Source organism: Microtus oregoni, unplaced genomic scaffold (assembly GCF_018167655.1).
Source record: "Microtus oregoni isolate MIOR12 unplaced genomic scaffold, Mior012 000006F_ref0000085, whole genome shotgun sequence".
NCBI lineage: Eukaryota > Metazoa > Chordata > Mammalia > Rodentia > Cricetidae > Microtus > Microtus oregoni.
The window spans coordinates 26,519,965-26,589,276 of NW_024543065.1; the positions used below are offsets into that span (position 1 = coordinate 26,519,965).

A 69,312-nucleotide genomic window follows, 5' to 3' on the forward strand; every position below is an offset into this window, starting at 1 on the left:
TATTTATTTTTTTTTTTTGGTTTTTCGAGACAGGGTTTCTCTGTGGCTTTGGAGCCTGTCCTGGAACTAGCTCTGTAGACCAGGCTGGTCTCGAACTCACGGAGATCCGCCTGCCTCTGCCTTTAGCTTTTTTTTTAATTTCAAGATTTTTCTAAAATTTATTTTCTGTGCATTGGTGTGAAGGTGTCAGATTGTCTGGATCTGGAGTCACAGACAGGTGTCAGGTGCCACGTGGGTGCTGGGAACTGAACCCAGGTCCAGGGGAAGAGCAGTCCACATTCTTAACCACGAGCCACCTCTCCAGCCTCCAGGCCTAGATTTTTGAATGGGTGCTGCGATTCACCTCAGGTTTCTTGCTTGTGTGGCAAACACTTTGCCAACCGAGTCACCTCCCTAGCGCATTTTCTTGTTTGTTATTGTTTTTTGTTTGTTTGTTTGCTTGTTTTGGTTTGGTTTTTGAGACAGGGTTTCACCATATAACCCTTGGCTGGTCTAAAACTTGCTATATAGACCAGGCTGGCTTTGAACTCTTGAGATTCCCTTGGCTTTGCTTCCTGAGTGTGCAACACCACACCTGTTTGGTTGTTGTCTGTTTTCGTTGGTTTTTTTTTTTTTTGAGAGAGAGAGTCTAGTGTACTGGAGGCTAGCCTCAAACTGTCATGTAGCAGAGTGACCTAGAACTCCTGATCTTCTTGTTCCCACCTCTCAAGTACTAGGATAATAAACATGAACCATAGACAGGGGTGGTAGGTATACACTTTGGATTCCAGCAATTGGGAAGCCAAGGCGGGCAGATCTCTGAGTTCAAGACCAGCCTGGTCTACAGAGGAGTTCCAGGACAAACAGGGCTACAGGGAGAAACCCTATCTTAAAAAAAAAAAAAACAGCTGGGCGGTGGTGGCACCCGCCTTTAATCCCAGCACTCGGGAGGCAGAGGCAGGCAGATCTCTGGGAGTTCGAGGCCAGCCTGGTCTACAAGAGCTAGTTCCGGGACAGGCACCAAAAGCTACAGAGAAACCCTGTCTCGAAAAAACAAAAAAAAAACCACAAATAAGCAAAAACTGTGAACCACGAAGCTTAGGAATATTGCTTTATTTGTTTATGTAGTTAGGTATATATTTGTCATTATTGTTATTATTGACACAGGGTCTCTCTGTAGTCCAGGCTGGCCTAGAACTCATTATGTACCCCAAACTGACTTGAAATTATTAATTCTCCTGTCTCTGTTTCCCTAGTACTGAGATTGTGTTATTTCTCATGTCTGGCCATTATTACCAATGATTTGGCCAGGGCCTGGTGTGGTAGAAACACCTTTAGTACCAGCACTCAGGAGGCAGAGGCAGGTGGATCTCTGTGAGTCTGAGGCCAGCCTGGTTTACATAGTGAGTACCAGGACAGCCAGGGCAACATAGGAAAACCCTGTCTTGAAAAAAAAAAAAGAAGAAATTAAAAATAGAAGAAGGAGGGGGAGGGAGACAACCTCCGTGCTTAGAGAGAAGCTTTGAGTGTTGATGACAAGCCGACTGGTATCAGAACTCGAGGACCGCATCAGAGCTTACACCCTTCCTTTTCCGCCAACACCAGCTCCTTCCTAACCACACGGTTAATCAGCACCCTGCCTTGGTCTCTGCTGCCACTGTCATTTGCCAGCCTCTCCTCCGCGCACATTGCTGCTCCAGCTCCAGAAGCTCATCCTGCTAGCTGGCTCCGATGTAACCCTCCTTCCCTGAGCCTCACTTGAAGACACATTGCTGCTCCAGCTCTAGAAGCTCATCCTGCTAGCTGGCTCCCATGTAACCCTCCTTCCCTGAGCCGCACTTGAAGACACATTGCTGCTCCAGCTCCAGAAGCTCATCCTGCTAGCTGGCTCCCATGTAACCCTCCCTCCCTGAGCCGCACTTGAAGACACATTGCTGCTCCTGCTCCAGAAGCTCATCCTGCTAGCTGGCTCCCATGTAACCCTCCTTCCCGGGGCCGCACTTGGAGCCACATTGCTTGCATTGTTTCATATCTGTTAGTTCGTGTGTGTGTGTTTCCTTGGCCTAATTTTCTTCTGTCTCCTTTGTACGGTGCTGTGTTTCCTCTGTGTTACTGAACTGATAAATGGAGCGTTGTCTTGATTATAGGGTATGGAATCTGCTTAACTCGGAGGAATATTTTCATATTTGTTTATTGTATTTGCTTGAGTATTTTGCTCACATGTATGTCTGCGCGTCATGTGCTTTCTGGAACTGGAGTTATGGATGGCCGTGAACTGAATTGTGGGTGACTTGTGGGAATTGAACTCAGGTCCTCCACGAGAACAGCAACTGCCCTTAACCACTGAATCATTTCTCCAGCCCCCAGAATCTTTTGAAAAAAATTGTGAGGGTGACATTGTTGAGGGTTCCACTGAGTAGTGACACATTTCTTTTCACTCCCCATTCATGCTTGGAGTGACTCATTTTTGACCTTTGATCAAGCTAATCTATTTCTTATTTACTTCCTGAGAGAAGTAAGCTGACTCTGACTGAGACATACTAATAAGTCTTTGAATTATTAAATTTTGTGTATTGTGTTTATCCTCTACACTAAGAGCAGAAATTCTGCAGATCAGGGATCCAATATCTGAAGTGTGTGTGTGTGTGTGTCTGTCTGTGTGTCTGTGTATCTGTGTGTGTGTATTTATATGTGTGCCCATTTCTCTGTGTGTATGTGTGTATGTCTGTATGTCTGTGTATCTGTCTGTGGTGTGGCTGTCTGTATGTCTCTGTGTGTATATGTGTGTCTGTATATCTGTGTATGTGTATATGTCTGTCTGCATGTATGTCAGTGTGCCTGAATGTGTCTGTCTGTGTGTCTGTATCTGTGTGCGTGTGTGTGATACTGAGAGTTGAACACAGACTTTCCAGGTTAGCATTGTATCTGTTTGCCTTTGCCAGACTTTTCGTTTTACACTTCCCAGCAAACACAGTACATTCCTCCATAAAGACTGACTTACTGAAGACAACTCGACTATAGTATTTGTGCTTCTTTCTCCTGCTTCGGGGTCGCAGACAGCTCAGGCCAGCATGTTGCCTTGCAACAGAGAAATTGGACAAAGCTGTGGTCCTCGCCACCTGCTGAGACGAGCCAGAGAATCCCTGCTCATGCTCAACCCTGCCTACAGCTTCCCCATAATTAAAACTCATAAAAAGGGCGGGGATTCACATGAGTCTCACGCTGTCTCTCACTTCCCAGAGTGTTTGGATAGCTACAACGGATGACAACACAAAGTCTGTTGTAGCAATGATCCTCTAGCCAAGTCATTGTCTCCTGTCCCAAGTCCCTGTGGAGCTGGTCTTAGTTCCAAGGCTTTTTCTTCCTTCCTACTCCCCTCTTCAGGAGGTTTGCTAGACTCTCATAAGTGAAAAACATACCAAGAGCAAGCCAGAGTCAGATAGAACTCTCCCCCATCCTTGACAGTGAGATGAACTTCAGCAACCAACGACTTGAAACCATGTGGGTGTCCTAGAAGCAGGTGTACCTGGACAGTTTAGGACAGTACTGTGCTGTGATCTCAGACTGGACTGTGTATAATAACTCTTAAAATTAGATTTTCTTCTTATCGTGCAGCTCCTGAAAGTTAGAAAGAGTAGAAGTTCTATTTCCATATCATATCTGTAAGAAAGAACTTTGGGGGACCGCCCAGATGCCCTGTGTTAGTGGTGGTGGTTAGAGCCCTGGCCATCCTTGAACTAGCCACGAATCCAAGACGGACTTTGACCTTCAGACCCTCCTTCCTCCACCTTTGACCTTCCGATCCACTTGCCTACACCTAAGTGCTGGTATTACAAGTGTAAGCCACCTTGCCCAGCCAGCCCTAACTTCTTAACTGGAAAACACAGCCTGTGCTGGGTAACTGTAATCTAGTATCGGTCTTTTCAGCAACACCCACTCAGGCAGATAATAATCGCCGTTGACAGCATCATTTTCAAATTGTTGTAGCTTCTGACTTGAACAATGGCAGATACAAATCTAGCTGCAAGAACAAATAATATAGCCAATAGATACTTACCCAAGACCAGAGCCGTGGATGGAGAAGGAATGCAGATCCATGCTTGGCTCATTCTGGAGCCACTCCTTCCCAAGCCCCATTTGCAAGGGTGCTCTTTCTGGGTGAGAAGAATTAAACTGCAGTTGCTGTACCTGCAAGCGAAGGATATGAGGAGCAATTCAGAGTTCCAAGATGATGACCTCTGGAGCCAGAGAGAAGGCTCAGCAGGTGAAGGCCTTTGCTGCCAAGCCTGAAGACCTGGACTTTGCTTCCTGGGACTCACACTGTAGAATCAGAGACGCCACCAAGTTGTCCTCTGATCTCCACACAAGTGCTGTGGAACACACACACACACACATACATCTTTTTGTAAAATGACCACCTTTGAACTCCTAACAATTCATTTTTATCACCGACACTTCCATTTCCATCTTGTTTTCTTAGCCACTCCCCGTTTTTCTGAAGCTGTAAGTTGGAGTGTGTATCAGCTATGTCTATAGAAGCTAAACTTCTCTCACGCGATGGCCCTTAGGTGTTCATCTCGCAACAGTGTTCACATTCACCAGCATCTACTGCCGCTGCCTGAATGTCTTTAGGGATTGACCTGCCTGGGGCAATGGGAGATGAAGAAAGGATAGACACACGGACAGACACAAGTACAGGAAAGCGGTGACTAGGTGAGCTGTGTGCTGTGATGGAGATGCAGCAGCAGCCAAAAACCTGGACCAAGAATATTGGCTTATTATAGGAGACGGGCCTAGCTAATCTTCACAGGAAGTCTCTTTAGGAGAATCTCATAGTTTCTCTGGTCAATCGTTCATAAACACTCACAAGTGGACTAGAGGAAGTCTTTCCCATCCCTCCAAGCCTTCCCTAGGGTTAAGATGGCTGTGCTCATGGCAGCAATACACATTCACTCAGGGCTTTCTCCACTCCCCACAGTCTGATTCTTCCACAGACGCTCAGAGCACCTGCCAGAGATGCATCTAGCCAGACCTCAGTGCAAATCCCCATTCTCTTGCTGTCAATAACTTTAAGCCTTGGGGATGGAGAGCTGGATCAGCAGTTAAGAGCAATTGCTGCTCTTCTAAAGGATTCGGGTTTGATTCCCAGCACCCACATGAGAGATCACAGCCATCTATAACTCTAGTTCTAGGGGTTTTGACAGCTTCTTCTGACCTCTGCAGCCACCATGCATACATACAGACAAAACATTCACACATATAAAATAAGATAAATATTTTAAAAACACATAACTTTCCATAGAGCCTATAAAGGATGCGTGGGGTGGTCAGCACAAATGATCTTATATTGAAACTGTCATAGTTACGGGCTCTAGATAGCGAATGTAGGAGGACAATCAGGGAAAATGACACCTGTTAAGTTCACTGAGGTTCCTGCGCTTGCTCTGTGAGCCTAACCCCTGTGTAGGAGGTTACTCCCTGTCCCTGTACAGATCAGTGTGTGAGAATGAGCTAGCAAGATGACTCTCTGCAGACCAAGCCCGTTTCTGTGCGCAATGGTTTTACAGCCACAATTAAACTCTTGTGTCTGCTTCTAAGCATGCGTCTTTGGAACACACCTCTTTCTCATACTCACGAGGGCACATCTGTGCATGCACCCTGGTGACAGCCTCGACCTTCTGAACCTCCCTCGGTGAAAATGGCTTCCTCCCAGGTGGACTTTTAGACCAGGACTTACTATTTTAGTAGCATCTCCTACTGTCGGCTTGCTGCCGTCTTCCTGGCTAAGGTCTGAAGTAAAAATGTCTGTCGTGTGATCATCGTAAAACACGTTTCATTTACACTTTCCTTTTAAACAGACTGAATTCTTACTGTGCAGATAGAAGATTAATGGCTTTCAAATTTTTCCACTTGGGCTGAAGATAGAGTTCAATAGTGCTTGTCCAGAATCCTCAAAGCCCGGGGCTTCAATCCCAGAAAACCTGGTTGCGTACAGTTGAGCACAGTGGTGCACATCAGTAATCCCGGCACCCTCGCCGGCACCCCCGAGACCTGGATCTCAGGAATCAAAGCCGTCTTTGGCTAAGCAATAAGTTTGAGCTACATGAGGCCCTGACTCCAACCCTCTCCCCCTTTAAATCATATTGCCAGCTCTAGAAAGGTAGTGTCATTTTATTAATGCATCTAGGTTTCACTTTTACTGTTTTCTCTCTCCCTCTTGTGTGTGTGTGCGCGCGTGTGTGTAGGGTGGATGAGTATATGCATGTGCGTGCGTGTGCACATGTGTGTTGGGTGGGTGAGTGTGTGTGTGTAGAGTGGGTAAGTGTGTGTTTGTGTGTGTGTGTGTGTGTGTTGGGTGTGTGTATGTAGAGTAAGTGTGTATGTGTGTGTGTTGGGTAGGTGAGTACTGTGTTTGTATTGGGTGAGTGAGTGTGTGTATGTGTGTGTAGGGTGATGAGTGTGAGTGTATAGGGTGGGTGAGCATTGTGTGTGTGTGTGTGTGTGTGTGTGTGTGTGTATGTATGTATAGGGTGGGTGAGTGTGTGCACCCATGATGAGGCCAGAGGAGGAATGTGTTTTCCTTTATTGTTCCCCACTTTATTTTTTTTAAGATTTATTTATTAATTATGTATACAGTGTTCTGCCTATATGTTTGTCTATAGGCCGGTAGAGGTTGTGAGCCACCATGTGGTTGCTGGGAATTGAACTCAGAACCTCTGGAAGAGCATCCATTGCTCTCAACTGCTGAGCCTTCTCTCCAGCCCCTCCCCACCTTGTTTTTGAGGCAGTCTCCCATGGAACCGAACGTTTGTTGTCCTGGCTAGGCTGATCAGCCAGTGAGTCATTGGGATTCAGCTCCATGTTTCTGCCTCCTAACACTGGGGTTAGGAGTACACAGTACACAGCTTTGCCAGACTTCTTTTTTTTGTTTGTTTTTTCAAGACAAGGTCTTGCTAGACAACTCTGGCTGTCCTAGAACTCATTCTGTAGACCAGGCCAGCCCTGAACTCACAGAGATTCGCCTGCCTCTGCCTCCCAAGAGCTGTGTTAAGTTAAAGTCGTGTCTTAAAGCCACTGTGCAGCTGCACTCCCAGCACTCCGGGGGCCGAGGCAACTGGATCTTTGTGAGTTGGAGCCCAGCCTGGTCTACAAGAGCTAGTGCCAGGACAGGCTCCAAAGCTACAGAGAAACCTTGTGTCAAAAACAGAAACAGCCAGGCGGTGGTGGCACTTGGGAGGCAGAGGCAGGCAGATCTCTGTGAGTTCGAGGCCAGCCGCCTGGTCTACAAGATCTAGTTCCAGGACAGGCTCCAAAGCCACAGAAAAACCCTGTTTCAAAAAAGAGAGAGAGAGAGAGAGAGAAAACAAAAACAAAAACTGTAAAGCCACTGCGACTGGCGAAGACATTTGTAACAGATTTTTCTCCTTTTCTTTTTCTTTTTTTTTGGGAGGGGGAGGGAAGGAGAGGTGGAGACAGGGTTTCTCTGTGTAGCTCTGACTGACCCAGAACTCGCTCTGTAGACCAGGCTCATGTAGTGCTTTTCACAGGGTGAAAGAGATCCCAACTCCTGCCCCCTTGACGCCCCTGCTTCCACAGTGTGTGCTCCGGGGCCTGCATAACAGCTCCCAGTCCTGCTTTTTTTTTTTTGTCTTGTTTTTGCATTTTTGGTTTTCTGAGACAGGGTTTCTCTGTGTAGGCCTGTCTCTCCTGAACTCACTCTGTAGACCAGGCTGGCCTTGGGCTCAGAGATCTGCCTGCTTCTGTTTCCCGAGTGCTGGAGTTAAAGGTGTGCACCACCACTACCCGGCATCTTGTTTTTGTTTTGAGACAGGGTCTCATGTAGCCTAGGCTGGCTTCAGACTCCCTGTGTAGCTAAAGATAGATTTGCACTCCTAATCCACTTGCCTCTCTCTACTTTTTAAGTGTTTGGATTATAGGCTGGGCCACCACATCAAACTATGTATCATCTTGGGGGTTTTTTGTTTGTTTGTTTGTTTTGTTTTGTTTTGTTTTTTTCAAGGCAAGGTTTCTCTGTGTAACAGCCCTGGCTGTCCTGGAACTAGCTCTTGTAGACCAGACTGGCCTCAAACTCACAGATATCTGCCTGTTGCTATGTATCATCTTGTTTTTCTTTTGTTGGTTTTTTTTTGTTGTTGTTGTTCATTTGTTTACTTTTAATCAAACCTAAGGTCTCACAAATGCCAGGCAAACACTCTGCCACCTACGTGCACCTTTAACCTACTATTTTGTGTAGGTGTGTAGTATTTGTGTGTGCATGGTTTACGTGGGTATCTATGTGTGTGGAGAAGCAACATAGGTGTTTTTCTCAGTTGCCCTCCACTTTATTTTTTGTATCAGTTTCTCTCACTGAGCCCAGAGCTCACCAATTGGTAAGACTGAAGGGCCAGCAAACTCTAGAAACCCACCTGCCTCTGATTTCCCAAAACAAGAGTTACAGATGCATACAGCCATGCCCAGACACAGTGTTGAGATGCATGCAGCTATGCCCAGACACAATGTTGAGATGCATGCAGCCATGCCCAGACACAGTGTTGAGATGCATACAGCCATGCCCAGACACAGTGTTGAGATGTATGCAGCCATGCCCAGACACAATGTTGAGATGCATGCAGCCATGCCCAGACACAGTGTTGAGATGCATACAGCCATGCCCAGACACAGTGTTGAGATGCATACAGCCATGCCCAGACACAGTGTTGAGATGCATACAGCCATGCCCAGCCAAATGGTCCTCTCATTTGCATGCAGGCTCCCTTCTGTTTTTAGTAAGACAGAGTCCAGGCTAGTACAGAACTTTTTTTTAATCCTTCTGCCTCTGCTTCCCAAGCCACACATAGCTAAGTATTCTCCTAATGAGACATTCTTCTGGACTCTTCTGGTTCATACTTATTTTCTCAGAAGTTGTGCAAGTGGGTTGCTCTATTTTGGAGCAAGTTTCCTGCTTTAATGCCACAGAAATCCCATAATAATTCATCGGGGAGTTTTCTGTGCAGACATGACTGTAAGTTCATGAACACAAAGGGCATTACTAGTGGCTTTCGGTGAGCTCGTGCTAACTTAGGACACACTTGAGGAAGAGGAGAGATCTCTACCTAACTGTGGTAACAGGTTCTACTCGTCCCCCCCCCCCTTTCCTACTCATTTTCCCCATGGAATCTGTGTTCCATGAAACACAGCACAAACTGAGGGTGCAGAGTTATGCCTCAGGTAACACTGGTGTCCTTCCGCATCCTGCACACACACACCAGAATGCACTGTTGAAGCTTGGTACATATGTGGTAAATCGGGCAAAATCCGTTTATGGATAAAAATCCAGCATATTCCTGAACAATGAGAACAGCACTGGCTCAGGGAAGAGAGAACAGCTTAACTTTTTCTGTTGCTCCCAACACTAACACCACACAGGAGGGCGGAGAGGTGGCTCAGCGGTTAAGAGCACTGTCTGCTCTTCTAGAAGCCCCAGGCTCCACTCCTAGGACCCTCATGGTAGCTCACAAACCTCTGTAACTGCAGTTCCAATGACTTCTTCCGTCTCCAAAGGCATGGGGCACAAATGTGGACACACATACAGGCAAAACACCCTTAAACATAAAATAAAAACAAATATTCAACTTTCTAGACATATCTCTATTCAGTATTATATCACCAAATGCAGTCACGTTTGATTTAAAGTTGAAGGTTTGCCGAGTGGGATGGCACCCATCTTTAATCCCAGCACTCCGGAGGCAGAAACAGATCTCTGTGAGTTAGAGACCAGCCTGGTCTAAATAGTGAGTTCCAGGCAAACCAGGGCTACATAGTGAGAAGCTGTCTCACCAGCAAGACACCTCTGCAGGTAGAGATGCCTAAGAGCAATGGCCGAATCCTGCAAGGCAGAAGTAGAGAAGTGACCCCGATAGTTAGGTGTCTTCTGATAACCGTGTGGCTTCTCCAACATTACCCACACCACCTTCCCCCACCTCACCCCCACACACGGAGTTTCAGCCGGTGTGTTACATGCCTGTAACCCCAAAACCTGTAAGGCTAAAGCAGAGGCTCACAAAGAATTTCAAGTCACCTTGGGCTTCATAGTGAATTTCAGGCCCAACTGAATTAGGAGACCCTATCTCAGTGTGTGTGTGTGTGTGTGTGTCTGTCTGTGTGTCTGTGTATGTGTGCAAGGTTGGAGGACAAGGGTAAAGTACACTAAGAAAAAGTAATTTAAAATTTCTTGTGATTGTTGTGTTTAACAACACAATTGTGTTGACAGTGTCTTGGGAGAGATAGCAAAGGCTGATTTCAAGTGTCATAGAAAACACAGCCTTGCGGTGCTGGGACAGGAGAGAGTCCACAGAACAGGGCTGACTTTCAGTGCTGGCTTCCTGCTCCAGATGTCACAGCATTCTAGAAGAAGAAGGCTAAAGACATGTCTATCATCATAATGCAGACTATAACACCTACATACAGGTATCTTTCCTAATAGAGAAGCAAAAGAGAAAAACTCAGGACCCTTTTTCCACCCCATGCATGCTAACCCCTTGCTCCACCACTGAGCGACTCCACACCTCCCGTCCACTCTTCAGCTGCTTCCTAAACTACGAACACCGTACTGAGGGACACTGAGGTCCCTCCATGAGACCTCAGTGCTTTTCAGGAGCAAACGACCTTGTGGTTGAAACAAGAGTGCCAGGAGGAGACCAGAGAGGACACCGCAGCGCATCCCCCGTATAGCAGGCACTGGCTTATCCACCAGGGCAGTTACAACAATCTACAAGCACTGGCTGCCCGAGGAGCTTGCTGTGTTCCGGAGATAACCTAGAACGGCTATCAGGAAGTCCTGGTTCCTATCAGGGCTCCAGCTCTCTGAGCTTCCCTCCTTCCTTAGGCATGTGCCCAACGGTGTTACACGCTTGGAGGGCAGACAGCCTTGTTCACGTCTCTAGCCCATCTCGTGTGTAATGTCTTGCAGATAGATAATGTGCTATTGGATGATCGATCACTTACCGAGTACTATAAAGCAGCTGTGAAACCAATTTTTTGCTTTTTAAAGATTTTTATTTTATGTGCATTGGTGTTTTGCCTGCCTGTATGTCTGTGTGAGGGAGTTGGATTCTGTAGTTACAGACAGTTGCTGTGAGCCACCATGTGGTTCCTGGAAATTGAACCCAGGTCCTTTGGAAGAACAGTCAGTGCTCTTAACTCCTGAGCCATCTCTCCAGCCCCTGGATGTTGTTGTTGTTTCAATGATTTTTTTTTAATTTTTATTTTATGGCATTCTTTTGCTTGCCTGTATGTCTGTGTGAGAGTGTTGGATCCTCTGGAACTGGAGGTATAGACAATTGTGAACTTCCCTGTGGGTGCTGGGAATTGAACCTGGGTTCTTTGGAAGAGCAGCCAGTGCTCTTAACCAATGAGCCATCTCTTAAGCCCCATGAAACAGTTTTTAAATGTCACTTAAAGGCTGTTTACAGACTTTAATGATGGCTTGCTCTTATTTATTGTAGCACCCCGGTGACTTAGTCCAGTGAGAAAGGTCTATATTGCCACAGCAGTCTTTGAGTTCACCTCGGTGGACTCAAAGCACACACTGTGTGTCCTGCGCTCAGAGAGCAGTCTTAAGAGTTCAGCTCGGTGGAGAAGCACACACTGTGTGTCCTGTGCCCAGTGAACAGTCTGTGAGTTCAGCTCGGTGGAGAAGCAGGCACTGTGTGTCCCGCGCCCAGTGAGTGAGCACAGTACCTTCACAATAAAGGTGCTACATTGATGTCTGATGACGGCATGACCAACAATAAAGGGACTTGCTTGCAAGGGTTCCGGCTCATCCCTGACTAAAAGCATTCAAATGTTTGTTTCTGGACGGGAAGTGCTTTCCGGTAACACTCAGGCTCTGATCTTAGAAGGAGAGCCTGCAGCCTCCCTCAGCTCATCCCAAAGGATTGCCTTCTAGGTACAGGACTTTATCCTTTTAGCTTTCGTGAAAGCCAGGGAATTTGGAAGAGGATAAAATGTAAGGTGGGGGTAGGGGGGTAGGGGAGGAAAGAATGGAGGGAAGGAAAAAAGCAAGAGAGAGAAACTGAAGTGTTTTTCTCTACGTTAACCATGCATGTCATGTTTTTAAAAAGTGTGTTGGTGTCGCTGTCATCCGGGAGTCTCTCTATGTAGCCCTCGCTGTAACTCTACATAGACCAGGGGCCTCCTAAAGGCTGAGGTCAAAAGGCCCTCTCCACTCCACAAGGCCTAGTGGGATGAAAGGCCGGAGGCAAAAAGCTCACACAGAGGAAAAGTTTCTAACCCGGAATTCACCCTGTAGACCAGGCTGGCCTTGAACTCACAGATCCTCTAGCCACTGCTTCCCAAGTGTTGGAACCAAAAGTGTGTGCCACCAACACCTGTGGAGGAAAAGTTTCTTTAGGCTATGGTGTCAGAAGTCTCGGTCCATGGTCACCTGACCCATGCTGAGGCCGTGCATCTCATCCGGGAGTGATGAAAGAGAAAATTGCTTGTTGAGAAGCAAAGATGAGCAAGCAGAAGGGATTGGGATCATGCCCCTTCAAGAGCATACCCCATGGACAGACATAGCTTCCTTCCCCTGCACTCCTCCTCTGAGAGACAGCATGCTGGGGGCGGGGGAGGGGGGGAGGGCGCCTACATGGGAATTGTCCCCAGAGACTCTTATATTTGACCTCTTGTTCGTTAGGGAGTGGCACTACTTGAGAGGGACTAGGTGTGGCCTCGTTGGAGAAAATGTGTCCCTGGGGGTAGGTTTTGAGATTTCAAGTGGCCAAGCCAGGCCTAAGGATCCAGACAGAGAACTCTCAACCCCTTCAGCGCCAAGTCGGTCTGCCTGCTGCCATGCTCCCAGCCATGACATTAATGGACTAAACCTCTGAAACCAACTGTAAGCAAACCGCCAGTTAAATGTTTTCTAAGGGTCGCTGTGGTCATGGTGTCTCTTCTCAGCCACAGAACAGTGACCAAGACACATGCCTTCCCAGTAGCAGGGCAAGCTGACCAGCAAGTTTTTAACACAGCCTTTGGAAACATTTGGGCTCCACCACATCAGGTAATAGAAGAAGAGAGAAACAGATTTTGAGGACATTACTGTTTACTGTGTCTGGAGATCAGGCTCTATCCTGCTCTAAATCACCCTATATCGTATAAAACAGTGGCTTTCCAGGCTCTGCACTGCCCCAGGAGACTCCATTTTGAGGTAGAAGAATGACTTGTCCCCGGCCTCCAGCACAGATGAACGAATGACTGATTCCTGGGAGCAGAAAGGGAGCCATTCTATAAATTTTGGGGGGTGAATGGAAACTGTAGGGGTACATGGTCATATTAAAGTCCTATCAGGCCTGAGACTGATATCAGACTGAGAAAAGGGAGCAACTCCCTGGGGTAGTTTGTATGAAATGGCCCCCAGAGACTCATAGGGAGTGGTGTTATTGGGCATCTGGTAGCTCACAACTATTTGCCCTTCTAGCTGGCCTCCAAATTCACCCCCACACCCATGACATATGCTTACACAGACATATACACATAAATACAAATAAAATAATCTTTTAAAAAAAGAGTGGAGGCTGGAGGGTTGGCTCGGTGGCTAACAGCACTTGTTGCTCTGGTAGAGGACTTGGGTTCGATTCCCAGCACCGACATAGCAGCTAACAACCTCTGAAGGCATCAGGCATGCACACAGCGTACTGGCATACATGCAGGAAACATATCTATACACAAAATAATAAAATAAATAAATATTTTAGAACCAGCATTTGCCACAGCCAGGTCACCAAGGTAGGAGGATTAAGTGATGAATATGTTGTCACTGAAATGGCTAAATCTTATAAATTCCATAATTTTTTAAATATTTACTTTATTTTTAATGGTGTGTGTGTGCGTGTGTGTGTGTGTGTATGAGTGCAGGTACCTCCAGAGACCAGAGTTATTGGATCCCCCTGGACCTGAAGTTATAGGCAGTGTGAGATGTCCAACAGGGATGCTGAGAACTTAGGATCCTCTGAAAGAAGCAGTCTATGCCCTTAACTGCTGAGCCATCTCCCCAACCCCAGCGTAACACTGTGAAAAGGCACATACTTATCTATATTGCTAGTAGCATAGTGTACTTAAAATGGGATAGTCTGGATACACACAACTGAAAACTATGTAAAAATTTACAATATAGCAATAGACATATGGGGTTGGGCATAATAGCCATGCCTTTAGCTGTAGCATACAGGAAGCAGAGGCAGGTGGATCTCTGTGAATTTGAGGTCAACCTGATCTAGATAGCAAGTTCCTGGACAGTCAGAGCTGTATAATAGAGAGCCCCTGGAGACAGAGAGGAGAGAGAGAGAGAGGAGAGAGAGAGAGAGAGAGAGAGAGAGAGAGAGAAGGAAGGGTCTACGGTATAGTAAATGGTGCTTGAGGAAGATTATACCTTCTATAATAATAATCATAGCTAACATTTATTTGTGTGGCAGGTGCATATCTTTCTGTTCCGATAGCTTGTTTCTTGTTTCTCTAAGGCGCAAACCATGACCTCAAGGTGGCAACTTAAACCTGGTACTCTTCATCCCTGCTGCATGAGAGACTGCACTGATGTTTATCATCTGAGACCAGCAACCATCGCTCGCCCTCCAGGCTGAGACTGTAGTCACAGGGGAAAATGAAGCTGGAAATGAAGTCCAGCAAAGAGCCAGAGATTAGATAACAGAGATTAGAGAGATGGGGATAACAGAGATTAGAGAGACGAGGTGCGCGACCTCACTCCACAGATACTGAGCTTGCGCTTTGAGGAGTTTAAGATACAAGCAAGCTTTGCTTGCGTATGTATACTGTCCAGAAGGAATCATGACGTCACAGCGTAGTGGTGATGGTGATTGCTAAGGAGCCGAACAATCTAGAAACAGGAACGAATTCTCAGGAAGAAACCGTACCTCTCACTGACCCTGCTTCAGGGTCAACTGTCAACTGGCTAATTAAAGAACTTTAACGATGGTGGAGTGTTTGGAATGGTACAAGTCCAGGGCCAAGTTATCTTGGGTCCTCTTTAGATCATTAATGGCCATTCATTGCCTCCCCTGTGTGTGAACCAAGGTCTTTGTGATCACTCAATAAATGCTCTTGAATCTACAGACACTACGCAGATCCTACCAAGCTTAAGAGTGTCGGGTAGTGTCTGAGCCCTATGGCAGAGAATCCCTAAACTGGCTTCAATTCGCCTACTTAATGTTCACCAATGTATCTGAAATGTACCCTGATCATCACACTCTGTTCTGCTGCGGTACCTTCATGGAACTGCTCCCACACTGAACATGGAGTTGGGGGTGACCCAATCTGTGTTCCCAGGCCATGACCACATGTATTTGGCTCCAGAAGAAGAAAACTCTTATTTCCTTTGAGATGAGAGTTGTGTTTATTTTGTATTTACAGGATACAGAAGAACGTATTTGTCTTCTGAAGCAAGCGATCACTAAATAACCCAAAACTTGGGGCTCTACTTCCTCAGCCTTCAAGTGCCTGTGGTTAGAGACCTGAGCTCCTGAGATTAGCAAATTTACCAGAATTTAAAACATGAGCCTGCGGGCTGGAGAGATGGCTCAGAGGTTAAGAGCATTGCCTGCTCTTCCAAAGGTCCTGAGTTCAATTCCCAGCAACCACATGGTGGCTCACAACCATCTGTAATGGGACCCTCTTCTGGCCTGCAGGCATACACACAGACAGAATATTGTATACATAATAAATAAATAAATAAATATTATTTAAAAAAACATGAGCCTGTTCATTATTTAATCTCTGTAGTTTTCTTTTTAAACTGAGATTCTAACTTTGCATGCTATGTGCTAAACCACAAAACACGCAGACACCTTTGCCTGCGTGTCTGCAGACCCGAGGACTCACCAGCAATGGCAAAGGGGACCCATCTGGGAGAAAAAGTGTGGCTGGGGAACGGTGACGAAGGATGCTTCACTGTATTTGCTTTTTACAATGTATATGTTTATGTGTTCAATTATTGAATATTATATGCACACTCTATATGAGTCAGACAATCATAAAATGACAAGCAGAAGCCTGGGAATGGAGCAGACCCTAATACTTTCAATGCTTTATACACTACTGCCACTTCCCTACTGTGTAACTTCTACCAAAATTGATATTTGAAAAAAAAATGTATGTGCGTGCGTGGGTATCCAGGGGAGGGGAACCAATAAAGTTTTGGTGCTTGTGAAAACAAGGGAGTTGAAACATTTTGGCCTCTGGCTAATGTGGGAAAAACTCAGCTATCAAAAATCTCCAGATAAGGTTTCACAGAGCGCCCGAGGCGGTTTCACTCCTTACAATAGCCACAGTGTTGAAACTGGTTTGGTGGTGGCCAACCTCCCCGCCCATAGGCTGCAGGGCTTTTGTGCGCTCTTGTACAACGAACTCATTCCGACAGGACAGCTTGCGCCACCTTTTCAACCTGAATTGCTCCACTGGGTTCCAAACAAACTCTAAATGGTGAAATGCATTTCGTGAAAAGGAGAGTGGTCAAGTTAATTAGGATTTTAGCAGGTATCCTGCCGCACACTGCGACACCAGAAATGGTGAGGTCGGAGCAGGAGGAGCGGGAGTTCAAGGCCAGTTTTGGCTACTTAGCCTGTTCAAAGTCAGCCTGGGCTACCTGAGATTCTTCTCCCCTCCCCCCCCCAAAAACCCATGAGACCAAGAGAGGAAAGAGAGAGAGACAGGCAGAGAGATAGAGAGACAAGACACACAGAGAGAGACAGAGGGAGAGAGAGACGGAGAGAGACAAAGAGAGAGAGAGAGAGAGTCAAAATTTTTTGGAATTTAGCTTTGAGTGAGCATGGTCTGTGAATACAGATTCAAGACACTCCACATCTTGACTCTGTGTAGTCTTACAGAAGTCCTAGCTAAGGGAAGTTGAAAACACACTGGTGAGTACACGGGCCTCAACTGCTATCTGCTGCCATTCTTAGCTTTTGAATTGCTGGAAGTTAGTGGCCTGCTAAGTTAATAGATTCCAAAAGACTTTCTTAAAACGTCTCTTAGTCACAGCATGTTAGTTTCGACACAGAGGTGGGCAAGGAACAGTCATTTGTGGAGCTAAAGCTAGCCTAAGATGAGGACCTGCACCATCCCAAGCTCTCCACGTCTCTGGAGTTTCAGTCTTTGTGGCCACAGCCACCGTAACACATATTAGGGCAGAAGGGGCAGAGGCTGAGTGAGGAGATGCTTTTGCAGAGGGCGAATTCCATTCCCAGCACTCATGAGGAACAGCTCACAACTGCCCGTAACTCTAGCCTCTTCAGGCACAAGCACTTAAGCGTACTTAAAAAAATCTTTTAAGGAAAAGATGGCATCCTATCTTTCTTTCTTTGAGACAAGTTCTCACTGTATAGTTCTGGCTTGCCTGAAACTCACTGTGTAAACCAGACTGGGCTTGAACTCACAGAGATCCACCCATCCCTGCCTCCTGAGGGTGCTGGGATTGAAGGAGTATTATCACCATTCTGGGCTTGATTTTTCCAGATATTGAGAATTTCTTCCAGGAGTGGGATAGAATGGTGTTGGGGGAAGTGTGACTAGAATGTCTTATCCAGTTCACCCTGCGTGTGGTACAGGACGTACTGACAGGTATACTGACGGATCCTCGGGGTCTCCTGCTTGTAATCCCTGTCTTCTGGCTGTGTCGTCAGAAGTATATCCAGTCAGTCGCTCATCTTCTGGATTATCAGTCCTTAGGAGCCAGCTGTGAAGCAATGCCCCACGACTGCTTGCTCATCACCAGGCAAGTGCTCACCTAGCTCCTTTGAGGCTCTCCACCTAGGTGTTGTTGGGGTTGCTAGGAGCTTCTGGTGACTGTACTGTCCTTCAGGGTCTAGCACTTGGCTTTGGACCTTTTCCGATACCATCCCAAGTCAGCAGTGTTCCTTTCAAACACGCTGTGACCTCCTCCGGCTGTGGTGAGCATGCCGTACAGCTCAGTGATGTCCTCGCTGCACCCCACAATCTTCTCGTTGTTGGTTAGTTCAGTCTCCACCCAGATTGCATTTATGATTGCTTGATTTTATGCATATGTGTTTTGCCGGCATGGAAATGCAATAGCTGTGTGTCGGGTGCCTGCAGAAGTCAAGAGGGGGCATAGGAACCCCAGGAACTGGAGTTACAGATGGTTGTGAGCTGTCAGGTAGGGTCTGAGATTCAAACCTGGGTCTTCTGAAAGACCTGCCAGTGCTCTTAACATTTTTCCTGTTGCTTCAGGCTGCGTTCTAAAATGCCGGGGCAGATGATTACAAACTTATTGCTGTCAGTCTTGAGGAGCTCATTGGTGTCAGGCAGGGAAGACAACTGGGTGGCCTCTGTGTTCTTGGTATGCATGCTGTCCAACCATTCTGAGGATGTGACCAAAACCTACCAGGACCTGGACACCTGGGAATGAAAACAGGCCTGGCTAGCTCACTGCACCCTTTGTCCACTAAAGCCTTATTAGCTCCAAGGCAATGGGACTAAATAACACTCCAATCCCAGAAGCGCACACAGCCGAACAGGATTCTGCCTCTCCTTCCCTGTATGTTTATACAGAAATAATGTTTTCTGTATCTTACCCTCTGCAATCCATCCACCTCATTATTTAAATTTATGAGACAAAATCCAGAAAACTGCTGGTTTGGGGTGGCCGTGGTGGCTGTGGAATTCCTGGGACCCCAGTCGTTCAAGTTATGCACAACAGAGGTGAGAAAATCTCCATTATTCTTAAAGACACTCAGAGACACTCGGATATTTCAGTATCACAGGCACCAGTATTTAGTTATTTATGTATTTACTTATTTATTTTTGGTTTTTTGAGACAGGGTTTCTATGTAGCTATGGAGCCTGTCCCGGAACTAGCTCTTGTAGACCAGGCTGGCATCGAACTCAAAGAGATCTGCCTACTTCTGGCTCCCGAGTGCTGGGATTAAAGGCATGCACCACCACCCGGCTGGCATTAGTATTTTAATACACCAATGAACACAAAGTGTAAATTTAACTTTAGCCATCTGTAAACTGTTGTAGTGCAGTGGTGGGTGAGAATGGACTACAATATACAACAAATCCACGTGGGAGTCTATATGGGAGTGTATGAAAGAGAAAGTTGTGCCGGTAGACCAGGAAAGGGAAGTGAGGCAAAAGAGAACGAGAGACAGGCGGAGCTCATTTTTTTTTTTTGTTTGTTTTTGTTTTTCGAGACAGGGTTTCTCTGTAGCTTTGGAGCCTGTCCTGGAACTCGCTCTGTAGACCGGGCTGGTCTCGAATTCACAGAGATCCACCTGCCTCTGCCTCCCGAGTGCTGAGATTAAAGGCGTGCGCCACCATTGCCCGGCCCGGAGCTCACTTTTAAACAAGCCTTGGCACAGGTGTACAGACCTTACAACAGCCATGCAGCAGTGACGTAGGGCCATAGGCTGGCTAGACCTTTGCCTGAATACTGACAAGAGCAGGCACGGCTGTGGGACCCTGGGGCTGGCTAGGCACTTTTCCAAATACTGACAGGTACATCTTGCCAGGTGACAGGGAGCAGGCCAGCATAATGACTGGATACTAACATAAACGATACTGATTTTATCTGGATTATTTTATGGTATACATCTACCCCGAACTGTTAAGATAGACAGGAAATGGCCATCAGCAGGTTTGGAAGCCAGGGAAGAAAGTCCTTCATAGTCAACTTCAGACACAACCTCCCATTTACCATTAACACACACCGGTGTAGGGAGAAATAAGGCTGCTCTTTCCCAAGATCCAAAATATGTCAAAGGAAAGAAGATGGAGGTATCAGACTAGCCAAGGCCCAAGGAGGAAAAGCTACTTCCCTGGGTCAGAATAGAATCTGAGTTCTCTCTTTGGTCTTGTCTGGAGATAAAGACACTCCAATCAGTCTCAAAGATGATAATAGCATTACACACATATACACAAATAAATACTCTCTTAACAACTAAATCAGAAATATAGTCTCATTCAGTAGCAATGCCTATTTCTGATAAGAGAATCCATGAACATGCTATTGTTACAAGTGTGCTCTGCCAGAAACACACATGAACACATTAATGTCTTTCCACAACGTCAGAATTTATTGAATAACAGTAAACCCATCAAGTTCATTTTAAGGCTATTTGTCATATAATTCCCACCTACCTGGTAATCACTTGGTAATTCACTCAGGTGAATACAGGTTCTTTTATGCCAATCTTAATTACTAAGATAACTCTCATCTCATACCACACAGTAAATATATCTGCGCATGTATGGCTTACAGAGAGAATACCAGCTACAGAGGCTGCAACAGAGTTCAAAGGATTCAAGGCGTGGGCTGAGCGTCTGTGTTGCTAAATCAAGAAGACCAGGGCTGCCGCTGGTGCTGGTGCTGCTGGGGTCGGGTTTGAGAACAAGGTTGAACAAGGTTTGGAGTAGGAAAGTCTTCACTATCCGAGCTCCCGGCAGGGGAACAGGTGGACAGGCAGGCAGCTGAGGAGGCTGCCTCAAGTGTAGGAAAGTCAGCTGAGTCGGGAGTCTGGGGTCCTTTACACACGCATCAGGTATCACAGGATAGGCTGGTATAGGGCCATGCTATCACAGTGTCAGGTCCATTACTTCCTGGGGGCCAGGTGAGGGAGTTATACCCTTCCCAGCATTTGGCGTATCTGTTCCTAGCCTGGTTTCTCTGATACGTTTAGTACACCTATGTACCCCTATAGCTGCAATTCACGCCTATAAACTTACAGACTCCCTTTCTACTTCCAGGAATAGGCCACTCACCAGTCTGTGCTGGCAGGTGGGGTACAGCTATCCTTCTCCTTCAAGATGGAGGCAAAGGCACTTGCAAAACGGAGGCTCCTAGGGCACTGAATAGCTTGGAAGGCCACTGGTTTACTCGACTGAAATAACCTGGAGTGTGGCATAACCAGATCTCAAGAGCTATCTTGCTTAAAAGATGATAATCACATTTCCTTACAGAGCTGTAACTCTTGGTGACTAGGTGAGGGACTGGGAGAGCTCACCAAGCCTGACCTCCTGGCGTGAGAAAGGTCAGACAGTGAAAACAGCTGCTTACTCCAGCTCTGTGTCCACAGGAAGTCTTTACCCCAATATAGGCACCATGATTTTGTTTTGTTTTTCAAGACATGGTTTCTCTGTATATCCCTTGCTGTTCTGGAACTCTGATGTGGGAGTGTCATATATCAATCTGTTGATTTCATTGGTTAAGCAATAAAGAAACTGCTAGGCCCATTTGATAGGCCCACCCTTAGGTGGGTGGAGTAAACAGAACGGAAGGCTGGGAGAAAGAAGCTGAGTCAGGAGTCGCCATGATTCTCCCACTCCAGACAGATGTAGGATAGAATCTCCCTGGTAAGCACACCTCGTGGTGCTACATAGATTAATAGAAATGGGTTAAGAGGCTGAAACTAAGGGGCCAAGCGGTGTTTAAAAGAATACAGTTTCCATGTAATTATTTCGGGACATAAGCTAAAGCTAGCCCTGCAGGCGGCGGGGGTGCCGGGGACGCAGCCCCGCCACTCCAATTATTACAACAGAGTGGCGCCCAGACGTGATGGCCTAAATCCACTTAAAAACCTGAGAGGGCTTTAAAAAGGAGAGAGTTTAACACAGTTTTTTTGTGGCTTGTGGGTGGCGTGCTGCAGAGAGAACTTCCTGACTCAGCAGCCGAAACAGGAAAAAAGCTGCAGTTTTAAACCGCCGCTTTCTAGGCTGTGCCGCCATTGCGATCTCTGTCTGGCTCCTGTGGGAGACAGAGCTTTTGTTTTTTTTTTTTAAAATATTTATTTATTTATTATGTATACAATATTCTGTCTGTGTGCAGGCCTGAAGAGGGCACCAGACCTCATTACAGATGGTTGTCAACCACCATGTGGTTGCTAGGAATTGAACTCAGGACCTTTGGAAGAGCAGGCAATGCTCTTAACCGCTGAGCCATCTCTCCAGCCCCGAGACAGAGCTTTTGAATGGAGCATTTGGAGTAATGTGCTATGGCTTGGTTGATGGCAATGTGGACTGCTGTGTGCCTGGAACTGTGTGTGGCTCAGAGGCACCAAATGGCTCTGAGGCAAGAGCTGCTCAGCTCCACCATGCTGAACTGTGCTGGGCAGGAACTACCGTAATTACCATAATAACAGTGCAGTTAAGGTTTAGACTGGGCAGGAAACAGGCTGTACCTTATTACCGTATTACCTGTACATGGTGCAACTTAAGTTTTTAATAACTGCTTAACATTTTAAGAAATGCTCCTGGATAGTAAAAAAATGTTACAGATTCACAATAAAACAGATTCAGACATAAAAGATCACACTGTTGGATGAATGTACGTAGGCTTGAGAGAGAGAAGAAAAAAAATATAGAGAATAAAGTTAATGGTTTAAAAAAAAAGGTAAAGTCTTTAAAGAGACAGAGTACAGATAGTTAAGAGATTAAAAGAAATAAAGAAAAATAAGCCACATAAAAATGGAAAATTCACAGAGTCTGGATTATGTATATTGTGCTTTCTTTAAAATTTTTGACTGTAAAGGAGCTAAGTACAGAGAGACATTTCATTACATGGGCTGCCAAGCTAAACCAGAATGGATATAAGGGTATTACGATTTCAAAATTTGGGTCTAAGAATATGATGCTTTGGAGAGGGTCTTCTTTTGTTTTCACAGAGGACCAGATCCTGTGGATTTCTTCTATTACAAATATAGGTTGTTGATGGATAATCATAAATAATAGTCAAGTTTGTAGTCATGTTACTTAGATTTTCTAGATATATAGAGATATATTTCAGATAGGCATTCTTCATATCTCTCAAAGGCTACAGAATATGGCATTTAAAATATTTTAATAACTTAGGACTTTTCATGACAATGAGACATGTCTGCTCCTGGCGGCACCAATCTACTTCGAGAGGAAGATGGGCATAGAAGAGGATCCTTATGGAGTTTGATAGCCATCTGGGCAAGAAACTGCTCTTGCCTGGACTGTTGCATAAAATGGACAAAGAGAACCCGCAGAGAGAGGACTGCTGAACTTGCCTAAAGGCGAGATGGTCTTTCAGGGTTCCTGACTCATGAAAGAGTCTGCGAGACATTCTGCAGGACACAGCAGAAAGTGACGGAACTGTCTTTGGAATTTCCTGCTTGGTGAAAATGTCTGCTGGATACCGTGGGCCTGAAGGCTGAAGATGGATGCCCCAATGGTACAGAGAAACTTTGGGTGACTGTCCAGGCAGCGAGATGTCTCTGTCATTTCTAGAGTTTTCTTATTTCTTGTTTACTTAGGTAGTATTATATCCTTCTGGAGTCTTTGATGGAGTTGAAGAATGAATAGATAGTTATAGTTTTCCTTAGTTATGATAAAAGATAAAATAGATATATTGTAACTGTAATTCTTGCTTGATAACTGTTTTGCTATATGTAATTTTACTATGTTAAAGTTAAAGCCTTCCTTTTTTTTTGTTTAAACAGAAAAAGGGGAAGTGATGTGGGAGTGTCATATATCAATCTGTTGATTTCATTGGTTAATCAATAAAGAAACTGCTAGGCCCATTTGATAGGCCCACCCTTAGGTGGGTGGAGTAAACAGAACGGAAGGCTGAGAGAAAGAAGCTAAGTCAGGAGTCGCCATGATTCTCCCACTCCAGACAGATGTAGGATAGAATCTCCCTGGTAAGCACACCTCGTGGTGCTACATAGATTAATAGAAATGGGTTAAGAGGCTGAAACTAAGGGGCCAAGCGGTGTTTAAAAGAATACAGTTTCCATGTAATTATTTCGGGACATAAGCTAAAGCTAGCCCTGCAGGCGGCAGGGGTGCCAGGGACGCAGCCCCACCACTCCAATTATTACAACAGAACTCACTTTGTAGATCAGGGTGGCCTGTTGGGGAATGTACTTGGGACTCACACGGTTTAGTTAGTAAGGTGCCACTGAAGTCACATGTCCCAAGTGATTAAATTGGACAGTCCACATTTCAGTTCTAAGGAACCGAAACTGCTTTCAGGAAGATGCAGTGACACTTTGAAATTCACCTGCATTTTAATGTTACCTTTTGCAAATGTTTAGTCCAAACTTGCAAAACTCTTCCAGTCGTGTTTGCTATTGCAGTTTATCTACATGCACTCAAGCTTTTGTTTCCTGCTTCATCAGGGTGGTATGACCTACACAAAGGCAGGAAAATGACTGGTCTCCTGTCCTCACCAGCTCATCTCTCTAGTTTTTCAGTCTCTTCATCTAGAAATGTTTGAGACAGACATGGTGGTACACATCAGTCGCAGCGCTCCAGAGGCAGAGCCAGGAGGATCTGGGATTCAAGACTAGCCTGGTGTACATAGTGAGTTCCACCCAGCCAGCCCTACACAGTGAGACCCTATCCCTCCCCCCCAAAAAAAACCTTGCAAAAGCAAGATTTACAGCTCAAGATCAATATATAAATACACATTATTTATACATATGTATGTATATATTATGTATATTTAGAGAGTGTCTCTTTGTAGCCCTGGCTGTACTGGATCTTGATAGGTAGACAAAGGTGGTTTCAAACTCAGATCTGCGGACTTGTCTTCCAAGCGCTGGGACTAAAGGTGTGCACCACCACACCCAGCCACTGACCCAGCATCTTGACCTGGCCTATCAACTCAAAACTCCTCAGTTTGCAATGAGAAGCACAAAAATGACATGTTCAATTCCTATCATTTTTGGCAGAGTAATTTTATCTGAATCTATAAGTTTAGGAAGCTCTGGCTATTGTCTTGGATAGCCTTTTACTTGGATAAGCTTCACCCTGGGAATACACTTTCCTGATCACGGTATCCCCTTTTAAACATCTGTTCTAGTAAGAGCTGATTTACTGCAGCTGATGAGAATACTGATATATTCCAAGCACTTGAACAATGACAATATCAATGAATGTTAATAAGGGGGAAATTTTTTTTTTTCAAGACAGGGTTTCTCTGTGGTTTTGGAGCCTGTCCTGGAACTAGCTCTTGTAGACCAGGCTGGTCTCGAACTCACAGAGATCCACCTGCCTCTGCCTCCCGAGTGCTGGGATTAAAGGCGTGCGCCACCACCGCCTGGCAAGGGGGAAATTTTTTGAGGGGTTCCACCTGAAGACGAAGAACTAAAGGAAACTAATTGACCTCTCCCAGGGATGAGTTCCCATACTGTTTATCCAATGAAAAGTGGACAGCCCTGAAATCACATACATGAAATATGAACCCAGCAATTTCATATTGTTTGTGAATGCACACACACATGCATGTGTAAAACAGCACAAAAAAAAGTACTAACTTGTGGGAGGACACGGGAGGTTCAGAAGGGGGAAAGTGACAAAATTCTATTTCAACTAAACACAAATTACAAAGCTTTAACTGTATGAATGTGCTGCCTGCATACACGTGTACAAGCATGTAATTCTCATCATGAGGGTGTTGAGTCCCCTGGAACTGAATTTAAAGACAGCGAGATGCCATGTGGGTGCCGGGGACTGAACACTCAATACTGCTGGGCCATCTCTCCAGCCCTTACTTCTGAGGTTTTGCTGTTGTTTTAGGCCACTGTGAATGGGATGGCATCCCCTGATCTTTCTCAGCAAGTACAGAAAAACTAGGACCATCAGTGCATGGTGGCACATACCTTAACCCCAACCCAAGTTCAGTGGCCAACCTCTTCTACACTGTGAGACCCTGTCTGGGGGGGGACACGACCCAAAAACTAAAGTTTTTGTTGTGTGTCCTAGGAGTGTGAGCGGAGGAGGCACCACTGTACTGTATCTTTTGAAGGACATGCTGGCTTCCCCATCAGTACTGCTTTGTTATATTGAGTTCTGTTTGTTTCTTCAGGGCTTGTTACCATGAAGGGAGGTCACACTTTGTCAAAGGCTTTTTCTGCATTACTGAGATTACTGGACTTGAGAGGAATCTTAAATGTCTCTAACTATGCTTGTGTCCATGGGCTGAAACTTACTGGTTCTGGTATCTTGAGCTGTGCATGAGCTCAAGAAGTCCAGAATACTTTTGGCTTTGCTGGAGCTGTTAGAAGCCACTCAAAACCTGGGTCATCTGATTCGACTTTTAATAAATAGGGAATAAGACTTAAAACTTGTTACATGCTGGTTCAATGTGTTCATAGCACATTTGTTACTACATGTTAACCATTCAACCTCTAACATTTCACCTAACTAGTCTAGCGTCTTTCAAACCTGCCTTCAATTTTCACTAATTCTGTTTTATTTTAAACCAATCTGCTTTGAGCGCCACACCCTCTTATGCTGGGACTGAAGGCATATGGTATCACAGCCCAGCCCTCATTTCAATGATCTTGCATTCCCACTATAGACTGTCAATGGAAAGTTTATAGTTTTATACACTTATTTTTTTTAAAGATTTATTATTCTGCCTCCGTGTATGCCCATACACCAGAGGGCCAGATCTCATTACAGATGGTTGTGAGCCACCATGTGGTTGCTGGGAATTGAACTCAGCCATCTCTCCAGCCCCTATAGACTTTTTTATGCATCTATACTTACTTGGCACTGTGGTTAGCACTTACTGCATACTAAATTGAACAAATGAAAAGCTTTTGTGTGAGGGGGAACAGACATCGGGGGTTAGAGGACAACTTGTGGAAATTGGTCCTCTACCGTGTCTTTTCTTGTTGGCTTTTTGAGACAAGGTTTCTCTGGAACTTGCTCTGTACACCAGGCTGGTCTCTTTAACTTGGAGATCCGCCAATCCCTGCCTCCTGTGTGCTGGGATTAAAAGGTGTGCCACCACACCTTTAAGATTAATTAAAATCATCAGGCTGACCTCCTGGGATTACAGACAGGAATTCAGTCAAGATACTTATCACCCAGGCAGCAGTAAAGACACTTCTGACAGATGAAAGGAAAATAGAAAGAAAACTGGAAGTCAGGAAAGCACAGAACTCAGCTGAAACACAAGCATTCATGGGAGAGCCTAAAGGCAGGAAGGGAAAAGATCCAAGCAGAGCCAATGGTGCCTCTTCCGCTTCAGTAGCAACAGTGGAGGGGTGTGGGGAACTCAGTCACACAGTAGCATGTATTCATCCAGGAGAATAAAGGCATCAAATTTACTTATTTGACTTGTGGCACAAATGCAAATCTCTTATGCTCACTAATTTAACATCGAAATTCTCACCAACAGTTCTATGCATCATATACAAGCATAGTGTTTGATTTTTTTCCCCTAGGGATATCTAGTCCACCTACAGGGCTCACGTGATCTTACCTCAGCTACCTTTTAGCTGAGGAATCTAGTCATTCCAATCCTGGTTTGTTAAACAGAAAACCAGCAAAGCATCTTCTAATTTAAGCCCATCCGAGAATATCAGAACATAGCATTTTTCATGCTTACTAGACACCTAGTCAAAACAAGCAAACAAAAACCCCAAAGCAACCAACCAACCAACCAGCCCCCAAAATGACCAGGAGCAGAGATAGAGTCCCTGCCAAGCAAACTTCAATAAAAAAATTGTACAAGACCCCTACTGATGGCTTCAGAGTCAAATCTATAAAGGGCTGTATGTAAACTTCTACCTTCAAATGTTTGTGAAATTCTCTAGTTTTTGGTCGATATCAAGCAACAGAAAACTTTCTGAATGTTACTAGACAATTAAGCAAACTTTTATTGAAGTTTACATTGTGGTACAGAAATACATTTCAACCGATTAAAAGTCCAACAACAAAGAAATTATGGCACCAAAACTTCCCCTCTTGCAATCAAACTAGGATCACTATCCAATCTACAGTTTGTTTTCTAGGCTTTCTTTCCACACAAACCTATGCAAACTTCAATATTAGAATTCATAATTCTATAAGATGGGAGAATCAGACCGCAAACCAACAAAATCTACTGGGTTACAAAGTTAGCTTAAATAAGCACTGGCCCTCCAAATAGCAGTCCAAAACATTAGCTGCTGTGCTCACTATAGAACCACACTGATAAAGCTGATTGGAGGCTTCCCCAACGAAGCCTTCAATCAACAGCATGCTTAAAGTAAAAATCCAGACAGTGTTCCAACCACTTGATTCCAAACCAAGTAGATTCTATGTTTAGAAACGCTAAAAAAGTGTTTCATTATAAATACAGAAGGAACAAGACATCACTTTATCAGTCCAGAAACACCAAGAAAACAGTACAAGGGCAACAAATAGGAAATTTTAGTCCATTCTGCTCTTCTCCCAGCAGTTTATATACCACAATATCTGCAATTGCCACTGACATGCCAGCTCTTGAAAGCCTGTGTTTCTAGCCCCAGCCCCACTGACTATCTGTGTGTGCATATACGTTTACTATCTGGACAGTCCTCACTCTGGGCAGCCTTTCATTTGGTCATGTGAACAGCATGGTAAAGGAAGACCACACAGGAAAAGGTTAAGTCAGAACAGCTCACATGCATTACACACAAAAATACAACTTCTAAGTCACAGATAGAAATGCCACAGATTCTGTTTTGAATCAAATTTTCCTTTTAGTAGAAACTGATGGCAACAGGTTAAAAGTTGACAGTGCGTACTGAGGTCAGAATGTCTAGGATTGACTATATGCTTGACTTAGCGGACTTACTTCCTCCTGCCACTACTTAACAAGTTAGTGAAGGCATGGCAGGCACTCCATGAGAGCTAATTCAAGTACACTTCATAGCCTACTGTTTCCATCGAGTCTTTAATGAGTTCTCCCTGCTAACCCACCCCTGGAGAGAAAATGCTTTTCATTTGATACATTCAGTTTTGTCATTTGTCTTCCACAGTTCAACTCAATAAGAAGACATTATGTCTTAACAAAAAAAAAAAGGTCAGAGACCATCTCCGAAATCCCCCCACTTGAGGGGGGGATATTTTAAGTCCAGTGTAATAGTGTATTGCTTTAATTGGGGGGTGGGGTGGGCTTGAATTGAGAGAAGAGGGAAAGATTTTGGTGACAGAAGAAATCAATCACAGGATTATAAATGCAGGAAGAACAACTATTAAAACAGTAGAACACAAAACAGTCACTGGAATCAGCATTTTCTTACAAGGACTCAACTTGTGGAAGAAAAACTTTAATTGCCATTGCATAAAACACCTGTATGAAGTAAAAATTGGTTTTGAATAACATTAGTAGAGAATATGCTCTAGAAAGTGGAGGTAATTGGATGTAAAAACTCTGGCAGGAATTTAATAGAACAGTCGCAGATGTTCAGTTGAGGCCAGCATCTAATGAGGACGAAAGCCTTGTCTGTGGGGGATTTTGGATGATGCCTGCAGAAATATTACACTGTGCATAAACCAAATTGAATCATTTTCACAAGTGTTGTAGAGATTCATACAGTCAAAGTTCTTTTCTACATGCACTTCAATTCCACAGCAAGAGTGGCGTAGAACACCTAAACACAGAAGAGAGCATTCATGCAAGATATCTAACTCCTTGATAGAATAATGCATACACTTCAAAATGATTACACTATCATTACATCTAGGGCTTTCTGCAACTATAAGGTGGTGGTCATGGAGAGCACAGCCCCCAGGATCAAAATCTAGAAAGCAGCCACCACCTCCTGTGTGTCTTCTCTTTTTGCGTTTTTTCTTCTTCATTTTTCTTAATCAACTCTGCTGTTGTTGCTGCTTCTTAGCAAAACTGGTAAAAACAAAATTGTAATCATTGAACATAGCACTCTGGCAATCAAGACGTTTAAAACCTTCAATCTTCTGGGGTGAAGAAAGCACTGTGCGACATTTAGAACTCTGGGGAAAGATGGAAACAAGCATGAGTACTTCCAATCTCCAGATTATTTTCAGACAACAGTGATGCTGTGAATAGATGACTACCTCACTCTTAACTGCAGCAGCAATAAAAAGATTTATTTTCTTAGTGCATTTATTTGTGTATGTAGATGTCATGTGGTGAGACAGGGTTGTATGATTCCTTGCCATCTCTGTGTTTTGTGAGCCAGCTGATGTGGGTGCTGAGATCTGAACTCGGGTCCTCTACTAAGGGTGCTCTTAACTGCAGTCTCTCTCCAGTCCCAAACTAAGGCATCTTTTTTCTTGTGGGCTGAAAAGCAGGCTGTCTTATGGTTTCTGACCAGGCTGTCAACAGGGAGCAATGATAGAAAGGAGCTTGCTAACTGGGTGCCATATAAAACAAGGATTGCTGAAAAATCTAATGAAGTATGTAAGGTTTCTCTGCTCCAAGTAACCCCAGTGAATGGCACCCAGCTGTCACCCTGTTATACATTCGTGGCAATCCCATTACCCCATTCACCTTGAGGTCTTATCACTCCTAGCTGCCAGATTATAGTTGGGCTGGGAAGTATTTGCCTAGCATGTGCAAGATATGGTCATAAGAGAAAAAGAAAACAGAAGTCAAATTACCTGATTAACAAACAAGGTGGTCACAAATTTTCCTGGCTTGAAGACTTCCACAACCTTCCTGATCAGGTCATCATAGGAGGTCTGACTTAAGTTTGTTTCAAAGCTAACATAAGAGAATTCTGGTTCTGGAGTGATGTGAATAGTCCAATATGTTCCCTTAGAGAAAAGTTTTATTGTTATTAGTAATACAAAGGGAAAATACAAATATTAAGACAATTACGGAAGATTCTAATTACTTACATCTGATTTCATTCCATTCATCGAGTAGCCACAAGGATTGAACAGTGTGGCATCAATGACAGAACCTGGTATCAGGTCACGAATTCCACTCTCACGAGTGACATCCTTTGCAGTAACACCATCTTTCATGTAGAACTGGTCCATAACTGCTGGGTCAAGCTCACTCATCAGAATTTCCAGGGTTTGATCTGGCTGACTGATTACTCGGCTCTCTGGGAAATCCAAAGTATACAAGTACCTAGACAGAAGCAGAACATAATCCACAGACAGTTCAGAATAAGCCTTACATTGGTTCTTTCAAGAAGCCCATGTCCAGCCATGCAGTGGTGGTGAACACCTTTAATACCAGCACCTGGGAGGCAGAGGCAGGTGGATCTCCAAGTTCGGGGCCAGCCTGGTCTACAGAGTGGGTTCCTGGTCAGCTAGGGCTACAGAGAAAACCCTGTCTCATAAAACAAAACAAGCCCATGTCTCCCTCTCATAACGGCCACACTTTAAACCTCACAGCAGTTTGTGGATGCCTGTTAAGATCAAGTCAGTCAACATTCCAGCCTGGAGTGGAAGGGGGGAGGGGTGTCACAAGGCCCCAACCTCAATAGAAAAGCCAGTGACAACTGATGGCTTTTGAGGGAAGAGTCAGCTTTCTTTAAGGGTTCTAAGTGGCTGACCAAACTCCAGTGGATAGCTGCTCAAACACCCAGGAATCCAAACACTCACTCTACCACAGAACCACACCCCCATCCTTTTCCCTTTTTGTCTCACTATATGGCCTTTGCTGGTCTTGTTCCTCTTCCCTCAGCTTCCAGAGCAGCTGGGATTAGGAAGCATAGGCTACCAAGGTCTAGCTTAAAAAAACACTACTTCCATTTCCTCAAAACCCACACATATGGGCAACAAAACCAAATCAAAATTACATACCAACAGTCAGAATTCATACGTCCCATACAATATGCTGCTCCATCTGTAAGGAAAGAAGATATTTGGTTCATTATTAGCCATTTAATAAACAGTATTATTTGGCACCTATTAAAAACATCAGTGAAGAGAAATTAAAGTGGGTGAATTCTTAGAATGCTGTTTTAAAGGTCTGCTGTATGAGCTGCTGGCACCACATGGCATCACCGCCATGCCGACACCAGGAACCAAATCCGGGTCCTTGGCAAGAGCAGCAACTGCTCACACCACCCAGTTCTTCCCCTTTGCTCTTAAACACCCTTTTTTTTTGGGGGGGGGGGGGAGGCTACCACTGATACTCTTGAAATGTAAATGGTTGCAACAACTACCAGAAAACTTTACCTTCTTCCTAAACTCCCACAGAGCAGAGAATTGGCTACTTTCCTAGTTTTCTAATCAAGATAAGCCGTTTTACTTACATATCCTTCCCAAACTGTTTCAAAATTTCCCTTAGCACAGTAAACCAACTTGGAAATGACACCAAGTAAATACCCACCACTCTCTGGCAGCACGTAGTGTCTGAGGTCATAAATTACTGGCAAATGTCTGAAGTCTTTTTATTTCTTGAAGTGTTGAAGATCAAATTCAGGGCCTCATACATGCTAAGTATGCGTTCACCACTACTTGTGAGCTACACATACCTTACCCTTATATTTTCACCTTTAAAGCCATTCCTGTAAGTGATTTTGCAAAGTTATTAAGACGTCTTAGGTTTAGCGCCATCTACCTCATTTTTTGGGATACTGGCCCAAAAGTCTGCAGAATAGGCTAGGCTGTGAGCCACAGAACCTACCAGTCTCTGCATCTACAGTACCAGCACTACAAACTCATTCCACCACACCTGGTTGGGCCTGTTCTTATTTTAAATGTAGATCAAATTTGGGTCCTTGTATAGCCAGCAACTTACAATTGTACTCTCTCCCCAGCTGCTGTCTTTGAAACAAGTTCTCATTATATAGCCCAGACTAGCCTTGAATGTTGAGGCTCAAGGGCTCCTTCAGTCTAGTTAGTAACCAGGGAACAGGTACAAGCCCCCTTGTCTTGCTTCCCATGACATTCTGTCCACCTTAACAGCACTGACATTATTTTTACAAGTGCACAATACAACTTGTAAACCCACAACCAAAATTTGTCTGAGATCTTTAACACCCAGGTAAAGAAAAACAAAGCATAGAGAATATAGTGCTAACCCCCCCACCCGTCCTGTAGGAAATAATTCAAACAATCCCATGAGTTCTAGTCCAGCCCCAGACCTCAAAGATCGTGAGACCCTGCTTCAGAGATCACAACAAAACACCCATGCATCTTTAAATAGTTGCATCCCCAACTTTAAAAGACAAGAATTACTACATTCTATTTTTACTTACTTGGGAAAATTGCATTAAGAAACTCGATTTCTTCCTGGAAATTCCGGTGTGGGTACCCTTGGTGAGAAGGCTTCATGAAATTCTTACGAGAATAAAAGAAGCTCTTAAAAGAAAGAAGAGAGATCTTTAAGATTTTTCCCCTAAATCAATTTTCTACATATAGAAAAGACAAGAAAATAAAAATGTTACAAATATTCCAACTGTGAAGCACAAATTAGCGACCAGAATGACATTAAAATGCATACTTTCACTACTGCAATGGACTTTTTAAGCTGGAATTGAAAACAGATCTCACGATTTTCTTACATGGAAAGTGTTTTAATACTCAACACTAAGTGCCTATGTTTTAGATTTCTTACAAGGATAGTTGAGTAATTATTCCTAACTATACTAGTGGTGCAGGTATGCTGGTTCACAGCTTCAATCTTTGCACCAAGGACACTAAAGCAAGAGTGTAAGTTTGAGACCAGCCAGGGCTCCAAAACCAGACCTCCCTCACTTCCACTCCCCCAAATAGGCTAAGTGCAGTAATGTGCACCTACTAATGAACTCCAGAAGAAAGGCAAGAGAACTGAGTTTGAGACAAGCTTAGGGTATGCCCCAAAACACCATTAGCAGGGCAGTTAGTATAGTTTAGTGACAGAACATTGGATTAGCACCATGTGAAGCCTAGGGTTCAGTCCCAACCACAGGTGCAAAGAAACCAATTCTGACATCAATAACATTCCTTTCTTTGAGGTAAGATACTGAAATCTAACCAAAACAAAAACCATTATCAGTTTTAAACATGTCCAGCACTTACTTGAATTGAGTCAAACCCACTGTAATCCCTAGCAAGCTTCAACAGGGGAACCAGTGCTTTCAGTAAGAGGGTGGTACCACATGTCTTCAAAATGAAACGTCTCTTGGAGACAAACATGCTACTCTCACTGCAACAGAAAGGCAAGCGATCATTACCCCAGCATGTATTACTGAGAATACAATTAGTGTAATGCACATCAATATTTGTAATTTTTACATCACCATTGGATATACTTTATATGTATTCATCACCAAAACCTAATAATCGACAACAAAATTAGAACTAGAAAATTAGCTCTATATCCGTTTATAGTTCATATATATAACCTACATTCAGTCATTCCTCATTCTACACATACACATGTTAATTCTGAACATGTGGAGTACATGCATTTACCCTGAGATTGTGTGATTTTATTTTCCTTTAGAGTGAATAGAATTCAGTTTTATTTCCCATTCACTCTTTTTTTTTTACTTATTTATTATGTATACAACATTCTGCCTCAGTGTATGCCCGCGCACCAGATCTCATTACAGATGGTTGTGAGCCACCATGTGGTTGCTGGGAATTGAACTCAGGACCTTTGGAAGAGCAGGCAATGCTCTTAACCACTGAGCCATCTCTCCAGCCCCCAGACTTAAGTTTTAAAAAAAGATATTATGTATATTTATTGCAAGGCCCAAGGTTTACAGTATAAACTATTCAAAGCATTTATTGGTTAAACCAACCTTGGACCTAATTTTCCTTCATCCAACAGATGTGGGTACCATGATGACAGCTAGGTTAAGGCAAGGCTTTAAAAAAAAAAAAACAGATCTAGAAACAAAAAAATTATATTTCACACCAGATTCTTAAAATGGAAAACAGATTCCAGTAGAAGAGTGGTATTTCACAAAGACTATGATCAGGACAGCAACTCAACACTTACAACACTTACCTGAGTACATAAGCTTCCTGCTTGTCAGTCTTTGTCACACTTATGATTGAGCATTGCACATCCTTCAAAAGGACATCCCACTCAGATCTGTTAATGTAATGAAACTCACAATTAACAACAGTACTATTTCTACCAAATTTTACTCTTTAAGACCTTAGTCCTCCATTGTTAGAGATGGAACCTGGTCCATAAGAGGTAAGTACTCTACCACTGAGTTGTATTTCTAGGCTCTTAGGAATTTTAAACAGAAAATGTGACATAGTAACTAAAACCATTTAATCTATATTTGAGATAGCCTGGAATTCATGTACACAGGCTGGCCTCCAAGAGATCTGCCATACCTCTGATTACTAAGCAAGCACTGTTATTATGACCATTTCACTTTTTCTTCTTCTAACTTAAAAGCCAAAGGGGCTCACCTTATCTGGGAACTGGAGCTACAGATAGCTACAGATGGTTCTGTTGTCTAAACTGGGAACCCAATCTATGTCCTCTGGGAGGGCAGTCACTGCTCTTTATCATGGGGTCCTCTCTCCAGCTCTCCATTACTATTAGAAGCAAAGAGTGTGTATTTCTTTTTTTAAAAACCATGCTCTTTTTCTTTTGAGACAGGGTTTCTTTGTGTAGCCCGGGCTAGCTTTGGACTTGGGAGATCCACCTGTCTCTGCCTCCCAAGTGCTGGGATTAAAGGCGTGTGCTACCATCACCCAGCTTTTTTTTTTCAGTATCTTAACAGTTACTTCAATACTTACATTCTAGACCTTATACTTCCTTGCTGGGATTAGAGCTGTTCTCTGCACAGGGTACAAACATCCTTGGCCTTTACCTACTCCCACCCCCAAGCTATGCCAACCAAAACATCCCCAAATATTGCCAAATGTCTCCTGGTAACAATTGTCCCCAAATAAGAAACACTGACCTAAGTCAATGAGAAAGTATCCTTTAAAAACAAAAATTATATACAAGAATATCTGATTTACGTATTTGTTTTTACTAAGCTTTGATAATTTAATCATTTCCAACCACTAAACTAGTATGTGATCCTAATAGGTTGGTTTTGTTGGCTACCAATTTGAATCCCATGCTTAAAATCCGCAATATCAAGACTTACAAACAGACCAATATGGTGAAAGTTAATACAGGCTAGTAATCTTGGTGCAGAATTAGGAATAAGGCACATATCTTCAACGATTATTACTGATTACACTAGACTTTCTAAACAGATAAATACCTAACTCAGAAATGCCTTAGCTAACTATAAAGTCCTACTCTCTTCATATCATGTGGACAGCAATAAAACCTTCCCTCTTTAAAAAACAAAGAAACAAACAAATAAACCTGTCAGCACACCTTCCTGTAAAGCTAGCAGGTAATTATTCCAAGGCAGACAACATGTTCTTAAACGACTCAGTTCTGCCCTCATCAGCAAAAATTACCATCGATGTTAATTAATAGACTGTCAGAGGTTCCAACAAGGCATTATTTACAAAAAGTGTATCTTTCCACATTTCTTTTTTTTGGGCCTTTGGCCGTAAATGTATATGCACCTTCATAAATCATTTGGTTGCTAAGCCAACTGACTTAAGAGTTTTAGGTCAGTGCTTCCCTTTATCCCATGATAGAAGAAAAACTACTGACTACTCTGAACATCACCATTGGTTGAAGAAGCATGACTGGCTGCTACTAAGATGGAGGAAACAAACACTATATAGTTATCTCTTACTAAATAGAACTTAACTGTCTAGTTAAAAGCTGTGTGCTGCTCGGCACCTGTGAATATGCTTTTAACCTAGCAATGGAGAGGCTAAGGCAGCTCCAGGCCAGCCTGAACTGCACAGTTGTCTGGAAACAAAAAATAATCATATAAACTAATCACAAGATGATATTAAGCATCTCTGTAGTACTTATCAGGCTAAATTCCAATCCCAGCCCTCCTCAAAGTGAAAGTGAGCAGCAATTACGGAACCGTATAGATCCCCTTCCCACACACAGGAAAGTTAGCTCTAGAAGAATACTCCCAGCATAACTTATACTAGCCTAAAAAAGGAAACCATATCAAAAGAGCACATTAACATTAAACAGCCACAAATACTCTATCAAAGTCAAGACCACACAGTTAAAAAGGCAGAAGGGAAGCTGGAGAGATGGCTCAGTGGTTAACAGTAGGTTACTGCCTACTCTTATAGAGGACCTGGGTTTGATTCTCAACACTCACATGGAGCCCTGTATTTCTGACTCTACCACATCATTATTCTTTATCATTTTTATACTGCAGTAGGTATACATAAGCTACAGACTTTTTTTTTTTTTGGTTTTTCAAGACAGGGTTTCTCTGTGGCTTTGGAGCCTGTCCTGGAACTAGCTCTTGTAGACCAGGCTGGTCTCGAACTCACAGAGATCCGCCTGCCTCTGCCTCCTGAGTGCTAGGATTAAAGGCGTGCGCCACCATCGCCCGGCTGCTACAGACTATTTTTAAAAGACTTATTATTACTGTGTGTTTTGCCTGTATGTATGGCTGTGTACAACATACATTCCTGGTGCCCACACAGGGACTATGAAATCAGATTCACAAGATAAAAATACTTGAAACTCAGTTGGGTAGTGGTGGCGTGTGCCTTTAATCCCAGCCCTAGGGAGGGAGGCAGGAGGAACTCTGTGAGTTCAAGGCCAGCCTGGTCTATAAAGTTGAGTTCCAGGACAGCCAGAGCTATTGCTGTTAACACAGAGAAACCCTGTCTCAAAAACAACAAAAAAACTAAAACACACACACAAAACAAAAATACCTGAACTATAGTGAATAAACAAAAATGTACACAAGGAGACAGAACAATGCCAGTAGGCAGACAGAATGAAATCAGATCCAAGAGAAGAGCTACATCCAGTCACCTGAAAGGTTCGTAGAAATGATGGTACAGGGATTCTATTGCCAGAGACTATCTGAACAAGGTGGCCTGAGATTTTAATCTATAAATCCAAGTGATTATATATCACTTCCTAAGTAAAATGCCTGGTTTCAAAGTTCAGTTTACCTAGTCACTGCTTAAAATTCAACAAAAGGCTGGAGAGATGGCTCAGCGGTTAAGAGCACTGCCTTCCAAAGGTCCTGAGTTCAATTCCCAGCAACCACATGGTGGCTCACAACCATCTGTAATGGGGTCTGGTGCCCTCTTCTGGCCTGCAGGCATACACACAGACAGAATATTGTATACATAATAAATAAATATTTAAAATAAAATAAAATTCAACAAAAGCTACCAAGTTAGTAGTGAGCACAGAGTTTGACTAAGGTCTCTTTCTGAGAATCTTATACTCAGGCCATCACTAACCCTAACCAAGGTAGTCCTTGTGTCAAGTTACAAAACACATAGTACTGTAGCTGCTCACAACAACCTCCAAAAGCAACCACTGTGCAGAGGCAGGGAGATTTCCACAGTTCAAAGGCCAGCCTAGTCAACACAGTGAGCTCTAGGACTATTTAGAAAGACCCTGCCACCAAAATAAATAAATTATTTATTTATTTGGGGGGGATTCAGGGCTACTACCCACATTAGGTGGCTCACACGTATGTACTCAGGTTCCAGGGAATCTGATGACCTCTTCTGCCCTCCAGCACCAAATCCAAGTGCGTGCACAGCCCCAAACAACTAATAACTAAAGCTTATTCATGTGCTCCCTTCACGTGAAGTACTCTAAAGGGGCATTTTGTCTTAGCACTAAAGCTTGGAAAGATGGATTCATTTTGCTTCAAGGGTCTCTTCTATTCCCTCAAACCATCCATACACAAAAATCACTTTCAAGTGGGTTTTGTATCTAAATATGAAATGTAAAACCATCATGGGAAAACATCTTCCAGACTGAGATTAGCAAAGATATTTAAAATAGGGTATTACAAGAGCTACCATGGAAAATTATTACCAATAAACTAAATGTATGCACACGCATGCAGTAGCCAGATGACAATTTAGAAGTGTCTGTCTCCCTTCAGACAGGGCTCATGAATCAGCCCACCTCTTACGGGACCCTGCCTCCAAAGCATGAAGCATGATTAATAAAAGCTCAGAGAGAGAAATTGGGGTTCAACCTTAAGATCTAAAAAGCAAGCCAGGCCAACCTGGTCTACAAGAGCTAGTTCCAGGAGAGACTCCAAAGCTACAGAGAAACCCTGTCTTGAAAAACTACATGGGAAAAAAATCTTAAAAGCAAGTCAGCCAGCCACTGGCTCTTACCTTGACCTCAGTATGAAATGGCAATCCTGCATTCATGAATCTCAGAATGAGACTGTTTCTGAGAGCTGTCTCCTCCCGCATTATAATCCTCTGTAATTCTGGAATTAAATATGTGTACCTCTACTGCCTGGTTCCTATGGCAAGCTAGTGCATCTACTGGGATTAAAGGTGTGTTATTGCTGCCTTGTGTATAAGGCTGGCCAGTGTGGCTGCATTACTTTTCTGATCGTCCGGCAAGTTTTATTTATTAAAATACAAGTGAAATGCCACTATTCAAGTACAAACTTAAACAAACAACCCCCCCAAAAAACCAGAATCAAAACAAAACAAAAAAATGGGTTCTGCACTGCAGAGAGATCAAGTTCAAACCCTAGTACTTGGCCAACTCCCGAGTATCTGCCCAGCTCTAAACCCTAAAGTCCCAGTCTCCTGATAGGATTACAGGTGAGCAGCACTTCCTCAGGCAGTGGAGCAAACCTGAAATCCCAGCAACAATCCTGGCAATATACAGGCAAGACACCACCTCAAAAATGAAACAAAATGAAAGAAAAATATGTGAATCCAAATTTACTTCTTAAAAGAGCATTCCAAGGATACAAGACGGATTGGGAGGGGGGATCACTTTGCAGATCAGGCAAACTGCAAGCTCATAAAGATCCAGGGCCTCTGTACCTGAGCACCAAGATTAAGGCACACGTCACCACATTCATCAAATTTTATCATTATTGTCTATGTGTATCTGACATGCATGCCACGATGTACTTGTGTATGTCAAAGGACAACTCTGGGAGGTGTCTCTCCAACTTTTATTGTGAGCTTCTGGGATGAAACTCAGTTTCCAGGTTTGCTCAGCAAGTCTTTATCCACTAGAGTTCTTGCTAGACTGAAATCTTACAAACACTAGAAGATGTTCAAGTCCACCATTCAGCAACACGTGTGTGTGTGTGTGTGTGTGTGTGTGTGTGTCTATGAGGCCCTGGCTACCCTGGATCTTGCTCTTGTAGAGAGAACTTCAATGCCTACCTCTGCTTCCAGGATGCTAAGATTAAAAGCATGTGCCACAACATCCAGCATTGCATTCTTGAAAGCTGCCCCCCAGGCAATATATTCCTCCATCTGTTAGGCCTTCAGTCTACCACTGACCGGTCTTGCCAGATGAGTTTGCACTTCTGTTTTACGGAAATGAAATCTAACAGCGTGCACTTTAGTCTGGCTTCTTTTCTCAGCATATCTGTTTTCAACAGCATTCATGTGGGGTTTTTTTTTTTTGGCATATATGGTTCATTTATTGTTGGGTAGCATTCTGTTGTATGGCTTTACAGCTATCCATTCGCTCTTTATTTTATTAAAGGTATGTACCAATTCCTAACTACCCTTCTTCCCTTTTGGGGGTTATCACAAAACTGCTATTAAAATTCTTAAGTCCCTTTACGGAAGTAGATTTCCTGCTTTTGCTAGCAAACACAAATTGACCAATTGGATCCTTCTTTTTTTAAATTTTCAAGACAGGGTTTCTCAGTAGCTTTTTTTGGTTCCGGTCTTGGAACTAGCTCTTGTAGACCAGGCTGGCCTTGAACTCACAGAGATCCGCCTGCCTCTGCCTGGGATTAAAGGCGTGCGCCACCACAGCCCGGCTGGATCCTTCTTAAAACTATATACAGCCTGGTTATGTTAAGGTGGTCCTCTGCTTCTTGCAAGTGTGAAAAAAAATTCTTATTTCTAAACGCATGGTGTAGTATCTATCTTTTACTATTTTAAATTTATTTTTAATTCTTTCTATATGATTCAAAGAACTGCTTCTTTATTTTAACTGGTCTGTTGATCTTTTAACTTCAGCTTCTATTCTGTTCACATTTCGATAGCCATTGAAGATTGAAGGCAGTACTTTCAGCAATGACATGTAAGGACATTCTGATTATCAAATACTACTCACCACAACATAGTTTAATGAGTTCCAAGACTAGCTTGCTCTACAAAAGTTGAGTTCCGGGCCAGCCAAGGATATATGGGGAAACTCCTAAACATAAAACCCTGAAAGTTTATTTTGTTCAAGAGTGGGCTCAAAGTCTGGATAAAAATAACTCAGTGGTGGTGCATGCCTTTAATCCCAGCACCCTGAGGCAGGTAGATCTCTTGAGTTTGAGGCCAGCCTACAGGACAAGTCCCAGGACAGCCAGGGCAACACTGAGAACCCCAGTCTCAAAAAAGAAACAAAACCTTCCACAAAATACCAAATTGTTATTTGACACCTTCAACACATAACACATAGCATTTTATATCACTAATACTGTTTTCTTCCACCCCCCCCTGCAGTCTAAAAAAAAAAAACAGAATCAAAAACTGTTAACACCTTGATTGCTGTAAATATCAGCTTACTTAATCCTATTACCCCATGGTGTTTGCATTTCAGAAACGTTGCAGGGCTCCTCCAAAAGACTTAAGGCACTGACTAGGTAGGTTTATCTAACATCTACTGTTTTCAGACACCTTTAAACCCTCATAGTAAATAACCAATGCGTGACTTCTTTATTTTGATCGGTCACTGAAAAATAGTGAACTTCTTTCAGTTCTTTCGAACAGGTTTCAGCTACTACTTGCATAAAGCTAGCCGCAGAAAAGTGCTTAAGACTATGTGTTAAATGTTTATGAAGCATGTAAAAATCACACTGAAACAGTAAAAATTTCAGTTGTTTGGTTACACACAAAGTTAAGTGTGGTTTTCGAACATCCTCAACCCAAGACACACATACACACACAGTTTATTTGCCTACATGTGCCTGTGCTCCACGTGTGCAATGCCCACAGAAGCCAGAAGAGGGATGTCAGAACCCCCGGAACCAGAGTTACAGATGGTTGCAGGCAGCTATGTGGATGCTGGGAATTGAATCCGGGTCCGTCCTCTGGAAGAGCATCCAAGTGCTCTTATCTGCTGAGCCATTTCTAGAGCCCATTAGACTATGAGGTTGGTGAAAACAACATCTTCCCTTTATTAAAGGTGTGACAGATTTCAGGCATACAAATGTTTTTGTAGTTTCCTAGAGAATCCCGTCATTTGGTTAGTACCAAGATTTTCTAGGAGACGCCCATCACAATCACCAGTTTTCCATCTGTGAGAGCAACAAGCTTCTCCGTGATTATTATGAGATTAACGGTGAGGTGTTAACAACTGAAAACGGCACACATGGCAAACGAGACATGAAAACTAAAACCATAAACGCTGCAGCTCCATTTCCCCCTACAAAGGAAACCTCCGCAGCAACTAGTAGGAACTGCGTTTCCCAGTGTGCCTTAAAGTCTCGGCAGCACGTGGCCGCCGGGATTCTCTTCTCGCTTTTTTGTCAGGAGACGGTTGCAACGCGCAGCCAACATTCCTAAAACGCCCATTGGTCCACACCCTGGAGCCAGGCTCCCGGAGGGCCCAGGAGCTCATTGGTCCGCCTCTCAATGAACCGGACCACGCCGGTTCCTCCGTCACCCTAGTGGCAGTGGCGCCCCGAGGAACATTGCGAAGCCCACGTCGCGGCCCCCAAAGCCGGCAGCTGGAGCCACCGCCGGGTCCATACGTTGTCACCATCAGTCGCACTTCTACGCGCGATTCCATTCTCCACAGGGAGACCACCAACCGCTCTGCGCGCGACAGCCTGTGGTCGCGTGTGACCGCCCGGGTGAGAGCGGGGCCCCAGGTCCCTTGGCTCCCGCTGAAGGCATTAAATAGGTCCCGGGGCTGGTCGGCCTCCACCCCGCGGTGGCGAACAAACCCCTCCGTCGCCGCGCTCGCCCGGACCTCCCCTCAGTAACAGGTTACACAACCCAAGGTCAGGAGACGCGGGGGCAAAGCCCCGGACAGTCCCGGGGCGCTTTGCTGCAGGGCACGTCGGGGCGGCGGCGGGCCCAGCACTGCGACACGGCCGCTCCCGCCCAATCCCGCCGCCCGAGCGCCACGCGCGGCCGCCTAGCCCGCGGCGGGAGGCCTGCTCGCAGCCCCGCGGCCCAGGCCCGCCCAGCTCTCGCCCGCGCCGGCACGCCGAGCCGAACCACACCTGCCGGGGGACCGCACGCCCCCAGCCCCGGCCTCGTTACCTGAGCACGCGGCCGCGCCGGCCTCCTCCCCTCCCCCAGGCGGCCCCGCAACGGCGGCGGCGGGAGAAGCCAGTTCCCGCCCGCCGACCTGGCCCCACCTGAGGCCGAGCCTCGAACCTCGCCGCACCCCCAGGTCCCCCGCACCCACCTTGGGATGGTGCGAAGATCCCCAGATCCCTGGCTGGCGTCGGACTGCTGCCTGGAGAACCAGACCTCCAGCAGTTTCTCGGTTCCTTCGAAAAAATGTGCAGCTTCCATCACCGTGAGACTAGCGAACAACCAACAACCACAGAAAATCAACTAAATTAAATCTCTTCTCCCGCCGCTCCCGCCGCCGCTGCGGATTGTTCCAGCTGTGTTACTAAAGTTCAGGTTCCTTTTTTTTTTTGCTATAATTTTATATTAACTTTTTTTAAAAAAAGGACTAATAAAATTTTCCCGGCTATTTTTGTGAGCGAAAGTTGAACGTGAGTCTGTTGGAAATAGAGGCAGATACAGTTCAGTCTCTTGTAGTCCGCTGCTTTCCCGTTAGAGAGAGTTGAGCGAGCGCTAGCTAATGTCGCCGGCCATACTGTGTAAGCGAGGGCGCTGCGTGAGCGCAGACCTTATATAAGGCCTCCTCCCCGGCAGGCCAGGAAGTGACGCAATAGCCCCGCCCTCGGGGCCTCATAGGGGCAGCAGCGTGTCAGTCAAGCGTCGCCGAGCGCCGGCTGGCTGGCAGCGGGCCTACGGGGAGTGCAGGCGACTACCAGCTTGGTTGCAGATGGAGCGGCCGCTGTTCCTTGAGCGGGAGACTGCACTGTTGTCCGGCTGGGGACTGGGAAGCTGGGGTTGCTTGTGGAGCTGCTGGGGGAGAGCGGGAGCTAGACAAGGTTGTCCCCCGCTGCAGACAGCTGGTTAGCAGAGAAAAACGAGGGAGCCTTGAGGGGCGTCTGCGGGGCTCGGCGGGGGCGGTGACCACTGCTCGGTCGGCGTGGTGGCTTTGATCCTAAGAATTCACCGCTTCAACCCAGGGTTTTGGGGTTTTGTTGGTTTGATATATTTTTTTAAAAAAACCATTCTTTCATGTGCTTCCTCGAGACGAATGCTGCCAAGGCTATAAAACTCAACGTTGTCAGTGACGTACGCGTTGCCCGGGGTCGGACTGGAATGCGTTTTAATTCTGCTCGTGCTTTATCTGATGTGGGAATGAATGCCGCTCTCGACGGGTTTACACAATAGCCAGAAGCGTTGTCTTCCTATTTCAAAAGAGAGGAGCAATGGGGCTCCCAGCTTTGGAGGGCTCCTGCGCTATCTACCTCCCACCGTGTGCCTCGCCTAGCTTGGGAGTTGGCGGGGTGTAGCAGCCACCTTTATTACCCCGTGATCCCATAGGTCAACGGGTGGAGATTTAGTTTGCAAAACTTTCCAGGAACTAGATTTATTAAGCATAACACGAGATTGTTTGGCAATTTTTGTCTTTGTCTGTTCTTAAAGGGGTGAACTAATTGAAAGTATTTCTCTCAACCACCACCACCCCGCAAATTTACAGTGCTGTCTCAAATACCTAAGAAGGATTTTCAAAGATATATAATAATAGTATAAACAGGTACCGAGACTTTTCACTTAAATTTCACTAAAGCATAAATTAGGGGTCAAGTGAATTCGTTATTTATCTTAAGTAGTAAGAGATGGTGACAAAGTTATTAGTTACTTGGGAATACTGGGGTAGGGCGGAAGTCCCCAATCTTGTAAAATTAAAAACTATCATTGTCAATGACAAAGTGACCTTTCCCCATTGTCATTAAAGAAACACACTGTTGAAATTTGCTTTCTGCTACCCTGAAGCCTAGCTCTTCTCTTACAAGGGAATGGAGTCACACGTCTCCATGAGATGAGGTAGGTGCATAGACTTTTGCCATGGTTTTAAAACATCTAACTCAAAGTGGGAATTAGGACAAAATATAATGTTCCTTATTTATTATAATAGTTATTCAAGGAGGGATGTGGTTATACTTGGAATAAAGATTAAAGGAATATTTCTGTGTTTTACAAGCTGTTCAATTATTTGATGGTTGCTTATTGAAGTAAAGACTCAGCCTACTAAACCACCTCAAACACTAATTGTGGTATAAATATAATTTGACTTATAATTACTTATAATTAGTTGCTTTTTCAATTACTATTATGTTTTTCCCAACTTAATTTAAGTTAACGAAAGTGCCAAGAATCTTGGCAAGGTAAAACATTGTTAATTTAACACAGGATAACTTAGCTAGTGTCAATGAGTTGCATTGTTTCTTTGTAAAATGTATCATTTTTCTTAAGGGCCATTATTATATTATATTATATTATATTGCTCAAGTCACTTGTACTTTTAACTAAGGCAGTTAGTTTTTGCTTATATTTCACAAAACTGATTATGTCCAGAAGTTATTTCTCAACATTCTTAAACTAGTCTTTCGCCGGGCGGTGGTGGCGCACGCCTTTAATCCCAGCACTCGGGAGGCAGAGGCAGGCGGATCTCTGTGAGTTCGAGGCCAGCCTGGTCTACAAGAGCTAGTTCCAGGACAGGAACCAAAAGCTACGGAGAAACCCTGTCTCGAAAAATCAAAAAAAAAAAAAAACTAGTCTTTCTTTTTTTTTTCATTTTGGTTTTTTGAGACAGGGTTTCTTTGTAGCTTTGGAGCCTGTCCTGGAACTCACACTGTAGACCAGGCTGGCCTCGAACTCACAGAGATCCATCTCCCTCTGCCTCCTGATTGCTGGGATTAAAGGCACGTGTCACCACCTGGCTAGTCTCTTTCTTTCAATGACCATTCTTTCCTACTTTAAATAAAAATGAGAGTGATGGCTCAATTGTTACCAGGAGTTGTTGCTCTTCCAGAGGACAGAGCCTGCTTCCCAGGTACACATGCTGGCTCATATTCATCTGTGACTCCAGTTCCAGGAGATCCAGCAGCCTCCTCTCTGGGCACCAGGCAAGCAGAAGTTATATATGTACATGTATACATACAGGCAAACATTCATACACAAAAAATAAAAATAAAATTTTTTTCAGAAGTGTTTATTTTACATAGTTTTGCCATCTTTTGCTCTTGTCCTAAGAATTACAGCCAAGGACTTGAACTATATGGCCTAGGCTGGTATTGGTCTTGGGATCCCTCTGCTCCTGTCTCCTAAGTGCCAGGATCAGGACTTGAACTATATGGCCTAGGCTGGTATTGGCCTTGGGATCCCTCTGCTCCTGTCTCCTAAGTGCCAGGATCATGAACACTCATTTTCTTTGTAGTCACTCCCATTGGAATCTTACCCAGTTTGGGTGGAGAGAAGCTGGGGACTGAGTCCAGAGTTTCCAAATGCTAAACATATGCTGTACTACTAAGTTTGCGTGTGTGTGTGTGTGTGTGTGTGTGTGTGCTTGTGTGTACATGTATGTCCTCATCTTACATGTGGAGATCAGAGGACAACTTTGGGAAGTTGGTCCTCTTGTTTCACCACAGAGGTCCCAGAGATCAAACTCAGGTCATCAGACGTGGTGGCAAACCTTTACCCACTGAACCATTTTTCTGGCAGTCCAATCCCCAACTCTAAAACTCTTTACTTAACTTCTCCCTTCTGCTATCACCCTTTTTATTTTTCTGTAAAAACTCCCCCACAGGTGGCAAGGTAGATTCATATTTGTGGCCTGTTACTCTTCATTGCTCCTTCAGATCCCAGAAATGGGTTTTTATCCTTGGGGATTAAATAAAAGTGGTAGTTTTCAAGGTCCACATTTGGTCAAACCTAATGGTTCAGTCTTTAAATAGTTAGTGATGTAGTATATCAATCTCTCCCCGCAAAGCTGGGGTTGAACCTAGGGCCTCAGGCAAGCTAGACCAAATATTCCTAGCTGTGCCCGTCCTTCCTGAAACACTGCTCTGGGCTCTTGTGGTAGTAGCCTCTTTGATTTTCCTTTGACGTTGGATTTTCTTCCTCACCCTCTCCTCTGCCTTTCCCTTTCTATGCAGTCTTTCCCAGATGAGACTTACTTCGTCCAGTTAATACTTTTTTGTGGCCCATCCATCTAAAAATACCTTTCAGATTTCTGTCTTCAGCCCAAGCGTTTCCCTTTCATTCCAGATCTTGGCGGGGCTTGGACGACTCCAAGGCCAAATGAACATCCAGTTGCTAACATATCTAAAAAGGATGCTTCTTTTAACAGCAAAAATCCATCTCCTTCCCATAAAAACACAAAACCCAGATGTTCCCCAGTACCCTAGCTGACCTTTGCGCCTCTGCCCTTGCCTCTGTGATCTACAATATTCATCTGCAACTGTGGTTACTCAAACCCAAAGGTGTCCTTGATCTCTTTCCCGTAGTTCCTCAAGTGCAATCAGTTACTAGGGCTCATCAAGCACCTACACTATTTCCAAGATCTGTTCTCTTTTCTCTGTCCTCACTTCTCCCATTACACGCTCTGAGTCCTTAAACGAGTCTCTTAGCCAAGTCAGTTGATTGACTTGAGGCAGAAAGTGACATTTTTAGAGTACAAGCCTAGCTTTGACACTTAGAAAAAAACTGCATGCAGGGGCGGTTGGGGCACACACCTTTAATTCCAGCATTTGGGAGGCAGAGGTAAGCAGATCACTAAGTCTGAGTCCAGCCTGGTCTACATAATAAGTTCCACGACAGACATGGCTACACAGAGAAACCCTGTCTCAAAAAAACAAGGGAAGGGGAGAGCAAAAACTGTGTTATCCTAGCTATCCTTGTTTCATTTCTAAAATAACCTGACTGAAACCAAAACAAACAGAACCCCACCTTACTGGAGAAAGGGATTTATTCTGCTCACAATTCCAGGTTCTGTCCATCACCACTGGGACGTTGACATTGCAGTGGCTGGAACTTGAAGCCTCAGTTATATCCACAGTGAAGAGCAGAGAGGAGTGGCTATAAACACTGGTTCTACTCAGCGCCATTTCTCTACTTTTCGTTTAAAGATCGTCTATCTATCATCTATCTTTTTATCATCTGTATTTTTTAAATACATGCCTTCATGAATTTATGTGCACCAATGCTCCTGGTGTGTCCTTGTAGGCTGGAAAAGAGCCTGGAAGAAGAACTGGAACTACAGGCAGCTGTGATCCACTACATGGATGATGGGAACTGAGCCCTGGTCCTCTATAAAAAGCCACAATGTTCTTAACCACTGAACTATCTTTACAGCCCCAATTTCTCTACACTTTAACAGTTCAGGATGTAACCCTGAGGAATGGTATTGCCCACAGTGGGTTAGGTCCCAGCTCAATTAAGGCAGTCATGACAGCCACAGACAAGCCCACAGAATAGCTTTATCTAGACAGTGTTTCATTGAGGTCCTCTTCCCAGGTGACAGGTAAGACTGGCCATCACACTGGCCCTCTGTGCGAGCCCATCCTGAAGACTGCGCCACCACCATCATCATTCACTCAGTCAGCAAAGCCAAACTAGCCTTTCTACCTTTAGGTAAATGAATTATCTTTCTTTTACTCTTTGTAGGACTTGTTCACTCTTTTGTTTTTATCCGTGGAGACAGACATGTTGTCAGCATGTAGCCCAGGTTGGACTCAAACTCTTCGTCTTCCTCCTAAGTGCTGGGATTGCAGGTCTGAGTCATCAGGTCTGCCTCAACTTGTTTATTCTAGTAATTTAAGGTTTTAGTTTAAATGTTTCTTCTGGGAGCTTACCTATGATGGAGGGTGCAGATGTAGTGATCCTCAAACACAGTGATTCAAAAAAGATTAAAGTCTGTTTATCCTGGCATAACATGCAGAGGCAGGCAGATGGTCCAGAGTAAATGGACAGCTCTGCCTCGGGAGATTGCTAACCTGTTTTTCTCGTGGGGTGTGTTGATATAAGAAGAAAGAAAAAACAGTTCTGAAACAAGAGTCGTTTATTTCAAGCCTCTAGGGAAGACCCTACCTCGCTCCGAAATACACTCAGGGTAATGTCAGCTCCTAAAGGACAGTGTTCCACCAGGACATGGTTCCATTAGTAAAGGGATTGCAGAACCATTTGTAGTCACAGAGGGAAGTAGGCAGCCATCAAATCAACAGACTCCAAAAAGTTGGGGAAATCTGGGCTAGCAAGATGGCTCAGCAAGAAAAAATATTTTTCGGGTGGTGGTGGCACACACCTTTAATCCCAGCACTCGGGAGGCAGAGGCAGGTGGATCTCTGTGAGTTCGAGACCAGCCTGGTCTATAGAGCTAGTTCCAGGACAGGCTCCAAAGCCACAGAGAAACCCTGTCTCGAAAAACCAAAAAAAAAAAAAAAATTTTTTTTCTCCAAGCCTGATGACCTGAATTCCACCCCCAGGATCCACATCGTTGGAAGGAGAGAACCAACTCCTACAAGCTGTCAAAATGTCCTGTAACCCTAACATGTCTGTCCCCCCCCCCACCCCACTAAATAACTAAAACCAAGATTCTGGTGCCTTTTCCTTCCTAGCCAGAAAAGTTCACTTGACCTTAAAATAAACTTGAGGACAGAGCTGCTGATAGCACATGCCTTTAATCCCAGTGCACAGGAGGCAGAGGAAGGAGGCTCTGTGAAGTTGAGGCTAGCCTGGTCTACAAAGTGATCTCCAGGACCGGCCAGGGCTATGAAAACAACAACAAACGTTCAGGGCTTTAATCTAGGAGAGACACATAAAATGGTGTCAAACACAGAGACACAGACGTCAGTGGTAAATAGCTGTCTTAGACTTCACTCAACCTGGACTGCATTTTTAAAGTCTGAGACGTGATCTATGTCACCCAGGTTAGCCTGGAACTCACTCTCCTCCTGCTCTGTTCTTGCCAGTGCTGGAATAGCAGGCATGTGTCACCTTCCTTGGCTCCATATTACTTTGTTGTTGTTGATGATGTGACAAAATGCCTGACAAAAGCAGCATAAATAAGGAAGGGCTCATTGTAGTTAATGCTTTACGAGGGAATATACTATAATCCATCATGCAGTGAAGACACGCCGGCAGGAATGTGAGATGGCTGGTCACACTGCATCAGCAGTCAAGAAGCAGAAGATGATGATGACTGCTGGTACTGCACTCACTTCCTGCTGTTTATCCATTCTGGTACCCCAGTCCATGGGATGCTGAATCCCTCAGGGTGGGTACTCCATCCATGGGATGCTGACGCCCACACTCAGGGTGGGTATCCCAGTCCATGAGGTGCTGACGCCCACACTCAGGGTGGGTATCCCAGTCCATGAGGTGCTGATGCTCACACTCAGGGTGGGTACTCCATCCATGGGATGCTGATGCCCACACTCAGGTGGGTACCCCAGTCCATGTGATGGTGATGTTCACATTCAGGGTGGATCGTCCCTCCTCGGGTAAACTTCTCTGGAAACATCTTCAGGGACATTTCTAGAGGTGTGTTTTCTAGTTAACTAAGAATCTAGTCTTGTCGACAATACTAACCACGATAGGCTTCTTAATTTACAGTGCTCCATCTTCCCTCAAAGTCCCAGCACTCTAATCAGTGAAAGATGCAGTCTTTGTTCTCATGACTGAAGCTTCTACATGTCTTGCCACATTCTGCCCTGCACGAAGAGGAACTCAAAAGTTGGAGAACAAGCAATTTCTGCATACAGACATGATCTGCAGAGAGCATCAGTTTGATTTGTGCCATAGTTTGAACAAAATTGGTCCTTTCCAAAATTTAGTTGCTGCCAATGTACTGGCATTAAGAGATGATTAGGTAGTGGTGACGCACACCTTTGATCCCAACACTCTGGAGGCAGAAGCTTGTGGTTTCTGTGAGTTCAAGGTCAGCCTGGTCTTACAGACCAAGTTCCAAGATAGCCAAGGATACAAAGAGAAACCCTGTCTTGAAAAAAACAAACAAACAAACAAACAAAAAAAGATACAATTCTACATAACATATACTCCTGTATGTGCTGTTACTTACCTATTGCTGCATAACAAACCATACAAACTTTAGTGGCATAAAATAGACCTATTTCACTATCTCCCTCTTTCTGTGGATCGGGAATTCCACATGGCCTAGCTGCAGTCTCCACCCCAGGGTCTTTTACAAGGCTATAATCAGGTTTTCATTTTCTTTTAATCAGTTTGAGCTGCTATGGTAGAAGACTGTACAGAGAACCTTAGGAACAATAAGAGTTTGTTTCTCATAGTTCTGGAACAGAAAGTCCAAAACTGGGTGCCAGAGTTGGGTTCCAGGAGGGCCCTCTGCCAAAAACCACCACTGCATGGGGAAGAAGATTCGGAAGCTCTCAGAGTCCTCCTCCTCCTCCTTTTCTCTCCATTCAGGAGGATTCCACCCTAAAAACCTATGGACTTTCTGAAGGCCCTATGTTAATATCACATGGGGAGTGGGATATCAAGCTATGAATTCAGGGGGCTGTGACAGAACATTCAGTCCTAACAGCCCACCCTGCACTCACATTTCGAGACTCAACCGGGAAAGGGTTTTTCCAAGCTCATAAGCTTGCTAGCAGAATTCAGCTCTTTCTTAGCTGCTGGACAACCGAACACCTTTGCATCATTGCCACACTCTTTTTTTTTTTAATTAAAAATTTCCACCTCCTCCCCTCTTCCCATTTCCGTCTCCCTCCCCCCCCCCTCTCCTGTCCAAAGAGCAGTCAGGGTTCCTTGCCCTGTGGGAAGTCCAAGGTCCTCCCCCCTCCATCCAGGTTTAGGAAGGTGAGCATCCAAACAGACTAGGCTCCCATAAAGCCAGTACATGCAGCAGGATCAAAACCCAATGCCATTGTTCTTGGCTTCTCAGTCAGCCCTCCTTTTCCACCACGTTCAGAGAGTCCGGTTTGATCACATGCTCCATCAGTCCCAGTCCAGCTGGCCTTGGTGAGCTCCCGTTAGATCAGCCCCACCGTCTCAGTGGGTGGGCGCACCCCTCGCGGTCCTGACTTTCTTGCTCACGTTCTCCCTCCTTCTGCTCCTCATTTGGACCTTGGGAGTCATTGCCACACTCTTGTTGAAGATGATAAGCAAGCTGCTTTGAAGGATAATGGAGTCTACAGACCCATGCTAGGCAAGTGATCCACCATTGAGCCATACCTTGCAGCCATTCATATGCTTTCGGTTTGAATTAAAAATAACCAGATGCTGAAGTTGGCTCTTTCTTGTTTGTGAGAGTCCATTTTTACATTTTCAGGAAACTTGGGAGGGAGTTGATATCACAGTGGTAGCACAAATTTGGTTATGGTCAAATTATTCACTTCAATGAGATAGTGAACACCGCAGTAGGGGTTCTTGATACCATCAAAAAGGTGTTAAATGTTTACCAACTCTGCTGCTTGGTTTTAACTGTTGACTTGACCTAGCTGAGAATCTTAATGTGCAATCGTCTAGGCCATCGCTGGCTTGTGGTCCTGTCTGTGTGGATATTGTTCTGACTGAAGATCCAGCCTATTGTAGGTGGCGCCATTCCCCAGGCAAAGGGTTCTAAGCAGTATAAGAGAAGTAAAAGCTAGCTGAGAGCAAGCAAGGATCCATGCGTTTATTCTCTATGCTCCTGACTGTAGAGATTATGTTTTAAGTTCCTACCTCAATGTCACCAAGACTGTGACCTAGAATTGTCACCCAAATAAACCCTTTCTTTCACTATGGTGCTTTTCACGGGGGCATTTGTCACAACAACCAAGGCACCAACATACCACTGGTTGGCACAAACCTGTGAGGCTAATGGTGTTGAAAACATGTTTTTTTTTCCTCATGTCGATATGAATAGTGACATATATATGTATATATACACACACATATATATGTGATGATATATATGTATATATATACACACACACACATATATATGATGGTACTACTACAAAATATAGGACAAATGGAAGAAAGAAAACACCACTAAGAAAGACAAGGGAAGCTGGGCGGTGGTGGCGCACGCCTTTAATCCCAGCACTTGGGAGGCAGAGGCAGGCGGATCTCTGGGAGTTCGAGACCAGCCTGGTCTACAAGAGCTAGTTCCAGGACAGGCTCCAAAACCACAGAGAAACCCTGTCTCGAAAAACCAAAAAAAAAAAAAAAAAAAAAAAGACAAGGGAAAGCAATGGAGGCACAGAAGTGGAAAGAGGGAAGCAGCAGCAGAAAGACCAAAAGCATGAGTGGTTCACATAAAATCATAAAACAAAACAAAAGGGTTTCAGACACAGGCTGGAGAGATGGTTCAGCAGTTGACAGTGCTGCCTGCTTTTCCAAAGGACCAGGTTTGATTCCCAGACCAACATGGCAGCTCTCTACCGTCTGTAACTCCAGTTTCAGAGGACACATCACCCTCTTCTGACCCCATGGGCACTGCATGCACATGATGCACAGACGTGTATGCAGGCAAGCACTCACACAGGTAAAGTCAAAATTAAAAGACAAATTTAAGTGACAAATATAACATCTCAAAATCTCTTTGACTTTTTTCGAAACTATATGGGCTTAAGAGATATGCCAAAATACAAACAAATAAACAAAAAAACCGAGAGAGAGAGAGAGAGAGAGAGAGAGAGAGAGAGAGAGGCAATACAGAACAGTCATTCCAAGTAATAAAGCTTGGAATGACTGTTCTGTATTGTATCTCAACTTATCAGACATGGATGAAAGACAAGAAACAGAACTAGTGTGGTGGCTTATTCCTGTAAGTGCTGCCAGTTCAAGGCCAGCCTGGGCTATAAAGTAAGAGCCTATCCTTATAAAACCAAACCAAGCCAAACAAAAACAAAGAGACAAGAGAGGGAAAAAAATAAAACTAGTGAGAGTATGGCATCAAAATATAGCAATCTTGATGTCTCATAGGATGAATCAAATACTTAACAGCTGATGAAATAAAAGTGGTGTGTGCCTGGGTCCCAGCACTCTGAAGACTGAGAGAAGAGACTATGGCTTTGATGTCAGCCTGGGCTACATAGAAACTTCAAAACCAGCAACCACAACAAAAACAGCCTGACAACAAGCTTAGTGGAAGTGGACAAAGCCATTTATAAGCAATGTAGTTGGCTATTATCCTGCCAAAATACACTGCCATAATTTTCTTCCTTCCTTCCTTCCTTCCTTTTATTTTTTATTTCTTTTTTTAGTAATTTTTTTAAGATTTACTTATTTATTTATTATGTATACAATGTTGGCATCAGATCTCATTATAGATGGCCATGAGCCACCATGTGGTTACTGGGAATTGAACTCAGGTCCTCTGGAAGAACAGTCAGTGCTCCCATCTCTCCAGCTCTATTTTTTATTTCTTGAGACAAGATTTCTCTGTGTAGCCTTGCCTGTCCTGGAACTCACTCTCTAGACCAGACTGGCCTAGAATTCTGAGATCCACCTGCCTCTGCCTCCTGAGTGTTGGGATTAAAGGTGTGAGCTACCACTGCCCAGCCAAAGTGATTATTTTAAAAAGTGTATGAGCAGCCAGGTGATGGTGGCGCACGCCTTTAATCCCAGCACTCAGCAGGCAGAGGCAGGCGGATCTCTGTGAGTTTGAGACCAGCCTGGTCTACAGAGCTAGTTCCAGGACAGGCTCCAAAGCCACAGAGAAACCCTGTCTCGAAAAACCAAAAAAAAAAAAAAAAGTGTATGAGCAGTAGGAAGATGTGTCAGAAGGGGACTTGCTACTCCTGCAGATGACCCAGGTTCAGTTCTCAACACCCACATCAGGTGGCTCAGTGTCACCTGTTACTCCAGTCCTGGGGAGCCTGACACCCTCTCTGCTCTCTTCAGACACCTGTACTGGAATTATAGGCATGAGACAATGAGACATCACATTCAGCAAAAGCTTATATCTATATATATACATATATATATATTCATTAACCTTTTATATTTTGAAATAGGGTCTTTCTCTTTTTATTGATTTTTTTTGTGGCAGCACTCTACGACAGAGCTATAGTTTTCGGCCTTCTCTGAGTGTAAGTTGTTCAGGTGACCATTAGGGGTTTCCTGCCTCAGCTCCCCAAGCAGCAGGAATACAAGGTAGTTTACACCAGGCTTCTGAGTTTCCATTTGAGGAGTGGCTATTCTTTTTCAATTACATTTTTAGGGGATGAGGTGAAGAAGTGGGCATGGCATGTGTGTGACTGTGGAGGACAACTTGTAGGAGTCCTCTCTCTCTTGCACCGTGGAGAGCCAGGGATCAAACTTCTCTCTGGACTTGGTGGCCACACTTACTTTCTGCCTGAGCTATCTCATTGGTCCTTGGGACAGGTTTTTTGTTTTGTTTTGGTCTGGTTTTTTATTTGTTTGTTTGTTTTTGTTTTGAGACAGGGTCACTTTATGCAGCCCTAACTGTCTTGGAACTCACTTTGTAACTGGGCTGGTCTTGAACTCACAGAGATTCTCCTGCCTCTGCCTCTCAACTAAAGGTGTTCGCCACCATGCCCGGCTCTTGGAAAGTTTTTGATGGAGTATCCCCAATGATTGCTTCATGAAAACTTCATGTCTACCAGTGACACAGAAAGACTAGGGAAGGGTTAAGAGTCTGAAGTTGAAGCTACGGCTTTTAAAGTCTGCAGGGGACAGGAGAGATGGCTCAGCTGTTAAGAGCTCTCCCTGAGATTCTAGAGGACTGTGTAGGAAGAGTGGATCACAGCCGCCTGTAACTCAGTTCCCAAGAGTCTTATGGTCCTCTTCTGGCCTCCACAGGCTCCTGCACACACATCATCCACATACACAGACACACCTGTCACATACACTCCCATAAACACAGCACAAAAGTAAAAATCAAATAAAATCTTTTTTTCTTTTTTGAGACAGATATCCCTGGCTGCCCTTGAACTCACTCCGTAAACTAGACTGGCCTTGAACTCCGAGATTCGCCTAATCTCTGCCGCCGCCAAGAACTGGGATTAAAGGCGTGTGCCACCAGCACCACCCAGCAAAAACAATTTATTTTTAGTACGTGTGCTTCAAGAAATAACAACCTTAACCAGTTGCATGCTGTTTTATGCTTCTCTCACCCCCGAGAGTGGGTTTCTCTGTGTAGCACTTGGCTATCCTGGAACTCACTCTGTAGACCAAGCTGGTCTCAAACTATGGAGAGATCCACCTGCCTCTGCCTCCCAAGTGCTGGTCACTGGTTCATATTGAGCTACAAACTTTTCTCCCTCCCTTCCTTCCCCCACCCCCTCCCTTTCAACCCTCTCCCATGGTCCCCATGCTCCCAATTTACTCAGGAGATCTTGCCTTTTTCTACCTCCCATGTAGATTAGATCCATGTATGGTCTCTCTTAAGGTCCTCATTGTTGTCTAGGTTCTCTGGGTTGTGAATGGGTAGGCTGGTTTCTCTTTGCTTTATGTCTAATCGGGTGACTTATGGTTTTAATGCCAATATTTGGGGGGCAGAAGCAGGCCTATCTCTGCAAGATTGAGGCAAACCAGGGCTACAAAGGGAGACAGACCTATGTAGAAAAAGAAACAAGGAGAGGGAGAGGGAGGAAGAGGCTGGGGCTACAGCTCAGTCACACGTGGTTCAGTAGCAGAACTCAGCGTGAGTCCCTGCATTCATCCCCAGCACTGGGTGGGAATTGAAGGTACGATACATAGATGGTAGGGTGCATTCAGGATTGAAGATAGGAGCTTTTCTTTCTGTCTAAAGGTAGCACTTGTTATACAGTTTGCAACATTTGGTTGTAACACAAGCGATTAAATCCATCGCTACCAACATGCTAAACACTACCTATATTCTACTACTATATTCTTCTACATGAAAGATAGATACCAATGAAAATTATCATCATAGTGGAAGATAAATTATTTCTGCTATGTGTAATTAAAAACTAGAATTTTATGAGTAACTATATATAACTGTTTAATACTTCTTTATGTTGAATAATGATGCTACAATATTGTTTACTAAGTTTTATATCCAGAGCAAAATTTGAAAAGATTTTCCATTCACTTAGACATTTCTATAGGCTGTTTTACAATTAACAACGCTTTCATTTATCCTTAAAGAACATAAACTGGACTGGGCAGGTGGCTGCAGCCTTTAAGAGCATTTGCTGCTGTTGGAGAGGACTCGAGTTCCATTCCCAACACTGACATGGTGGCTCACAACCAACTGTAATTCCAGTTCCAGGAGACCTGATGCCCACTGACCTCCTGTGCTGGTTTTAATAAGAATAATGGCCCCCAAGCTCATATATTTGAAAGTTTAGTCATCAGAGACTCGAGTTCTTTGGAAGGATTAGGAGGTATGGCCTTGCTGGAGGACGTATGCCGCCAGTGTTTGAAAAGCCCATGCCAGGCCCAGTGGTCTTTCTCTCTCTGCCTATGGATCAGTAGATACCTTTCAGTTCCAGCTCCAGCGTCATGCTTCCTGCCATGATGGACTAGATCTTTGACACAGAAAGCAAGCCCCCAATGAAATGATTTCTCTTATAAAAGTTGCCTTGGTCATGGTGTCTAGTCACAGCAATAGATTAAGGCACAAGACACATATGTGGTGCACATATCAGGAAAAACATACAAAAAAATTCTCCAAACCAGCGTTGAGGACCGGGTTGCCTTGGTGAGGTCCAGGTTCTCTTTCATTCATCTTTATGGCCAGTCAGAAGTGGGCTCTGACTGGGTTAGATGAGGGTTATAGAAGAAGGTATGGCTACCATCTCCCCAGAGAAGGGACTTGGTCCTGATGTGGAGTTAGGAACAGGTATGTAACTCGGGTCTCTATTGCTCTCGGCTCTGGGATTTCAGGGAAACACTGAGCATGTTCACGCCACCTTGGTGCAGTAGCTTTCTTCCATGCGAGAGCTGAACCCTCCTGGGCCTGTGCAGCAGCAGTAGTGAGACCAGGGCGCACAGACCACTGTTGCCACCATCTTGGCTCTAAAAGTAAATCTTTAAAAAGCACACTTTTCTAAGATGTTTTGCAGTAATCACTTCAGTTTATCTAGCTATTGCTTTAATTAACTGACTAGTAGATTTGCTTATATATTTATTTTTGCTGCATCATGGATTAAACCCAGGGGAAGTGCTTTACCACTAAGCTATACTCAAAGCCCTCCAAAGTTCAACTTTAAGAAAAATTAAATTAGTTAATTAAAGCATAATAACATAATTTCGCATGTTACTTTTCTCCTCCCCACCCCTTCCATGTTCTTTCCTTACTCCCTGCCAAATTCATAGCTTCTTTTTCTTCAATTGTATTTTCACATATGCATAAATATATAAATACAACCTGCTGAGCCCATTTGGTGTTGCTTGTATGTATATGATTTCAAAGCTTATTGCTAAATACTGGATAACCAATTAGGGGGCTCTTTCTCCCTCTCTTAGCAGTCCTTAGTTGCCTATCGTTCCTTGTCTAGATATGGGGTCTTGTGAGATTTCCCCTCCCATGTTGTTGTGTCCGTTGGTGTTACGTTGTCATTGTACAGACCTTGCTTAGGCAGTCATATTGTTGATGTATCATGAGGGTGTAGCTTCCCTGTCATTTCTCAGAGGAACATTCTCAGAGAAGACTTCTGGGTTCTTTGGTGTTTACAATCATTCTGCCCCATTACGTGATGTCTCTGGGTGTTGAAATAGGAGCGGCGGGCTGCGTCCCCAGCACCCGAGCTCCCAGCCGCCCGCCTGCACGGCTAGCTTTACCCGAAATAATTACACAGAAACTGTATTCTTTTAAACACCGCTTGGCCCATTTCTATCTAGCCTCTTCCAGGCTAGCTCTCGCACCTGGACTAGCCCATTTCTAATAATCTGCTGTAGCCCACGAGCTGGCTTACCAGGAATGATCTTAACCTGCATCTGCCTGGAGTAGGAGAATCATGGCGACTCCTTGACTCAGCTTCTTTCTCCCAGCATTCTGTTCTGTTTACTCCACCTACCTATGTTTTAACCTATGAGGGCCAGCCAAGCAGTTTCTTTATTGCTTAACCAATGAAATCAACAGATTGATATATGACACTCCCACATCATCTGGGCCTTAGAGGCAGGAGTTGTACTGTAGATTGCTTTGTGTTTGTTCTTTTTGTTTTGCTGTTTTTATGCAATATGGTTTCTCTATGTAGCCCTGACTATTCTGGAACTTGCTGTGTGGACCAGAGCGGCCTGAAACAAAAATCCACCTGCTTCTGCCTCCCAAGTGCTGGGATTTAAAGGAGTTGTGTTGTAGATGTATCTATTAGTTCTAGGTACCCCTGGATCAGTTTGCTCTTCTGCATTTTGACCAGTAGTGGTTTTTTTTTTGTTGTTGTTGTTTTGTTTTGTTTTTTATAATAATCTCCATCTTTTTTAAAAAATATTTATTTATTTATTATGTATACAATATTCTGTCTGTGTATATCTCTACAGGCCAGAAGAGGGCACCAGGTCTCATTACAGGTGGTTGTGAGCCACCATGTGGTTGCTGGGAATTGAACTCAGGACCTTTGGAAGGGCAGGCAATGCTCTTAACCACTGAGCCATCTCTCCAGCCCTAATCTCCATCTTTTGCAAGGAAAAGCTTCTTTGATGACAGATGACAATTATACTTATCTGTGGTATAAGGGTAAGTATTTAGAATGTAGTTAGGGTTATGCTGGTTTAGTGAAATGTTGGTAGTCGGTTCTCCTCTGAGCCCTATGACCATCAACCTCAAGTAGTTGGTTAGATTTCAGTACCTGGCATGATTTCTCTTCCATTGAGCAGGCTGTAAGCCCAACTAGAGAGCAGCTGGCTACTACCGAGAAATGAGCGAGCGCCACTGTTAATGTGGAATAGTAATTGAAAATGTGCAAGATTCATTTATGCTGCGGAATATTTGTTTAATGATGCAACAATGTGTTGCATTCTTTTATGGTGCATTTGTTTAACTTTTTTTCCCCCAAGACAGGGTTTCTCAGTAGCTTTGGGGCCAGTCCTGGAACTTGCTTTGTAGATCAGACTGGCCTTGAACTCACAGAGATCTGCCTGCTTCTGCCTCCTGAGTGCTGGGATTAAAGGCGTGCAGCAACACTGCATGGCTTGTTTAACTCTTTAAAGCTGTGTTACTTTGCCTGTCTAAAACACCTAATTGGTCTAATAAAGAGCTGAATGGCCAATAGCTAGGTGGGAGAGGGATAGGCGGGGCTGCCAGGCAGAGAGAATAAACAGAAGAAGAGAAGGGGGAGGAGCGAGAGATAGGAGGAGGACAACAGGGACCAGCCACCCTGTCACACAATCAGCCAAAGAGTCAGAAGGAAAGGAAGGAATAGAGAATAGAGAATAGGGAAAGGTAAAATCCCAGAGGCAAAAGGTAGACGGTATAATTTAAGTTTAGAAAAGCTGACTAGAAATAAGCCAAGCTAAGACAGGGCATTTATAAGCAAGACTATTTGGGAGTTGGGCGGTGGGCCCCCAGAGAGTAAAACAAAACAAAACAAACCAACTACATACACCTTTTAGGGATCTCTTGCTATACCGGTCCTTGTGGTTCATAGACATCACAGCCAGGCAGTACTCTTGGTTGTTTCCCTCCCTTGGCAGTTTACATAGTGCCTTCTGGTACTACGAAAGCTGGTCCTCACAGAGGAGGCTTTCAGGTCAGATATAGCTTGAGTTCTGTGTCTGAAGGGTATCATGTCTATTAACTTCAACCTCTGGGAGGCAACAAAGGGCAATAGCAATACACTGTATTGTTTTAGGATTCTCTTGGAGTCCTCTGACCATCCTCAAAGAAGGTTGCTCACGCCTGGTACTAGATACGGTTTCTGTTAGGTATTCTATGGCTCTCGTGGGGAGCATTGTTAGCCCAAGTGGCATAACTTTACTTAAAAATACGTGTGTGTGTGTGTGTGCGCGCACACACACACACACACACACACTTAGGTGTATTATAAATAATTCTAAGGAAGTAAAAATGAGATGACTCCCTATGGCCTCTTCAAACATCCTTAGTGTTATTCTCCTCCTCCTCTCTCCCCTTCTATACGGATGTACCTTCCCCTTCCAAAGTAAGGCTTCCCCAGTTTTCCCATTTCCTCCTTCATATTACTTATATTCTTCAATCCCCTCTCTAGTGCTCCTCCACCTCCATAGACCCATTTTACTTTCCTTGTTTGGGCAGTTACTCCAGGTTATATACTCACATCTGAAGATATGGAGCTAGGACTTCTGGTGGTTTGAAAGAAAATAGCCCCCAAAATGAATGTCACTATCAGGAGATGTGGCCTTGTTGAAGTAGGGATGACCTTGTTGGAGGAAGTATGCCATTAAGGGGCGGACTTTGAGATCTCTTTTGCTCAAGCTCCACTCAGTGTGACACTCAGTCTGCTTCCTGTTGCCTTCAGATCACAATGTAGCTAGATGTAGATATAATGTCTGCCTGCACATTGCCATGCTCCCTGCCATGATGATAATGGCCTGAACCTCTGAAACTATATGGAGCCACCTCAATTAAATACTTTCTTTTGTAAGAGTTGCTGTGATCATGGTGTCTCTCCACAGCAAAAGAAACCCTAATTAAGACAGAACTACAGATGAAAGAATACTTGGAATTTGTGTTTCTGGGTCTGGTTTACCTCATTCAACATAATCTTTTCCAGGTTTACTTGAAAATTCTTTCATTTACTTGCAAATACTGTTATTTCATATTTCCAAATTAACCTTTTAATTTCTTTCTTTCTTTTCTTTTTTTTTTTTTTTTTTTTTTTGGTTTTTTCGAGACAGGGTTTCTCTGTGGCTTTGGAGCCTGTCCTGGAACTAGCTCTGTAGACCAGGCTGGTCTCGAACTCACAGAGATCCACCTGCCTCTGCCTCCCGAGTGCTAGGATTAAAGGCGTGCGCCACCATCGCCCGGCAACCTTTTAATTTCTTAAGGCTTATTTATTATGCAGTGTTCTATCTGCATGTTTACCTGCACTCCAGAAGAGGGCATCAGATCTCATTATATAAATGAATGTGGTTGCTGGACATTGAACTCAGTACCTGTAGGAAGAGCAGTCAGTGTTCTGGTTGCTGGGAATTGAACTCAGTACCTCTAGGAAGAGCAGTCAATGCTCTTAACCTCTGAGCCACCATTTCTCCATCCCCTAACCTTTTTATTTTCATTTTAAAAAATTAAATCATATGTCTGGGGCAAAGGCACTGCTGGTAAATTTCTTGCCATGAAAATGAAAAGGCCTGAGTTTGTATTCCTAGCACCCACATAAAAGCCAGGAATGGAGATGTGGTCCCTGCTTGTAATCCCACTGCTGGTGGAGGGGGCAATAGGATCCTGGGGTCTTGTTCACCAGATACTATGACAGAATTAGTGAGCTCCAGGTTCAGTGAGAGACCCTATTTCAATGAGGTAAAGAGTAACTGACGAAGACATCCAAAGTCGACCTCTGGCTCCACCCACAAAACATTTGTGGGCTAATCATGGTGGTGGTATATGCCTGTAATTCCAGCATATGGGAGGCTGAGGTAAGGGGAACCTAAGCTCGATAACAAGATCCCCTCTAAAAAAAACTTTTGTAGACAATTATTTGAACGAAACATTGTAATAATTTAGCTTTGATTTTCCAAATAATCCTAGTGTTGCTTTATTTCCTTTCTACCCTCAAATTACAATGGAGAAGTTTTATAGGGAGGAGTGATTCCCGTCTTCTTGTATGAACTCATATTTGTTTCATAAACCTTGGTGACCCACATAAAAGTTAGTCATAACTCATCTGTATTCAGGGCTCTTGTGCGAAGTTCTCTGTTGCTTAACTTGACAGGCCTGTAATCTGAAGTGTGAGATGGGGAGTTGCCGACAGTTCCCAGCAGTAGGATCTTTAGCAACTAAGGTGTGGCATCACCCAGGATGCGGATAAAGGACATTCCTCTTGTCATATATGTTCTGTTCTATATCTTCTGTTGCATGGCAAGCTCTGTAATACAGACATTCCAATCCTTAAATAAAGAGAAAAAAACCAAAGGAAAGGCAAATGCAGCTACCCCAAACTCAAAGTCCTGCACAACTCCTGAAAATTCCTGGAGACAGAATCAGTTGGATTTTTCTTCCCCACTGCCAAGCTGTGCAGGCTCAGAGAAGTTTCCCCACAAGAGCCCAGGAGCCTACAGATCACAATTACCAAAGCACGCAGGTATGGCTATGTGGCAGCCTTTCACAAGATGTTCAATGTGGAACCTGCATTCATAGGCATCCCAAAATGAAATAGAAGAGTTTCAAGTTGTGAGCACTGGAAGACACACTGGGGGGTTGGATGAAGAGCTCCTGACCTCTGTTTTTGGTTCCAAAATCTTAGGTAGTTAAAACTAACATGCAAACTTAGGCCTCTGGGTTCTTTTTGTTGGTTCCTCCCAGCTGACTAGAATATGCTAAGGTTGAGGTATGACATTTACTTATTCATGAATTAGTGAGTTAATTCTTATCTAATGAATTAACTGATTAATTTAACCATCTGTTCATTCAACAAATATTTATCAAGTACTTATATCTGGCACTGTGTTAGTTCCTAAGTATAGAAACTGAGACACAGGGGCTTAGTGGTAGACCAGTTAGCTTACTAGAGGTTAGAGGTTGGAGAACTTGGGAAGGCAGGTTGGAAAAGTCCCTGGTTGAGTTAGGGCAGTTCTGGTGAGAACTGTAATGGGAATGACTGGTCATGACCCGTGATCAGAATGTTGGTAGAAACATGGTATAAAAGCAATTTTAATAATAGAAGATATTGGAAACTGGGATTAAGGTTATCTTTCCTCTGACTAAGTAGCAAAAGAAAGAGCTTTAAATTTAAGAGATATGAACTAAATTATATGACAGAAGACATTTCTTTTTTTGAAATTTAAACAAAATTCACATTTTATTTAGATTGAAATAAACTGTACAAAGTTGACTTTATTCACCAAAAATAACAGTAATATTTTCTGTATTATTTTTTAGATAAACCACAAAACGTTTATTTTTGTAGGTTTTGCTTATAAATCAAGACACGGCAGTAGACATAATCATCTATGAGAAGAAAACAGACAGACAAGTTGGTTGCCTGTATGGGTGGCCTTTGCCTGTCTTCACCGTGAAGCAGAAGTGAATTTACCTGTGAAAAGGGCTATGGAAATGTGGGCTCAGCAAAGGAATGTAAACAACAGCAACCAAATGGGAAGTGACTGCGCCTGGCTCTGCCATCACTTGTTCCGCTGAGGTCCTTCCGTCCTGAACAAACTGCGCTGAAACCTGCTTGCTGAGCTCATAGACTTCTTTTGTAATTTCTGTGATAGATCATCATATAGTTGGATTCTGTTGCTTTTCTCCCCTTTCTTTTCTGCTCTTGCAGTCCTGAGGCATGCGCTTGCACATGCTCAGCAAGTGTTCCACTGAGCTATACCCCAGCTGTTGTGTTTTTGAGACAGATTCACTATGTAGCCCAGGCTGGCCTAAAACTTGTGATCCTCAGGCCTCTGCCTGGCAGAAGACATTTCTAATGTAACCTCTGTGTTTTACTTACTTATTTTTTTTTTGAGATGATACTATTCCATTATGTAGCATAAGCAGGCTTCTTTCTAATTTATTTACCATTTGTGAGTGTTTGTGTGTATGCACACACAGGTGCGGAAGTCATGGACAAATATAGAAATCAGTAGATAACTTTTGGGGGTTGGCCATCACACTTGTGCAACAAGCGTTCATGCCCATTGAGCCAGCTCGCTGGCCCTTGGCTAGCTTCAAAGTCACATATTCCTGCCTTTGCCCCCGATTCATGTCTAGTTCTATGGCTCCTCTCTTTCTTTGTGTTTCATGTGTGTGGGTGTTGTGCTTGCATATTTGTCTGTGTACCACATGTGTGCCTGGTGTTCAGGGAGACCAAGGGTGTTGTTGGATCCTCTGAAACTGGGGTCACAGGTGGTTGGGGCCACCACGTCTGTACTGGGAATCTCTGAAATCGGGGTTCTCTGAAAGAGGAGCCATTGCTCTTAACCACTGAGCCATCTCTCTACTGCAGCTTTCTTTTAACCCCACACAATACAGTGAGAGGAAAATGATGTCAGAGTGGAAATCATGATGAAAAAGGACCCAGAATTCCGAGATTTGAAGGATTTTTCAGCTGGTACGAATGAGGAGAGATGTGTTCTCGCATACACAAGGAGTAGGGAGATCATAAGGAATGTGGCTAGAAGCAAGCCAGCTGTCATTCTTCAGCACTCCAAAGGCATTTCAGAACGTTTTCTTGTTCTTCTTTTATCTGAAGGAGGTGTGTGTGTGAGAGAGACAAGGTTTCTTGTGAAACAGTCCTGGCTGTCCTGGAACTTGCTTTGTAGACCAGACTGACCTTGAACTCACAGATTCCTCCTGCCTCTGCCTCCCAAGTGCTGAGATTAAAGACCCATCATCACCTGGCTTGTTATTTTCTAGAGACAAGGCCTTGTGATGTTGTCCAGGCTGGTTCCAAGCTCCTGAGTTTAAGCATCCCCTCCCTAAACGTGCCCCACATAAGCCTTCCAAGTAGGTGGGATTTCAGGCATACCCCATGAATGCCTGGCTCATTGCTGGGATCTCAAAGCTGTCTCCCTTAAGCCCAAAGTTTGAGGGAGGCTGAGTGATTTGGGGGGACTAGACAGGGCTCTGTCCGTGAACTTGTTGCCCCAGATCTTGGAAGTCTGCTCTTAATTCCAGCACAATGCTCTTTGGCTGACTCAAGCCAGGGTTTAAGCTAGGTGTGGTTGGGAGGCAGCTCTGAGGAGCTAGGCAGTAAGTGTTAGCAGTTGCTGTGGTAATTCTGGTGCACAGAGCTCATAAATTTGGTACAAAGTTGCCTCCACCTATCTGTCAAATGCTGTATCAGATAGCCCAGAGCAATGCTTACTGTAGCATCCTGGATTGGACCGGGTTGCTCCCACGACTGGGAACCATCAGTGTGGGATGCTAGCCTGCAACTGCTGCAGGCACAATTCTCTGATACTTCCCGGATACTCCCACCTACAGCAGCAGCTACTGTGTGCCTGAGTGCATCGCAGCACCACACCTCGGGGAGCCAACTTCCTACACGGTGTACCGGGTGGCTGGGACACAGAGTCAAAGCAGCCTTCCAGCTTTGGTTTCGTATTGTTTACTCTGTTCCCTTTTCGGCCACTCGGGGTCTGTTTCTTTCTGACTTCATCTTGCTATGAAGGAGGTGTGGGTCCTATGCCTATCACACCAGTGGATTTCAGAAAGCAGGAACGTTAGTTCCACAAGCTCTCGGTGGGAAAGAGAATTTACTTCGAGATGAACCACGCTTTGAGTCTCACTCCTTCATTATTTATTACTTATTTATTATTCCCCATCTGAGTTAGATGAGACTTTGGACTTAAGGTGTTAGAAAGAGTTGAGGGTTCACAGTTATTGGGAGGGTTTATTTCACATGGGAGAAGGACATGAAGGGACAGAATGTAGGCTCTGAATCTATCCATTTGATTTTACACATTTATCCTAAGAACATGCAGTAGCTTTAGCCAAGAAACCACACTCTCCCCTTTTAACAAGTGAACTTCACAGTGTTTATCTCTCACAGAATGAGAAATGTTTCTTTTCCTGTGAAGGAACTGTAGCTACCTACCACACCTAACTCGCTGTTCTGGGTCTCCCAGCAACCCGATTAGCCAACTGGGGGAGGAGGTGGTAGTAGGTTCCACTCAGTGCCCTCTTCCCTAGGCCTGGTGGCCTCCAGCCTGCTTGAGAAGGCTTTCAAGGAAAGAGGCTGTCCTTTGACAGGAAGCATGCGGTTTTCTGGCCCTGCACATGATAAACTGGGCAAATATGCCTTAATTTAGAATTCAGAATTAGGAGCCCCGGTATCAGCCATGTTCTTTAGAAAGCAGCACCCCTCCATGGCTTCTGCATCAGCTCCTGCCTCCAGGTCCCTGCCCTGTTTGAGTTCCTGTTCTAACTTTCCTTCAGGATAGACTGTGACAGGAACATGTAAGCCAAAGAAACCCTTTCCTCCCCAAGTTGTTTTGGTCATGGTGTTTTATAGCCATAGCAGTCCTAAGACATACATACATTTTGAAAAGAAAAATTGGATGATACACACCAAATAGCTAACAGCAGCTACTTCTCCCACATGAGCGTGGGTATTCAATCTAGATTTGTATATAAAATCCCTTATTCATTGAATAATTTCCCAACGATCTTTCACTATTTTTGCTAGGCAGGTGCTCTACAACCGAGGTACATTTCAGCCCCTTTAAGATGTTTTATTACATGATGACTATTTACTTGAGGAAGTCCATACTATAAAGTCAGTTCTTTTCAGCTTTAGCTTTTCCTGTGTCTTGAGCTGAGAGTTCCAACTTCATAAACATTTCCTCAATCTGTGTGGATGAGGCTGGCCTTAAAAGGGGATCTTCCTGTCTTGGCCTCCCGAGGGCCGGGATTAAAGGCATGAGCCATCACTGTCCAGCATGTTTTCTTTTCTTTTCTTTTTTTGGTGTTTTGAGACAGTGTTTCTCTGTAGCTTTGGAGTCTGTACTGGAACTCATTTTGTAGACCAGGCTGGCCTCGAACTTACTGAGATCGCCTGCCTCTGCCTCCCAAGTGCTAGGATTAAAGGCGTGCACCACCACAGCCTGGCTACGTTTTCTTATTCTTACTGTCACTGTCCTCTCTCTAGCACTGCTAGAAAGGCCCTCGCCTCCAACCGTTGGCATTATCCCACCAGGCAGACACTCGCATCCTCACAGCCAACTTGGCTGTCACAGTATAGTGATTTAACTGTCACGAAGCTTTTACTGGACACTAGTTTTCGTGTTTCTGTGAAGTAAATTTCATAGATGGACTTACACATGATCAATCAGATGACTTTAGACTACACAAGCTGGTATAAATGCACAGCCCCTATTCACAGCTACCCGGGAGGCTGAGGAACTAGGCTCACAAAATTCCATGAGTTTGAGACCACCCTGGCAGTCATAGAGACTCTATTTCAATAAAAAAGTAATGTTTGTTACGACATGTTATCAGGGTAGACTTATCTATGCCTGCTTTATATCACATGTAAAGAAGCTCCTTTGACTTAGCTCCCGACAAATGCATTGTTAGCTAAACTTTATAATCAAAACAAAACAGAACATAAAACCCCACATGTTTAATATAGCACAATCATGCTGTATATCTCTAGTACTGGAAGAGATAAAACATCCAAGTACAGTTTCTCCTGAGTGAGTATGGCTTTCAAACCATCATAAAGTTGAAGAATAAGCTGACCCATTAGAAGCTGGAACATATACATGTCTGAACTACCAGAGTCCATGTGCTGAGAGGCTTGGGTCTGGAACCCTGCCTTGGGGTGGCAAGGAAAAGAAAAAAGGACAGACACATAGACGCATGTGCATAAAAGCTGGGGTCAAGGGCTGGGGTCAAGGGCTGGGGTGTGCAGATGCTGACTGAGTGATCTGCTACCAACAAAGCCTGGAACTTCAGTGTGTGTATCAGGCCCAATGCAAGGGGAGGGGTAAGCTCGTCTCGGTAGCAGGTTTCGGTAAGTGAGCAGTCTCAGGGTGGGAAATCCGGGAGGAGGAACCTGCACTTGCTAGTATTTGTACACACTGGTCACTTGCTCACCCTCGGACCCTGGGGGATGGCTTTGCCATCCCTCTGAGCCTCACCCAGGAGGGCTTTGCTGTTCCCAGCAGACTGATGTACTCAAGTCACTGACATGGTTGTGTCCACGTCAACAATACACATTCACTCGGGGTTTCCTCCATCCCCTACAGTGGAGAGCGCCCGTGTGCGTGTGTATGCGTGTGTGTATATTTGTGCATGTGCACGTACGGATGTGTGTGTGTATATGTGTGTAAGTATGTGTGTACACTAGGGACCAAAATGTTCAATGAGACAATCTTTATTTTATTTACCTTTTTTTTTCGCAATCCATTTTAAAAAAAAAGATTTCTTTTATTTATATGTATCCGAGTGTGGATGATGACAGAGGTCAGAAGAGGGTATCAGATGCCCTGGAACTGGAGTTACAGTGGTGATAAGCCACTTCACATGAGTGCTAGGAACCAATTCTGGCCCTTTGGAAGATTGCGAAGCACTCTTAACCACTGAGCACTCTTTTTACAATCTTCGAATTCATGTTCTACTTGTAAGTCTGTGACCATTTGCTCTGTAGTGTTCAGGCATTGACTCTAACCCCGGGGAAGGGCTCAATAACCGTCTGTTATGCTTTATTGCATGTTAGAGCCTGTGGGCCCCAACATAGACAACTATTTTCCCTAACTTGACTGGTATGGAGTCGGAAGGAATAATCAGACACAGCTTACACGGTCATCATGGAAGGGCATCTCAGGCTTCTTCTCTCCTGAAGATATCCCCGCCTTTATTAGCCAAACAGCTTTTATACAAACACATAAACTGAGCAGGAAAATGCACCAGACCCATCTCCTAGGTAACCAGACGAATGGCATTTTGTCACATCCGCATCTACCTGT

The 69,312-nt window shown here is 44.3% G+C and overlaps 1 protein-coding gene across 1 annotated transcript; it reads right to left on the reverse strand.

The window, feature by feature from the left end:
- Window positions 1-29,044: 29,044 nt before the first annotated feature.
- Amd1 (adenosylmethionine decarboxylase 1) lies at window positions 29,045-43,566 on the reverse strand. The gene is made up of 8 exons (XM_041654024.1): window positions 43,127-43,566; window positions 34,673-34,759; window positions 33,736-33,862; window positions 32,934-33,036; window positions 31,531-31,573; window positions 30,613-30,850; window positions 30,373-30,528; window positions 29,045-29,742 (listed from the first exon to the last, which is right to left on the reverse strand). Exons 1-8 carry the CDS (start codon window positions 43,234-43,236, stop codon window positions 29,602-29,604), a joined length of 1,005 nt encoding a protein of 334 aa, XP_041509958.1. The 5' UTR covers window positions 43,237-43,566; the 3' UTR covers window positions 29,045-29,601.
- Between the last annotated feature and the right edge of the window lie 25,746 nt (window positions 43,567-69,312).

Bases quoted from the DNA above. Each gene is read 5' to 3' on its own strand.
- Amd1 (XM_041654024.1), bottom strand. From the start codon at position 43,236: ATGGAAGCTGCACATTTTTTCGAAGGAACCGAGAAACTGCTGGAGGTC. The intron at 34,760-43,126 runs GTGGGTGCGGGG...TTACATTAACAG, and splicing joins GATCTTCGCACCATCCCAAG to ATCTGAGTGGGATGTCCTTT. The intron at 33,863-34,672 runs GTAAGTGTTGTA...TTTCTGTTGCAG, and splicing joins CAGGAAGCTTATGTACTCAG to TGAGAGTAGCATGTTTGTCT.